This window comes from Antechinus flavipes, chromosome 1 (genome assembly GCF_016432865.1).
Source record: "Antechinus flavipes isolate AdamAnt ecotype Samford, QLD, Australia chromosome 1, AdamAnt_v2, whole genome shotgun sequence".
Lineage (NCBI taxonomy): Eukaryota > Metazoa > Chordata > Mammalia > Dasyuromorphia > Dasyuridae > Antechinus > Antechinus flavipes.
Genome location: NC_067398.1, coordinates 477,501,781 through 477,573,869, shown reverse-complemented (window position 1 = coordinate 477,573,869; position 72,089 = coordinate 477,501,781). Strand labels below are relative to the sequence as shown.

At 34.4% G+C, this 72,089-nt stretch overlaps 1 long non-coding RNA gene and 1 pseudogene across 1 annotated transcript; both read left to right on the top strand.

Moving 5' to 3' along the window:
- Positions 1–4,507: 4,507 nt before the first annotated feature.
- On the top strand, positions 4,508–4,781 carry LOC127563203 (60S ribosomal protein L37a-like; annotated as a pseudogene).
- Positions 4,782–35,582: 30,801 nt separating this feature from the next.
- Positions 35,583–59,015, top strand: LOC127563155 (uncharacterized). The gene is made up of 3 exons (XR_007953912.1): positions 35,583–35,700; positions 40,790–40,878; positions 58,937–59,015. It is a non-coding gene; the product is annotated as an uncharacterized LOC127563155 (long non-coding RNA).
- Positions 59,016–72,089: the final 13,074 nt, after the last annotated feature.

Below are 72,089 nucleotides of genomic sequence, written 5' to 3'. Positions count from 1 at the left end.
TTCAACCCCAGAATAGGGGGAGAAGTACCACAACCAAAAATGATTTATAGATCTATAATCTTCATTGCTGAATATCAAATATTTTGCCCACTCTAAAAGAAAAAAAATACCCCCAAATGCTCAGAGTCCTACAAAGGTGCAGTCCATAAATTGGAGAATTTGCAGCCAGCTGTAGGCTGAATTCCCCGAGGCACGGCAAGCAGGTGGTTTGAATTCTACTGACAGGTGTTATCTACTTCCTGTGTCAAGGACAGCAGGCTTTCTACCTCTTGCACAAACACTGGAACCAAAATATTTCTTTTTAAGGAAACCTTTCAAAGCCAAACTGATTTGTTTCTGTCACAATCTAGAGGCTAATTCCCTCTGTGATGTTAGTTACAGCCTTAATTACACAATATCGAAAGTGCTTGCTCTGCACCTCACAATGTGCTGGTGGAATAACTGGATTTGTTTTGGCTCCACTGTTCCTGCTTGCTCAATATTCTGAATTTTGGCAATGAAAGTAGAGCCAGAGTCCAAGCACATATGACTTGGAGTTTGCAATGCAGGGATATGTGAGGTCTCTGTGTGTCTCTGTGTACTTATTGCTATTAAAACAGTACTGGCAGTTGGGTTAGGAAAATGTTTGCTTTGTATAACTTGAGGAAAAAAAGAAATAGAAAGGGATGAGATGATAAATGACCAGGTAAACATTATTGGCTTGCAAAAAAGTATTCATCCAAATGTATAACTAGTGATATTCTTTGGAATATAGGCAAGCTGGTATGGAGACAATAAGGGAAAAGGAGGGGGAATCCAGTTGTGGAGGAACCAAGTTGGGGGTAACACTTGTCGGTTCTCTTAACTTATCACTTTGTCTTCCTGTCATGATAATAATTCATCTTTTTAATAGCACTTTAAAATTTGTCATACACTTTCCTCACCAGAAATGTGTGAAGTAGGTGCTATAATCAATGTTGTTCTCATTTTACAGATAGTGAGACTAAGGCTCTAAGAGATATGGGAGTGAGCATAGTATTGTCCATGGCTCAGAATAAAAAAAAAAAAAAAACTTCTTGTTTCTGGCCTTTCAAGGACAAAGTCCAGAATCACAGAGGTTGTTGTTGGACCTCTGGAAGAGGACCATGACATCAGGGAAGTGAACCATGACATGCAAGTGAATTGGATTTCAGAGAGGAAGGCTGTGCAAGGTCATCTGCCTCACTTTCCCTTCCAGAGCCATCTGGATCCAGTGGCCAGATAAAGATCAAGACGACTTGAGATGGCCATGGATAAAATGGGAGACCTTGGCCATTTTATGGTAAGGTTTTCAACACATCTCAGTTTGACTGAGGTTGCACCTATTCAGTGATTAAGGCTAGGTAGTAATTGAGGCAAAATATCTCTTCTTTCATCTAATCCCCCCCAAAAAATCTAAACAAACGAACGAATAAATATGGAAGGGGAAAGACCCTCAGGAACGACTGCTATTTACATTCAGTCTGAGTCTACCAAGACCCAAAGACCAAACAGGGCTTGGCCTAATTTGTGGCCAATTAGAATCAGATTGGTTTTGGTTTAAGCCCTAGTCCTTAAGAGAGAAATTTAGTCAGCAAATGCCAAGATATCTTGGAAGGATGCAGAGATGCAAACGAGAAAAAATGCTCCTAAGAGCATTTGTAGGTAAGAGTATGATATCCTATGTCAGGGGTCCTCAAACTTTTTAAAGAGGGGGCCAGTTCACTGTTCCTCAGACTGTTGGAGGGTCAGACTATAGTAAAAACAAAAACTTTGTTTTGTGGGTTTTTAAATAAAGAAACTTCATAGCCCTGGGTGAGGGGGATGAACGTCCTCAGCTGCCCCATCTGGCCCGCGGTCGTAGTTTGAGGACCCTTGCATGTGGATAGAGGAAGGAGAGAAGGAAGGAAGGAAAAATTAAGAACACTGGGGCCCTATAATTAGAAAATGATATGAAAACTTTTTTCTCCCTTATTCCTTCTTAATGACCTTTAGATATTGCAACTATTCAGTGCTCAAACATCCTCTCAGGTTATGTCTGTTTCTGTCATATTCTTCTGTACAAACTCTATCAAAGCCAAAGCTGCTGCCTTTTTTTGGGATGGAAAAGTCCATTATTAGGGACTAGCCACTGACATGCTCAGAAAGCTATGGGTGAGCTTATATAACTCCCAAATGTCTTTGCTCCATGGTAGCTATTATTAGTTTCAGGTGGGCAAAGATTGTCTATAGTGCCTCCCTCTCAAAAAAAAGAAGAATCAGGTCCTTTTTATCATTTGCTTGTCCAAAAGGGAATGTCTCAAAGAGGCAAGATGATCTCTTAGTTTATTTTTGTGGACCATGGAGAGGAGTTCTTCACCTCCCTCTGAAAAGATCTTGTACTTTTAAGTTCTGGTCATCTAACTGAAACTGCAAATTTATTATGTATAGGTTTATAGCTTCATGTGCAAGCATCTTGTTTTTTTTTTTAAAATCATACTATGTTAGGGAAATGTTCATTTTATTCCACAAATTAAAAATAAAATAAAATTTAAAAACATTATTGGAAGCAGTGCTAGTTGCTGGAATCCAATGAAGTTTTATCAATTACTTGTCCTCTTAATGCAGTAATGTTGGTACCTGTTCTTGCTAGGTGAAAAGACAGTCAAATCTTTAGGAAGGAAGAACTCCCTGGAAGTAGGATCATAGAGTAAAATCTTAAAATGATTTCTAAATTCTTACAACCTAGGTTTTACAATCTATGCTGCATCTATACCCCATCTGATATGCTCTGATCTCTTTGTCTCAGGATTCTCTTACCAAAAAGATCTTCAAAGATTGATAGGCTGCTCAAGTTTTACTTGATCTAAAAAGTGGTAAAGGTCTAGGAAAGAAGTAGGGCATAACATCCTCACAAATTTAGAAGGACATGCAAAGGAAGACAAGGTGACATCTACCTGCAAGATATTACTATCATAATCTCACCACAGAAATATGGCTGCTGGGGAGACTGTTTCTGTCCTAGCAAGCATGTTTCTGTGGTGAGATTATGATAGTGAATCTGTACCCGTGGGCAGAAAATGATTCAATAGATGACTGATGCCCAAGGGTTAGATAGATACATGATTAGAGCTGGAAAATGGGCTTCAATTAAAGAAGTATTATCCAAATTCAGAATGCAGGAGACTCTATTTGCAGAAGACATAAGAAATCCTGAGATGGATCGGGTCTAGAGTGCTATTTCAGACTGAAAATTGATCAGAGAAGATACTAAGTAAAATGTATAAAGTATTCAGATATCTTATAGTTTTCTCTGAAAATCAGATGGAGATTTATTGCTTACTCCCAATAGAAAGAGTAAGTGCAATTTGAGTATAATTGTGCGTAATTTGGTAAAACTGCAAATTGACTATATTATTTGAGCATAGAATTTGAGAAGTGATTGTTTTAACTTTTTAATTTTTTAAAATTTCTGTGGGTAGGAGTAAAGGATGTATAGAGTTAAACAATTCTTATGGGATTGACTTCATTATGCCTGCTCATGTGGTTAAAGTGCATTGAAAGCATAAAAGGAGAAGGGTAGAGCTTCCTTCTAGGTAAGGACTGAGCCAAGATTCTATCTGGATAAATTTACAGTGACCACATCTCTAGACTTATCTGATGAGTACTGCCATCCATGAAAGGATGCTCTGATTAGAATTCTCCATCTTTATGATAACTGAAAAGAATTTGATGTTTCACAGTTGTCTTTGGCTGTTAAGTAAATTGGAATCATAATGGAATTACCAGCACCTGGACTTTCATCATTAGAAAAGGATCTGGTAACTGCTTAGTAGTATTCTATAGTAAATACAGATGAGTAAACAAAGCTAAGAGAGTTTATATGCATACAACATGTACATGTGTATTATATTATGTACATAATATACAGATAATATATGCACAGATATTTATATATGTGTACATTATATTATATACACATTAATTAATAACCTTTGTATTCCTCCAATTATGTGCATGTATGTATGTGTATATTTGAAGATTTTTCTTCTATTTTTTGCTGTGAGAAAAATTAGGACAAACTCTTTTGAGTAATTACAAATTTCACTTAGAAGTTCCTACAATATTTCAACAAAGCAATAAAAGAAGACATAGCACATCCCATAAATAAATTAATATAAACTCATTTGAGGAGGGAGAGAGAGCTCTGATATCTGGACAAATCTGTAGTATATTTCACAGAGATTTGGTACCTAAACTGAGTCCTGAAAGAAGTTAAATATTGTAAGAATTAGAAAGAACAGAGTGCATTCCATACATGGGATTCAACCAGGGCAAGGGCATATTTATGTATGGTAAAATGCATTTTTGGAGAATTAGCTAGTCATTCACTTTGGCTGCAATATGAAATGAGGGTGGAAAGTCTAATTGTGAAGAGCCTTGATTCACTTATTGCTCTTATTTATTTAAAGACAATAGGGTTGCACACAAGTTTCTTTCCTCTCGGAGCTCTGGCCCTGCAACTGACAACATGGCTAAACATACAAAGAGGACAGAATTGTTGTTAAATATGGAACATGTTATAGTGCATTCCTCAGAAAAAGTGAAGGAAATTGAAATTAATCAGTATGTCAGAGACACAGGTTCCTTCTGTGTCGAATCCAAAATTAAGAGATAGGCTTTGAGAATCTGGAATTGTGGATCCTGTACCCACACAGTAGCTAGTAGTGCATGGACTTACAATATTGCCTCTGCAATCACAGAGATCTCCCATTAGAAGACTGAAAGAATTGAAAGACCAGTAAAATCTTATTATTAAATATCTGTAGCCCATAGTCCAACAATAAATGGGTTAATTTATGGGGGAAAATAAAGATAATAGGGCACTCAAAATTTAAGGGTTTTAACTAGGGGAGTGACATGGTCAAATCTGTGCATTAGGAATTTTAATTTGATAGCTATATATTGGAATAAGAAGAGGCTGGAAGAAATAAGACCAAAAAGGAGAGTATTATAAAAGAACAGAAGAGAAGTCAGGAAGGTTTGAGCTAGGATAGTTTGAATAGTGAGTAGATGGAAAGAATGTTATGGATATAAATTAATAAGATATAGCAACCTTTTCTTATGTTTTTCTTCCCTCCCAACTTTCTTCACTTTTTCTTCTTCCATTCCTCTGTTTCTCCTTTTTTTTCTTTCTTTTTTCCTTCAATCCTTCTTCTTTTCTTTATTTTTATCTTCCATTTCATGCCATTAGTAGTCAATGCTTAATCCCTTTAAGAGTTTTCCATACTCAGTAAATCTGTAAATACCAGTCATTTTGACATAGTTTGCTCAGAATTCTTATTTCCTGTTCTACATTCTTGACAACATGAAGGGAGAGAAGCTCTTGGAAGCTGGTGAATGTGGAAGAAGGACTTTATTTCCAAAGTATCTTTAGTTTGCCTCTTCTCCTACCCTTCCACAAATCGGAAACCAGAATTGTAACAGAAGACTGAGTAGTATTGGGTGTTTCAGATGGAAAATCAATATATCCTGCAGTATAAGGTGTTAATACTCCATTTAACAAACAAAAGGTTTTGGGTTTTTTAAATGGCATTTATAATTGAGTGTCTGGCAGAGATATTCCAGGAGAACTTGATTAGATTGTTAGCAATATCTCAAATTTTTAATTATTTAGTGCAGTGGTCCCCAAATTATGAATATTTATCCTCTGGGGACTTCAGAAGTTACTTCCATGAGTCTAGTCCATTAAATGATTCAGTAAAACAAAAAACAGAGAAGCAAGCATATTTCCTTTAAATAGAAATGTTTCATGATAGTTCCTTCCTGGTACCCTGGCCTTTCCCTCCACCCCAGCCAGCTTTCTTACCTTTTTTATGTGTTCTCTACCTGTTCCATCTCTAGATTGTAAACTTGTTGAGGGCAAAGACAATATTTACTAATTATATCTGCAGTGCTTTGCACAATGTCTGAGGCATTGTAGAGCCTTGATAAATATTTATTGGATTGGAAAATGAGATTATGGAAAGAGTCTTGAAAAAAGACTAGATTACTATACCAAGTGCAAGTTGTTTATAAAAACAATAGCAATAAAAAATAATCCCATACTAATTTTTCTCAACATGTCCTTTACAAGCCACATAGTCTTCTTAATGTTTTGACAAATTGAGCCTGGATTGTCTTGAATCCTTCCTGTTAGGAAATTAGGTACTTAGGGGAATGCATCAATTCTTTGAGGCAACAAATATGGCATTTACTTCCTTCCTGTCCTAGACTAGGGAAGGTCACATTTGACCAAGGGGCCAGGAAAGGTAAATTGAGAAAAGCATCGTGGGAATGATAATTCCTCAAATTTATATGGGTTAGCAAAGCAATTTCATATTCATTACCTCACTTGGTTCTCACAATAACCCTGAGAGGTTAATAGAATATGGATTTCAACACATAGTTTTAGTTGGAAAACACTGATTGGGCCATATACGTGTTGCAAATGAACCACAAGAAGATTGTATGGCTCGTCTAAGTTTACATAGTTAGGAAGCAGATAGGAAGACAGGTTATAGCAATCTATTGCTCAATCAATGTATTTTACTTATATATAAGTATTCATAGGAGAGAATTGTCCTTATCCCTTATACATATGTGTATTAGTTTGTGTGTATATATATGTATACACACATATAGTATATTTATAGATAACTGTAAGTTATACATAATTCTTTCTTTCTTGCTATCTTTCTATCAGTTATCTTTCTGTTATCATTATGGGTAATCAGGTCTTCTGATCCCAAACCCAGATGCTCTCCATTGCAATGAAACAATAGTAGATATGTGAGAAAGATTGCTTTGCACAGCTGGATCAGTGTTTTCCAAAGGAAATTTTGTTCCTAATAATGGTAATCTTCACATTCTCTCTATCAGAGACGTCAGTACTCTGCTTTTAAAGCAGTTTTTCAAAATCGCTTTTCATCCTTTTTGGTCAGGAATGACCTTTCTTATCCACATTAGTGCTATCTGATAAAATACCACTATAATGCAGCCTGCAACTGCTTCATCTAGGGGCCTCTTAGTTGTTTTTGTACAAGTTACTTTAAAAAACTTTCCCAGTGAAATACAACTATGGTGCAATTTTTTTTTCTTCAAAGATTTTTATAGTCTCATAGCTAATTTCAACATATGCATGAAGATTTCCCTGCCAATATATAGCTGCTTCCTTTCCCCTTTTGTGTCTTCTCATCAAAGTGATAATTCCTTAGACAAGGTGTCAATTCTCCTTACCTTTAATCCTTGTTGATGAAGCCTTTGTCCTAAGGCTGACAATTTTATAGTGATTCTGGCACCTGAGTTATGCCCTTAAGGTCTGATGTTTAAAATGGAGATAAGGTGTAGATGTAGTGGACAAAGAGAGTCTACACACAGCCACAGACTGGAGAAAAGGCCAGCTCATGCATGTAGTATTTCTAGGAGACCATATGGCTCCAGAGGGAAGAAACTGACACTTGATGGAGAGACAGAATCGGAAGGGAGTTAAAGGGTTGGAGGGAGGACCTGGAGAAAGGCCAGTGCATATGTGAAGCACTTCAGAACAAAAAAGAACTATTACCAAATAAGGATGAAAGAGCAGCAGTTTAAATAGGAAGAATAAAACAAGGGATGGCAATGTGAAGAGCAATAGACCTATTCTCTGTTTGTACTTTGAATTGCCTGGACTTTGTTGGTCTGCAGAGGAGATTTGGTATCTACTAGAGAGGAGATTTGTTAAACTTCCTAACTATCCTGAATTCTTCTCTAATTAGAATTAGGGGTCCAACTCCAGGTTTATGTTATATGGAAATCAATTTTGATGCTTCCAAGTTTGAACTTGATCCATGTGACACTATAGCTCAATTCTGAAATATGAGTTACATTTTGGGGGTTTGTCCAGAATGATTTTTGTATTTGAATTAGAGTATTTGAGCTCTATAGTTATATAGAGCTAGCAGCACATGTGTCAGAATAAATTTTCCTATTTGGCAAATTATATCTGATAGTTTGCATTATTTTTAAAAAATGAGAATATTGGATTTCAAGATAATTATAACTTTGCATTGTATGACTATGATAAAAAATCAGTATTTATGACTCTAGGGTTCTAGGGGAAGATATCATCTCCTACATCTTCTTATTCTGGAATGTGACATTTCCTCATTAGAGAATTGGTTCCTAAGTTTATCAGTCAAAAATATGAAATACTTCTAAATATTGGTTATTGTTAAGATAAAATGCTTCTTGGAGTCTCACTTTCAATGTCAGTTATAAAGAACTTAGTGTAAATTAGTCTATTAGAGTCTTTCTGTTTGTGACAGTTAGCTTATAGTAGGTTTTGGAAATGGAAATTAAGAGATACCCCTGTAGTATCATCCATCTTGTTTTACAGGTAAGTGAGATCAAGTATTCTGGGTAAGTAATAGGGAATAATGGACTTGAGCACAAGCACAAGTTTGAGCACATTAAGCATGGAAGAAGAACAAGTTAGGAGCTAGGAATGAGAAAAGAGAATTACAAAAAAACTAAGGCACAAAGGCACAAACATTGCTTCACAATTATGCCTAAAATTTCAAAGGAAATAATATTATTCTTTGAATTTCATAGAACTAAGGTAATGAAATAGCAAACTAGTAGTAACGGTAGTAGTGGTAGTAGTAGTAGTAGTAGTAGTAGTAGTAGTAGTAGTAGTAGTAGTGGTGGTGGTGGTAGTAATAGTAATAGTAATAGTATTGGTGGTGGTGGTAGTGATAGAAGTAGTTTTGGGGATGATAGTAACTCACAAATCTTATATTGCCATAAGATCTATGAATCACTTTCCAAACAACAACCCTATCTTTGATTTAGGAACAGAAATTTAGCAAACTCTAAATAGGATACAATAGCATGATGGCTATTCAGATATTGGGGCAGATGTTTTAGTGAAATGAAGTTTGTTATACAAACTAAAATGGCCAGGAAGTCTTCCTTTAAAGTCATCATTTCGTTCTTGATAGAACATGAAAGGTATAGTAACATTAATTTGGAAAGAAATATCAAACAGAATTCTGAATTTCTAGATTTTCTATCAGTTTCTGTCCTAATATAGAATGTGATTTAATTCCCTTTATTTAGTCATACTTTCATAATGGATTTCAAAAATTGGAATTTCAAAATTGTGAAAGAAATTATATGTTCATTGTGAACTGTCAAAATGGATCTTCATAGAACCATAGCAATGTAGTGATGAGTTCACTGTATTTGAAAGTTCCTATGGTCTGGTATATAATAGATCAAGTAATAACATATGTAAGCCTTCCTGGAATTATAATAATATATGCAAGGAATCATACAATCTTCCTCAATAATCAATAATTTATTTGAAAATTCCTCATATGTATCTAAATACTTCAGGCTCCCAGCTTTTATTCTTTTTCATTTTGTTCTATTATCAGTAGATGTTAAGGACCACACCTAAGTGTGAAGGTGCAGGTCTGTTCTCCAAAAGTCCAAAAGCTGTGAATCATAACAACCCTGAAGGAACTGCAAATCAACCTTTACTGACACAGATGTTGCTGTGGATTGGGAATGAAATAAATTGGAGGCAAGAGGGAAGAGGAGAGAGGTCAGAGAACACAACTGCCTCTCAGTCTCCTTGTATCATCATCATCATCATCTTCTCATATGAAGGGATTCATTTGGCTAGTCTGAGGTGGATCCCCAGCAGCCACTGGCAGGTGGCTCCGATAACATCCAGCAGTCATTAGCAGGTTACTCCCATAACAAGTAGAGTAGCTGTTAGTCATGAAAAAACTAACAACTATTAATATTTGCCTTTTTAGATTTCTCATTTCCATCTGGATGGCTTAGTTTCTTCATTGATCTTATTTCCCATCCCTCTATTTCTTTCAGAAATTTTACCCTCAAATCCTTCACATTTTCTTTTTGCTCTTCACTTGGAACAGTCCAGAATCATACTGCACATAAAACTTTACTCAGAGGTTGATACAAAATGAGTATAGTAAGAATATATAGTATAAAATACTCTTAGTTTTGCATTAGCTAATCTTAGAATGCTGATTGACCTTTATTATATGAATTGTGGCTAGTCATTTCAACTTCTCTAAGTCTCAGATTCTTCATCTATGAAATGTATATGATAATATTTATACTTTATATAATTATTATGTTTTTCAATCTTAAAAACTTGTGTCACTTTGGAAATATGGTGATCTTTGTTAATTCTTAGTGTTATCTCCAATAGCCTTTATTTTCTTTTCTCCCTCTATATTCCAAGAAGTTTTCTTCTACCTATTTCCCAATAATATTTATTATTGGATTTCATACAGTTATGTCCTCTAAAGCAAGTTTCTGTTTCAAATTTCTGATTCTGGTCTTCAAGATATTGGTTGTCTTTCACTGCCATGATCCTAACTGAAAGTTTCAATGATAATGTGCTACATATTTGGGAGTTTCTACATGGGGATGCTTTCTTTAACAATGCAAGATTCACTTTCTGTTTTAGGGGCTCTCCTGGCTTGTCCAGAATCACACAGTCAGTATGTGTTAGGATCAAGATTTAAACCCACGTTTTCCAGACTTTAAAATTTTTTCTCTATCCATTCATTCACTTAATCAGTAAACATTTTAAAAATATCTACTATGTGCCAGACACTATACTAAGTTCTGGGGATGTAGAAAGAGGTAAAAAGGAGCCCACAATCTACGCTAGGCTTTTCCACAAAGACATTTTCTGCAGTTTTCTAATTACATAGATCAATCTCTTTTGGTATATTGATTTTCCTATTATATTCTAAACTCCTGGAGGGCAAGGATTGCATCTCCTCTAAACTGTCTTGCCAGAGTTGTTGGAACAGTGAAGCCATACACATGTTGGGGGTTTAGGGATTATCTGTTTTGGTTACTAATGCAAGGGATTCAGTGGCCTGAGGATACAGACTTGAGTCTGAACCTAACTATTCTGGAAGATGTGTGTGTGTGTGTGTGTGTGTGTGTGTGTGTGTGATGCATTTTTAAAAGGAAAGTCTCATTGTCCCTTCAAGCCACAATTTTTTCAGCAGGTAAAATAATACTGAACTCTGAGGTTTTCTGAGAATCTACAGGTGATTCTAAATGGCCTTCCCTATATGAAATAAAAAAATATAGTAAAAATGCAAACAGAAAAACAAGCCTCTTTCTTAAATGATTTTTTCAACAGGCATATTTTTCCTCATTACGTTTTTGTATTTTCTTTTTGTGTTTTTTCAGTGATAGATGCTTTAATTATCAGGTCCTGTAGCTTACATGAAGAAAGGTGGGCAGTAATTTTTTTTAAATAAAAAGTTGGCTGAGTAGACTTTAGCAATTATTGACTCACATTCCTGTTTTTTCAGTTTTATAAATTTTTTTACGAGAATCATATGTGTGCATATGGAAGGCATCTTCAATGACAGAGTACAAGGTGTCATGAAGAAAACACTGCATTTGATGGCCAGAAGCTGAACTCTTTGTAAGTTATGTGATTCTGACCAAACCATATTACCTCTCAGATTCATTCAGTCTCTTCTATGATGAGTCACACTTAGACTGCTTTTGCTCAGTGCAATTATGCAGAAAGAACTTTGTTAAATGCTCTCTACATGTGAATTATTGTTATTATATTTATTTAAAATACGAGGAAACAATAAATAGGCTGTAGAAGAGCAAAACAAATTTAAGATTTAATAAAGATGGTAATTTCCAGCTTATAACAAGCTAAATTCTACATGCCTGATATTTCATTTAAACGTGTGTTTTATTCATTCATCCATCCATTCTGTCAAAATCCCTTGGCTTAGCAACTATTTGTGCAAAGCACTACCAAAGATGTGGGCAAATAAATATTGGTAACATATGGTTCCTGTTCTTATGGAGTTTACTTATGTCTGTGCAGTTTGGCTATGGAATTGAAGCATGAAATACATACATACATACATACATACATAAATTTATAGATATATAGATATATTTTCAAGATTATGAAAATTATGATGAAGTTTCTTATTAGAATAAGAGGAGAGGCACATAGTTTTATATTCAGATTTATAAAGGACATTAGAAGTCATTAAATCCAACACCATATCTTTATAGATGTAGAAACTGAGTCTCCGAGATTAAGTGATTTGTCCAGGTCCACATAATTGGTAAGTATCTAAGCAGCATTCAGACCAACTTCTTCATGATCCCAAGTACAGTACTCTATTCATTTCACCATAATGCCTGTTAAGTAACCAAATTTCCTGGGTTCACACCCTTACTATTATTTCCTAATGTATATAACTTTGACCAAGTTACTTTGTCCCTTGGAACTTGGTTTCCTCATCTAGAAAATGAAGCTTTCAGTCTTACCAGTCTCTAAGGTTCTTCAAACTTGAGATGTGCTAGTAAACATTTAACAATTGGTTCTTTAAAAAAATACTACCCACAAAATTCTTTCAAGTCTAATCTACATTAATATTTACTCCATCACTTTCTTTAGTCTAGACAATCAACAAAGCCATACATAAATCCTTAATTTGCATCATTTGCTGATTTCTGAGGTGTAAATACTTAAAATTAGAAATTAACAATTAACTTTTGCAAGCTATTATGAGCCAGCTCTAGCATATTTTTGTTGGAAATTAAATTCTTAAGTCAGATAATGGATGTATATACATTTATATCTATATATAATCTTATAGCTATATTTGTACATATATATGTATGTGTGATTTTACTCCATAGTGTTTAATCATGCTCTTATAAATCTCCATGTAAATTATATGTTTTTTTATGAATTGACTCATTTAAAATGAAAAATGGGAAGTTTTCTGTTTAGGAGAACCAATAAATGATTCATCCTAAATTTAGAACTTTTCTATGTTTAGAATTTTTATTTCTTAGTGAACTTATTTTCTGAATTTTTATATTTTGTATCTCATATTTTCTTTGGTTAAATATATTTATATGTTCATATTGTTACACTCAATTATATGATTTTGTCCATGTTGTATTGCTATTCAAGGAAGTTGTATCTTCTAAAAAACACCAATTATGCTCGAAAAATTCTAATTATTTTTGGCCCTGAAAGAAATATTGCAAATATTTGAAACTAGACAGGGATAGAAGCATTGGCCAGGGTAGTAATAAAAACATTTGACCAAAATATACAAGGTAGGTTTCCTTATTTGTTATATGAGGGGATTGGACTAGATGACCAGAGAAATGTAGGTAGTATACTAAATAGAACATTGTTATTTAGAGTCAAGAAAACCTGAGTTCAAATCCTACCTCAGAGTAGCTGCATAATCACGGGCAATTCCTCTAACTTCTCTCAGCCTCAGTTTTCTTATCTGTAAAATGGGGATAATAATAATAGCAAGCTGACAGAATTGAGGGAATCAAATAAGGTAATGTATATACAGTAATTTGTTGTTTTTGTTTGTTATTCAGCATTTTCAGTCTTGTCTGATTCTGTGACCCCATCTGGGGTTGTCTTGGCAAGAATGCTAGAGTGGTATGTAATTTATATATATTAGCTATGATTTCTTCCAGTTCTAACAATCTCTGATCACCTATGAGCTAATTCCAACCACTCCATTTACATGAAAAAATATAACTATTATGTTGGGAAGACAATTTCAATATTTCAAATAATTATATTAGAAAAGTTTTCTTTGCTATGAAATGAGTAGATCTGTGGAGGAGAGCTAATTCAAACCACTCCATTTACATGAAAAAATATAACTATTATGTTGGGAAGACAATTTCAATATTTCAAATAATTAGATCAGAAAAGTTTTCTTTGCTATGAAATGAGTAGATCTGTGGAGGAGATTGATAGGGGACTTAATATGTGGGTGTATATGGGGGCCTTGACTGTAGGTTTATAAAACAACTGTTTTGGGACCTTTGGAAACTTTGAATTTAGCTCTGATACAGCTTTCCATTTCTTTCTTGCTTTATGACTAGCCTTCTCAGCATGTTCTGAAAAAGATTCCCATTGAACACTCAATCATTTGGTGAGTGAAATGCTTTCTTGAAATTTCAGGGTAAAGGAGACCAAAATAAACTTCAAATCGACCTTTCTATACTTCTTCCCCAAAGAGAGAGACTCTTTTCCTGTCTGTGGAGATGGATTAGAAACCCTTAGCCAGACAAAGAAAACAGTCTCTCTCTCTCTCTCTCTTTTTTTTTTTTCTTAAAGAAAAGTAAGGAAGCAAGACTCTTGCCAGCTTATGATAGAGATTAATACACTGCACTCACTTAGCAGAAACAGAGGCAAAAGCCCAAGAATAAATACTGGTAATGATGAAGTTTGAAGATACATGGGTATTTTCTAAAAAAAGAATGGAGCTCATTTCCTGGTTTTTTTATTGGATCAATAGGAGATATTATGTTTTGTTCTTTTCAATGAAATGCTTAAGGAATTCACGATGATTCTTTCCCAAAGTTTACTAATTGGCACAATTAGACTAGCACTTTGTGTCTAGGTTTAGAAAGATAATGAGTACACTGCTGCTTCATCTTCTTTACTGCTCATATCATATAACATAACCCTTCCAAAACATCTGCTTATTATTAAAGAATCTCAGTATGTTGCTGAGTCCTTCTTATCATCCTCTTTGGGATGCATACATCAAATAGCCCAAATGGAAGAAGCATTTTAAGACTTGGGAAAGCATTCAAGATAAAAGGCATTTTGAACATGTCTAAAGAGAGTTCTTAAAGACCTGCAAGCTGAAGCCCTCTTTACTAAGTTATAGAATCAGCAGGGTATAGTCCAAAGAAATTTTTGTCTTTGAAGATCAGAAGCATTAGATTTAACCGTTACCAGTGAAAAGTTCCTTGGAGTTATACTGTTTGATATCAGCTGCTGTTAAGGCAGCCCTTGCTGAGCATGATAAATACATGAGGCTGGAAATGTCATATCTTCCATGTGAAAAGAGAGGAAAATCCTTTCATCAAGTAAGAGCCATCTCATGACACACTTCCGGTGGGCCTCCTACATTTAAACTCTCTAGATTTTTTTTTTCTATTCAGATATTTGGAAGAGAGTACTTACAAGGAAAAACTCTATAATAATGTAAAATCTATCCAATGATTGTAGTTCTAGACCAATTATCAGTACCATATTCCAAAATCTATATTAAAGAGAAAGGGTAGGTGGGAGAGTAGGGTAACCAGTTCAATTGAGAATGAAAATAAAATTCAACACAGAATCCTATATGAAAAAATAAAAAAAAGAAAGAAATTGTGCCTACATTATAGGGAGGAGTATGTATTTTTATTTATTATTATCTTCCATGTGAAGATCATCTGTTAACAAAAAAGTCACATAGCAACTGTCCCTCCACTTCAGTCTTGACTTATAGTCTTTTCAAATTAAATAATTTACCATCAGTGTGGTCACTGACCTTGACACCATTTTCTTCCTCATTGAAAGTGTTCAAAAACATTGCAGAAAACAACATGCTAAAAAGCATGAGAGCAATCACAAAGCACTGTTTCAGTTCACTGGGAACTGGGAAAATGAGAGCATTGTTTATTATCCAAAGTCTGGGCAAGTATGCCATCATAAAACTGATATACAATACTGATGAACTTCTGTAGGCAACCAAATTTTAGCCATGATCTTCTACAAATCCTTAAGATTGACAGCATCAATCAATCTTGGCCATACTGACAAATGCTGTGTAGAAAACTCTGTCTTGCTCCTGGCATTTCTCAGGGAGTTGTTGAGCAGCAACCATCATATCAACTATTCCTCAGTCCTTTCAGAAGCCACATTGGTCTTTGGGTAGATGATTGTCTTTCAGGTGAAGGATCAGTCTATTAATGAAGAAGCTGGCAAGAATTTTGCCAGCAATGACTAAGAGACTGGCCCCTTGTGATTGTCACAGTATTCCTTTTTCTTTATAAAGATGGACAATAGAAACATATCCTAGAGGATAATCTCCTCTTGCCACATAATCCAGCAAACTTATGTCAACTTTTGTGTGAGCAATGCCCTTATAGATTTAAGCTGAAATAGAATCAGTGCCAGGTACTTTGCCATACAAGCAGAGCCTTTTTCAGTTGGAAATTTGGCTAAAGAGGGACTGACTCCAAACTGAAATGTATTGTCAATGGCTTCTGCATTTATTGATGATAGTTTGTTAAGAACAATATAGAAGTGTTCAGCCAATCTCTCTAGGACCATGTCAGATGCACCATAGAGTCTTGGACCATCAATAACTTTTATGGCACCATAAAAGTGCTTTAAATTGCTACTATCGGTGTAAAACTGATTTTCATCTGTTTTCTTACTGAGTCAAGAATCCTCTATCTGAGTTTTGCTTGGATGAAGATATCTTTGATGGAGATAAACACTGCCTTCTTAGAGATGGACAAACCAGGTGGAATTCTTGTTTTTCATTTAGCTACTTCCAAATTTCTCCATCATTTTCATCAAACCAATCCCAATGTTTTTGAATATTCTGGCCTAGATAAGTAAGCAGAGTACTGTAAACCAAATATCTGATTTTCTATTCCACCATTGCCAATTGTGGGTTGGCTCATCTTTCTTTCCAAGTTAACAATGAAATGTTCATAGAGAAGCACTCTAATTTGTTGACCATTAAGCCTTCTGATTGTCATTTTGCTTTCAGTCCCTCACTTTTGTTGGATGCAAATGTTTAGATGTTTATAATTGGTACAGCTCTTGGCCTTTGCCATTCTTACATTTTGTCTGTTTCTTCTTATAATGACAGTTTATTAAATACCAATACTTGCTGCAAGGGTGTATTCGTGAAGTTTAATTGCATATCCATGAATGGAAGATGGAGCTAGTGATGAGAAGATAATGACATGCACAAATCTTCAGTAATAAATAACTGTTGCTGTTTCCAACTCCATTCCTCCCAAGAACTTCCTTCCATATCTGTTAGTCTGTGATTACTCTGGAGCTTGTCCTCTTTCAGCACTTTTGATGATGAGAGGCTCTGGGTCTTCATAACTTTTTTCTTTGACCTCATCAGGGTTTGTCATGATGGGAGCATAAGCATTGATGACTGTAGGTTGACATGAGCCTGTCATTCATTACTTTTGGTAGGTACATAGGCTTCATTGACTAGATTTGTTTTGATTGCCAAACCTACATGAAATTCCTTGGACTTTCTTTCACTACAGTCACTACAGAAAAACTTGTATCTAGCTCCAACTTTGGTGAGCTGAACTACATTTGCCAGTCTTGTTTCATTCAGGGCTGCTATTTGGATGCAACAATTACTGAGTTTTCCTATGACAAAAGATGTTTGTTTTTCAGGTCTGCTGGATTTCATGTTATCCATAAGAATGCTCACATTTCATGTACCAATGGTAAGTGGAATAATTTTTGCAAAAGTTCTTGTATATTTTTAATATGTCTTGACCACAGGATGGGATCCCTGCCTGCTGAGGTAAGCAATCTCAATGTGGGTAAAGTAGAAAAAATTTAGAGCACATTTTCTAACCCTTTCTTCACACCAGGTGGTGAGCATTGTGGTCCTTATAAAAGATGCTCAGATACCCAGGGGTTTGCTGAATCCCACTGCTGCTTCAGTCCAACGAGAAGATGACCCTATGGCAAAGGCTAACTGTGTGCAGGGTTGTAATTAAAGCTCCCAGCATATTTGCACTGTTGCTTTTTCACTTGCCTGTCACCATAGGAATTTGAGGTAGGTAAAAATGGTAAAATGGTCTGGATGATGTCTTATTTGCACATAAAATGGATTTAAGGTGAAGTAGTCAGTCTCACTCTGTCTTCTAAAGTCATTGAAGTCCAATGGCAAAATAAAAATCAATGTGTCTGGTGATGGCCTGAGGTTCAGTGGATGATTTTGACATGTTCAATGTCTCATTAATTTCTAAGTGCTCCACAGTGCCAGGTTCAGCCACCTTCATGGTGATTGAAACACATTTTTTTTCATCTATCTATTGTTTTCACATATTTGGGGTAGACACCTCCTTAACTCGACATGTTTGAGACTCTCCAGTTACTCTCATTCTAGTATGGCTGGTCTGCTGAAATGCTTTACAAGAGTGTGGCTACTGCACATGCTACAGCTTCTTGGAATCCCTGGTGAGAGTTGGGTGGCAGGTGGACACCAAAAATGGACACCTAGTCCTGCCTGAAAAGAATTCCACAAACCAGAGGGACTAGTCTTTCCTGAACAATCCTGAATAATCCTAATCATCCAATTAACAGAAAAAAACCCCTGGATACTGATACTGAGTCACAGTTGACAGGAAAGACAGAAGTCTGAGGCTTTAATACCTCTCTTTAGTATTTGTGGAAAACTTGACTCATGGGACCTAGTCACTTACTTCCTATGAAACAGGTTTTCCAGAAAAAGCAGTCAGCTTCCTGAATATTTTCAGTGGAGTTGAGGAAAGGTAAATTTAAAAAAAACTGACTTTCCCCAAAACTTAGGACATTACACACTTATGTTTAATCTGTATTATTAGTTTTCTCCATCATTTTAAACTAGACAATCAATGAGATAATATATCATGCTCTGATTTGCAGTATTTACTGATTTCTGAGGTATAAATGATCAATTTAACAATTCCAGAGGCTCAAAAATCCCCAGGACCAGATGGATTTACATGTGAATTCTACCAAACATTTAAAGAACAATTAACTCCAATGTTATATAAACTATTTGAAAAAATAGGGATTGAGGGAGTCCTACCAAACTCCTTTTATGACACAGATATGGTACTGATACCTAAACCAGGTAGGCTGAAAACAGAGAAAGAAAATTATAGACCAATCTCCCTAATGAATATTGATGCTAAAATCCTAAATAAAATATTAGCAAAAAGATTACAGAAAATTGTCACCAGGATAATACACTATGACCAAGTAGGATTTATACCAGGAATGCAGGGCTGGTTCAATATTAGGAAAACTATTAGCATAATTGACTATATCAATAACCAAACAAACAAAAACCACATGATCATCTCAATAGATGCAGAAAAAGCATTTGATAAAATCCAACATCCATTCCTAATAAAAACACTTGAGAGCATAGGAATAAATGGACTTTTCCTTAAAATAGTCAGGAGCATATATTTAAAACCATCAGTAAGCATCATATGCAATGGGGAAAAACTGGAACCTTTCCCAGTAAGATCTGGAGTGAAGCAAGGTTGCCCACTATCACCATTATTATTTAATATCGTATTAGAAACACTAGCCTCGGCAATAAGAGTCGAGAAAGATATAAAAGGAATTAGAGTAGGCAATGAGGAAACCAAACTATCACTCTTTGCTGAATCCCACTGCTGCTTCAGTCCAACGAGAAGATGACCCTATGGCAAAGGCTAACTGTGTGCAGGGTTGTAATTAAAGCTCCCAGCATATTTGCACTGTTGCTTTTTCACTTGCCTGTCACCATAGGAATTTGAGGTAGGTAAAAATGGTAAAATGGTCTGGATGATGTCTTATTTGCACATAAAATGGATTTAAGGTGAAGTAGTCAGTCTCACTCTGTCTTCTAAAGTCATTGAAGTCCAATGGCAAAATAAAAATCAATGTGTCTGGTGATGGCCTGAGGTTCAGTGGATGATTTTGACATGTTCAATGTCTCATTAATTTCTAAGTGCTCCACAGTGCCAGGTTCAGCCACCTTCATGGTGATTGAAACGCATTTTTTTCATCTATCTATTGTTTTCACATATTTGGGGTAGACACCTCCTTAACTCTACATGTTTGAGACTCTCCAGTTACTCTCATTCTAGTATGGCTGGTCTGCTGAAATGCTTTACAAGAGTGTGGCTACTGCACATGCTACAGCTTCTTGGAATCCCTGGTGAGAGTTGGGTGGCAGGTGGACACCAAAAATGGACACCTAGTCCTGCCTGAAAAGAATTCCACAAACCAGAGGGACTAGTCTTTCCTGAACAATCCTGAATAATCCTAATCATCCAATTAACAGAAAAAAAACCCCTGGATACTGATACTGAGTCACAGTTGACAGGAAAGACAGAAGTCTGAGGCTTTAATACCTCTCTTTAGTATTTGTGGAAAACTTGACTCATGGGACCTAGTCACTTACTTCCTATGAAACAGGTTTTCCAGAAAAAGCAGTCAGCTTCCTGAATATTTTCAGTGGAGTTGAGGAAAGGTAAATTTAAAAAAAAACTGACTTTCCCCAAAACTTAGGGCATTACACACTTATGTTTAATCTATATTATTAATTTTCTCCATCATTTTAAACTAGACAATCAATGAGATAATATATCATGCAATGATTTGCAGTATTTACTGATTTCTGAGGTATAAATGATCAATTTAACAATTCCAGAGGCTCCACCACACCGTCAGATTAGGGTACCTTCAACTCCTAACTGATTATGAATCAACTCTGAAATGTTTGAGAGAGATCTTATCTATAAGTAGAGCAGCAAATTGCTTCCTCCATGAAATTTCAGGTCACTAGGAAAACTTCAATCCTTACCCAACCAAGAACTTAAATCCAGTCTCCGTGGGTTGAAACATCTTAACGGTCACCATGGAGTTTTGAACTGATCCAACCATTCTAGAAACCAATTTGGAACTATCCCCAAAGGGCAGTAAAATTATGCATACCTTTTGTTAGTGCACTGCCACTCACTATTAGGTATGTATCCCAAAGAGATCATAAAAAAGGAGAAATAACCTACATGTACAAAAAGTATTTATGGCAGCTCTTTTTGTGGTGGCAAAAAATTGGAAATTGAAAGAAAGCTCATCACTTGAGGAATGACTGAACAAGTTGTGGATATGAATGCAGCTATTGTGCTATAAGAAATGGTCAACAGGCAGATTTCAGAAAAACCTGGAAAGATTTACATGAACTGATGCTGAATGAAATGAGCAGAATCAGAAATACATTGTACATGTTGTACAACGATCAGCTATCTTAGTGATGCAATGATCCAAGACAATTCCAAAAGACTCATGATGGAAAATGCTATCCACATCCAGAGAAAGAACTGATAGACAGATTGAAGCATGTTGTTTTCACTTTTTTTGTTTTTATGTGTGTTTTTCCCTTTTGTAGAGTTTCTTCTTTTTACAACATGACTAATGTGGAAATATGTTTTACATGATAGCACATGTATAACCTATATCAGATCACTTGCCATCTTGGAGTGGGGGAGAAGGTAGGAGGAAGAAAAATGTGAAAGTAAAAATCTTATAAAATTGAATTTTGAAAATTATCTTTACATAGAATTAGAAACAATAAAATATTTATATAAAAATGAAAAATTAAACACCACATAGATATCTAAAATTTGAAATGTCTAAAATAGAACTTATTTTTTTTCCAAATCAATTTCTCTTCCAAATGTCCTTATTTACTTTTGAAAGTGCCACAATTCTCCTAGACTCCAAGATTTGTCACTTCAACATTATTTTCAATGTCACACTCTCTCTCATTCTACATATTGTCAGTTGTCATATCTTGTCATTTTTATCTCCAGAACATCCATTTCATATAATCCTTTTTTTTCCTACTGATGTAGTTAAATATGAGATAGGGAAGAAAGACAGCATTTGGAATTATTTGGAGAAGGTTTATGTAAAAGACTGTGGCTTGAAAGAAGTGGTACCCTTAATTATACCAGCTGTATAACTTAGTCTGTGATACACAGAATCACAGTGTATAGTATTTATATATTATTTTATTATATCTTATTATATATTCACACATACATATTTGTAATCTTAGTTGTGACCAAATCAAAACTTTAGTTCAGGCCTTCACTTTTTCTTGCCAAATTTAGGCAATAGTCTCTTAATCAGAGACTCATTATCGCCTCTGTCCTCTCTCTAATCCAAAGTACACATAGTTATCAAAGTGTTTTTCCTCAAGTGAAGATCTTTATACTAATGGCTTCCTATTATCTTTAGGATGAAATATGAACTTCCTATTTTTTAAAATGCCCTATACAAGCTGTCCAAAAGCTCTTTCTAGCATCATTATACACTACTCCCTATATCATACAACCCATCCAAGCTGCTCTTCATTTTATTCTTCTTTCTTACATATTACTCCACCTGCCACCTCCAATTTTACACTAGCCATTTCCCAAGGCAGGAATATACTTTTCCATTCTTCTGCTTCATGACATCCCTCTCTTCCTTCAAATTGCAGCTCAGGTATCACTTTTTGCTTAAAGCTTTTCTAGATAACCTCAAATGTTGATATTATGTATCAAGTTATTTGGAAAATGTGAAAATTTGATTCTTTGAAAAATATTTTTTAGATCCTAATAGAATTATCAATTATTTTATTAACTTATTAATAAACTAATATAGTAATATCAATTAATTAGTTAATGATTAATTAGCTAATTAATTTATAAGAGAATGCTAGTATTCCCTCTACTGAAGTAAATCACAAACTTAGTGATACCTTTCTATCAGTCATACCCCCCTATTTTAAGCAAACCTTGTCCATGGTTGCTTGTAAGTTCCTTACACACCAATATGTGATATCCTTTTCTAGAGTTTTCTTAATATCATCAGAATACCAATGGAGCACACACTTTTCTTGCTCACCTTGTGACCGGTTCATTTTCTTTTTAGATAATACATTTCTCTGAGGGAATGATTCATATTACTTCTATATAATTCCTTGTTTGAAATATGTTGAAGCCTGAACTTTTTCATTGTCCTTTGGTTCTCTACTTCAGTTCTTTGGAAACTGTTATTCCATGATGCTCAATCACAAAATATTTCAGATATAAAAATATTCAATGATTGATCATCTAATACCTTGTGCAGCTCTTAGCTTTGTCTTTCTATAAGTTAGCCTCAGGGGTCCACCCAAAATACTCTGGACATTATGAAGCTACTAGTAGACTTCTCAGGTTATTTTACTCATTCTTCATCCTCTCTTGCATGTGACTAAACTACTTTTTCTTCCTATCAATTTTCCTGATGATATCATTGTCATTCCTGATGACTCTTAAAACTTTCTGATCAGAACTTAATAGTTATTCATGTTCTTTTATATGTCTTTCTATTATTAACTTCCATGTAATACTCATTTTGAGTTTGGATATTTACATTTGAAGTGCTCAGCATGACTACTGAGATCTTTGAGAAAGGTAATTGAGAATGCCATGCAGAGGAAGACTATGAATTGGGGATTGGAGACAGAAAATTCGTAGAGTAATCCAAAGATCAGTAGAAAACAAGGATGAGGAGAGGGAAATATCCATGGATTGCATGAAATTCAAAAGAGAAAAAGTTAAAGAGGAACCACTAGTACAAGAAAGGCCTGACAGGGACAATAGAGAGCATGGGGTATGTCAACTGCTCCTTCTGATGTGAGTGAGGTGGATGAAAGAGTCAGCCTCCTGTGAAAATTGCAATAGATATAGTTGGCTTGAATCTGATGAATAGTAGAATTAGACTTTTTTCTTATTCATTTAGGAGTTTTAGTTGATTTGGAGAAAGATTATTCATATTAAGTATGAATCTTTAGAATACTTTTCCTCCTCAAAATTGATTAAAAAGTTATAATTCTCTCTTGGAATCAACTAGATACTTTCTAGTGCTTTAGAAATCTATTACTAGTCAAATTTCTTCTACCAAAGGATATCTATATCCAGTTTTTGAAGCTCATCATAATCCTGGTCCTCATTCAGAAGTCCCTGAAATCATCCACATGGCTTGAATATAGGCTGTGGTATTCATTGGTTAGTTTATAATTGGTCCACTTCCAAATGTGTGGAGTCCATGTGACATGGAAAAGCCCCAGGGAAAGAGGGCTGCACAAGAAATGCACAAGAAAAAAATCTTCCATATCATCAACTATATAGCATATATTTGTGCCATTTCCCCTGAGGTGTTGCTTTCTTTAAAAATGTTACAGCCTGGAAGCTGTTTTCACTATATTCATCTTGAAGTCAACTTTTCAGCCTTTAGGTACAAATATATTACTGAAACAAGTTTAATAAAGAAGCCTCAGGTGTTTTTGAAAGAAAAATCAGATTTGCAATTAGTGTTTGGTGGTAACTCAGAATTGCTAATTGGCATTATCTCACCATCTGAGTTGATGATGCAAACATTTATTTGTTTTAAACACTCCTTAGGCATTTACTATATCAGTGACACATTCAAAATGAATTCACACTGTGGCAGTGGGTAAGTACCTACTGGCCTAGTACTCTGTAAAGTCTATGAACAATGTAATAGGACCCCTATTTTTCATAATGCCAAATGAAATGACAACAAAACACAGTAAACACAAGATGTTTCTTTTTTATGTTTCTTTATTTCTCCTGTCCACAATTATCACATGAAGGAAGAACAATAGAAAACACACACCTTTCAGTTAATGTCTGATCCAAGGATCAGATATGGTTTAAGACCACTAAGAAAAGTTTTCCAAGACAAGTCTATAATTGCTGCAAAAAATGATGGTAGAGTCTCTCTCTCCTTCTCTTCTCTTCTCTTCTCTTCTCTTCTCTTCTCTTCTCTTCTCTTCTCTTCTCTTCTCTTCTCTTCTCTTCTCTTCTCTTCTCTTCTCTTCTCTTCTCTTCTCTTCTCTTCTCTTCTCTTCTCTTCCTCTTCCTCTTCCTCTTCCTCTTCCTCTTCCTCTTCCTCTTCCTCTTCTCTCTCTCTCTCTCTCCACACATACACACATATTTTTAGGGGAAAGAGCTATGTTTTCTTTCACATGACTTTTATGGAAATATTTTGCATAACTTCACTTTCTTAATGGGGACTAGGAGTGGGAATGAAAGAAAGAATTGAACTCAAAGTTTTAAAAAATAAATGTAAAAAATTAAATAAAAATAAAATTAAAAACTTAATGTAAAAATAGTGAATAGAGCAAATATTTGGTAAATTTGGACAGATCATTGGATCAGTCAGACTTCTGGATTTTCTAGGTGGACATATTAAAAGCAGATTTGGTAAAAGGACTGATATATTTCTCAGTTCCATCAATCACAAAAAAGGAGGAATACAGAGAAGACTGCACTCGCAATATAAAGAGTCTTTCCTTCACCTTCTTACAATGAAGAATTTTGTATGGAATCCATTGCAGCTAATTGTAAACAGGTGCATCTTATGCGTCTTCATAGCAACCTGCTAAGACATGTCATGGCTCCAAAGCTTAGCTGGGTCTAATTTACTGTGATTTCTGATTGGTGATGGGGACCTGGAGTGCTTTCAAGAATTGCCCTGCTCTTACTTGTTGGTATCTCTACAAGAATACGAGGGTTATTACAAAAACACTTATTATATTTGCATTCACGTTCAGACTTGCTGTATGTTTCAGCTCTTGAGTCTTTAACACAGGTATGCTGTTGTTCATTTCCCCCTTCACTGAATGCAGCTGTTTGGTAGCTTGATACCCAGAGATGCTGAGGCAGGATAAACATACTTGATCTCTTGATGTGGAAAATTGTTAGAAATATTTGAATTCTGGCAGTGAATTCTGGATCTAAAAATTCAGATGATACTTGTCCTTGAATATAACAGCTCCATTCTAGCCACACCAACCAAATCTTTTGTAATTTCCAACACAGTTAATCCCAGTGGATCATGACCAATTAGCTCTCAAGTAAAGCTTGAGATTATTATTCCTATATACTTCCATTATTCCTATATACTAGAATGGAGCCTCCTGTCAATTTACTTTTTTTGGTCTATTCATTAATTTCCCAAATGTATACTGATTTTCACCCTCTTGCTACTTGTAATATGTATCCCCACTTTTCAGAAAAGTCCAAAAATGTATTTAACTGTTTTCTTCCAGTAATCAGCTATGTGACCTTGGCCTAGTTATATAATATTTCTGGGTTTCATTTTCCATCTATAAAATTAGCATGAAAAAAATTACATGACCAGGAATATAGTGAGGAAAGTTTTATATATATCTTAATATGTATAAGGATTGTTGGTATTATCTATAAAATTAGAAACAGGCTCTTGGGCTATATAATTTCTAATGTTCTGCTGAATTCTTAAATTCTGTGATCACAAACCATTGCCATTTGGTCACTAGTTTTTTCCATTTTTTTTGGTGGGGGAGAGAAAAGAAACCAGATCTCTGATTTCATCTGTCTAGAGAATACCTGTTATAGAAACTTTGCCTACTAATGAAGTTTGATAACTCAATGATCTCTAGTATTTTGATGAAATAGTGTGATATAGTACACTTGTGTTAAATAGAAACATGAGTCACTGATCTATATATAAGGATTACTATGAGCTGTTTATTGGCTTTGTTTTAAAATATATTATCATCTATATTTTATTGTGTTTTTACTTATTTTGTTAAATATTTCTACATCACATTTTAATATGGTTTAGGCCACACTTGGGAATATTGGGAACACATGAAGCCCATAGAACACATATTTAATATCTTTGGTATAGAGAAATGTGCAATGATCTCAAAAATGCAAGATCAAGGTTCTGTTTCTAAATTTGCTACTTACTATCTATCAGTGTTGGGCAAGTTACTTGGCATCTCATCATTATTGTTAAGAGACAAGGTATTTAGGAGAATCTACTAACTTCCAGCCTATGCTTTTCCCACTAGACTATACTCCCAGGAAAATAGCCCATTTCTTTTACAACACACCCTGGGCAAAACTAGCAATATTTTCAAATACTTCTTGAAAGAAGATTATTTTGCATAGGTGGGAAAAAAAGGCAGAAGCTGGGAGGAAAGACTTTTTGGGGACAGAGAAAGAGGATAGCTAGGCATTTTAGAATCGACTACAAAAAACAAGTAGAGTATTGCTAAAAGAAACATCTCCCTACATTTAAACAATAAATTCTCTAAACTGTGGTTAAATCTAGCCAAATTTAAAGGTCACCCAAACTTGTCCTTTAACTTTGAAGCAGTCCAACAGAAGAAAAATGAAAGGCATCAGTAGAGAATTTCAACTCCTAAGGCTAACCTTCTAATTGTGGAAAGTTTGCCAAAAGAACTTCACAACTCTTTCCGAAATTGTTTTATTGTTCAATTACCAATCACTAATTGAAATTGGTTGGTGTTTTATAGACTCTTAGATAATGGCTAGAGCTAGAGAAGACCTTAGAACCCATTTTATATTGACTCATATTTTATAGATGAAATGAGTAAAGAAAACTTTGGTATGCTTTATCAAAATAGAAATGAAACCTTCATGAAAGTTTTTCAATTAATGTTTTAGTCAAGGGGATTTTTTTATTAATTTGAAGTTAATAGACATTATAGTGGGTAATAATAATATGAGAATTCTCAAACCAATCAAGGTTTTTTAAATTATTGCATCTTTGTGGTATTAAAATATTTACATTCTCCATCTATATTCATATACTAGCAACCCAACAGTAACAAACTAGCATAAGTAGATTTTGGATATAACTTTGATAGGAAACTAAACCTACCTTATGTAATGTTTAATCAAAGCTGTACGATCAAACTTGGGTCATCCTTATATGCCAATAGGAAAATGAATTCCAACCAACTAGTTACCTAAACAAATTGAGCTTCTGCTTGTAGTTGGGAAATTTTGTCAAATGTCAAATGTTAATGGTGAATATGGTGGCAAACTGAGATCAAATCCTTTGACCAGTGGCTCAGCAACAGAAAAGTACTGAAATTAAAAGTTCTATCCTATTTCTTAGTAAATAATACAAGAAAATGAAAGTTAGAGTTTTGAGCCAGGTATGACATGGGCAATGTGCCCCATTTTGCATCTCTGGAAGCTGCTTCGATGTGACATTGTGAATTCATATATTTACTAAAATTTAAGTCTAGATAAGACCCATTTTGTGCTGTGGATTTCTGCTTCATATTTCTTTCCCTACTATAGGTGACTGAATAGCAAAAGATGGACTTTCGTGAAGTTGCTACCTTACTAGTCCTTGGATTTCTTAGTCAAAGCAGATTGATAGCAGGTGTTTTCTGCAACAACACTAAGATGACCACTGACAGGAGGATGAGTCTAAATTATATGAGGGCTTTCTGGAGATATGGACCTTAAAGGAATTATTCACATTAATGTAGGATTAAAGTAAAAGTAAAGGTCAAATTACTATTAAGCTATCTCACCAAATATTTCATTTAAAATTGTTTCAAGTATCAGTCTACTAGGATAATGTAATAATACATTTGACTTGCATCCTTTTAAGTTTAAGTTTTTGTCAATGTTCTCTTATGAGACTTTTGTATATTATATATTTTTTTTGTGGGGAGGAAATAAATAATTGTATTATATCTGATCAATTTTGTGTTTTTAACATATCTCTCATATATATTGAAAAATCTCTAGGCTTGAATCAGACCTAGCCTTTAAGTGATATTTCCTACAGGTTTTGGGAGAAGATATGCAAATAACTAGATGAAGCAATATAAAAACAAAAGCCTTATCTTTTGCTTGATAAGTTAGGATAGATTCCCCAGGACTGAATTCAGTCTGTGGGAGGCAAGATGCTTCTTCTCCTTCGGTGAACAATGGTCTGACATAATGGATATTGATATCAATAGGGATATTGATAGAATAGAGGTAGAGATAGTTATCTACTCAGGAATATACCGTATGCAATTATTGTCAAACTTCCAGTATACTCTTATAGGAAAAACATGTAATGTGGTTTTACAGGAATATATAAGCTTAATAAAAATATTTCATGCTTTCTCTTTTGTCTTGCTTAGTTTTTCTCATTCTTATTCTTATCACTACCCTTTAAACCCTACTTTTGTGTTGTGTCTGTTGTTTTATTCTGTTGTTTAAATCTTATCTCAACCTGACAGCTGAGTCTTTCCATGTACAAAAATGATCATGTTTCAATGATATTTTGTGTGACTAGGACTATGTCTACACATAGATTTGTCCTTAACAACTATAGAAATGATGTCATAGACTATGCATCCTTATTCTCACTCCCAAAAGTTCAAAGCAAGATAATATAACCTGGATACTATGAATAACTCTATGATTCCTCAGCAGTTGTGGCCACAGTGGGTTTAAATTGAAAGCACATTGAAAGCACTCAGAATGGATAGAACCAATGGAAAAGATGGACAAAGTGTGTGTGTGTGTGTGTGTGTGTGTGTGTGTGTGTGTGTGTGTATAACATATACACCTCTCTCTCTCTCTCTCTCTCTCTCTCTTTCTTTTTCTCTCTCTCTCTCTCTCTCTCTCTCTCTCTCTCTCTCTCTCTCTCTTTCAGAATATCATTTAAGGAAGCTGGAACCATACTGGAGAAATTTGGAGAAGAAGAGTAAACTCTAACCTAGTTGGCCTTTTAGGCAATGAGTATCAGAGAACCCTGAAAAAGTACTAAAACCTAACTTACCTAGTCCCCAGGTGGGGGCCATAGAAGCCAGTGTTATGTAAGACCACTGCATTGGAGAAAAAAATTCATCTTTTGTTTTCCTTAGAGTAGCATTGGTCAAACCGTGTTCTGTGGATGACTTATGGCTTATGACTCCACAAAAGTTACATGAAGAAAGAAAAGTTATAATGCTAAATTATAATGTACTTTAGACTTCTTTGCTTTCCTAACATCGTTGGACATGCATAAATTGTGGTTGATTGATGTTAAGGATCACTAGAAATTGGGTTTAATAAGTCATGAGGTTAAATTTGCCCTCTTGTTGGTCTAGATTGAATTACTGAATGAGATCATTGGATCAAATATAGACGAAAACTTAGAGAACTGCAAGTCTGACCCTGACCTTTCACATTTCTTTCCCTTGTAAGAAAATGAAATCTCATTGAGGTTAAGTGATTTACTCATTGAAACACAGGTTAGTAAGCATAAGAAAGGAGATTTGAATAGATTTTCTCTGACATGATATTCTTTCCATCATACTACACTATTCTATATAATATCTGGCAATTTACTGTCTATTTTTATTTTCTTAAGTAAGCTATAACAATGCCATTTTTCTAATTGGCTAAAATGAATAAGTCTGAAGAGAAAAGAAAGCAAAATTGTTAATGAGTGAGTATTAAGCAAGATCCTGACAGTGAAATTGGTGTTTCTAAGGAGAGAAAGGTGTTTCTAAGGGAATATAATTGGGATTTCACTGATAGTGCAAATCCTTGGGTGAGGACATTCCCTCTATTAATATAATTCGTTATTTTAGTTAATTATACCAACATACCAATTATACAAATAATATACTAATACAATTTTCTGAAATTTAGAGTCAGTGACTTGCCTGGAACACAGTACCATCTATTCAAGATATGTCATGGACAAAACACAAATTAGGTTAAATTAAAAATTCTAGATACATGATATAGAACAATGTTGGGCCCTATACTTGAGCTAATGATAAAAAAGCAAGCAAACAAAAACTTAACAATGCCCTTCAGAGATCTAATGTATACAGCAAAGTAAGTATAAGACATATACAAAAGAAACAAAGTTTTTTGTAGAAGGATGGAGAACTAACAAATGGGGGGAGGACAAAAAACTGCTTCTTGTAAGAGATCACACTTAAACTGAGTATGAAGGAAGTTAGAGACCCCAAGGAGTCAGGGGTGAGGAGAGAGGATATGAATGACAATCTGTGCAAAGGCATGGAAGCTGGAGATGAAATGGATAATATTTTCTGTACAGAGGATAAGTTGCTGTTTCCAGTGTGGAATACTAGATATGCTACTCTGCTTCCAAACTATAATACACTTCATGCTAATAAATAATCATCTCTCTTTCATAAATGGTTGGATTAATATTGCAATATTCAGAATAAAATGGATCTGAAAATATAAATAAAACAAAACCAATCATATATAATTTGGTATTATTTAGTCATATTTTTAGAAAATAATTTTAAAAGATTTTTGCAAATCTTCTGTCCTCATTAAAAAGCTGAAGAATTGCCACACTAGAGTAGTAATCTTTACAGACCATGAAAGTACAAGATGCTTTCCTAACCTAGAGTGATGTGATTCACTGTGTGAGAATAAAGTTGAGTCCATCATTTAGGAAAATTCCATGCAATTCTATGTATAAGGTACAATGCGAAGTGTTGATGATACAGAAACAAAATGATATGAAGGAGGAGATAAGACAAATATGTGACTAGTTCTAATATAAATTCCAGTCCCATTTAAAACCCTTCACAATCTGGTTCCAACCTGTCTTTGTAAGATGAATTACGTGTTACTTCCTAGCATTCCTAGCTATACACTATCCAAAGTTGTTATTGTTGTTGAATTATTTCAGTTATTTCTCATTGTCTATGGTCCCTTTTGGAGTTTTTTTTGGCAGAGATATTGGAATGATTTGCCACTTCCTTCTCCAGCCCATTTTACAGATGGGGAACTGAGGTAAACGAGCTTTAGTGACTTGTCTAGGGTCATACAATTAGGTAAGTGTCTGGGGCTGCATTTGAATTCAAGTAACTCCAGGCTCTACCCACTCTGCCACCTGGCTGACCTAATGTTCAAAATCGTACTTGTCATCCTCTGCACAGAACATTTCACCCATTTCATTTCCAGGCTCTATGTCTTTGCATATCCTCATATCTTCTCTCCTCACCTCTGCCTCTTGGGTCCTATAACTCCCTTCAATACTCAGTTTAATACTCCTACAAGAGGCAGTTTTTGATATCCACTATTTGTTAGTTCTATATCCTCCACAAATGACTTTGTTTCTTTTGTATGTCTTATACTTACTTTGCTGTATATACACATATATGTATTAGACCACTGAAGGGCACTGTTAATTTTTTTTTTTATCACTAGCTGAAGTACAGGGCCTAACAATACATAATAGGGGGTTAATAAATACCTGTTGATTTAGAATGAATTAATTAACCAAATAAAAAAGACATGCAAAGAAAATGTTATAAAATTTATTTGAAGGAAGAGAAATCTCTTCCAGTTAGAGCTTCATGGGAAAGATGCCATATGAGCTGAATCTTAACAAAAGGAATTTCAGAATTGGTGGAGGGAAAGGAATAAGGAGTATCTATTTTAGATATGGAATATAGTTTGGGCAAATACATGGAGTAAAGGAAAAGATAGGGAAGACTGGGGAACAGATTAATAGTTCAATCTGACTTGATTATAGAGTCCCTAAAGGGGAATGTTGAAAGAATGGAAATGTAGATTCAAGCCAAATTAGGGAAAGGTTTGAATTCCAAAACAAGGAATTTGACTTTTATTATGTAGACAATGCTTGTCACTAAAGGTTTTGTAATAGGAGAAGGATGGGATATGAGTGCCTGGTTAGTAAGATTAACTCTAAGAAAGAAATGAAGAATGGATTGAAGTAAGGAAAAACTTCCAGGATCTATCATCCTCTGATATTAAAGACAGCTAAGTGGTATATTGGATAGAAGACTAGGCCTGTAGTTAGGAAGACTTGAGTTAAAATTTGTTGGAGATTTACTGGCTGTGTGATTCTGAACAAGTCACTTTTGCCTCAATTTCTTCAGCTGTAAAATATAGATAACAATAACAACTACCTCTCAAAAGTTTTTGTGAGGATCAAATGAGGTATTGGCAACATAAATGATAGGTGATATAATAACAATAATGATCATGATAATTGTTTTTTCAAAACCCTCTATATCTGGCCCCTTCCTACCTTTCTGGTTTTATACCTCTATTTGCTTTATGATTCAAAAACACTGGATGGTTTGCTATTCCTTTCACATGACACTTTATCTTCTTTGTACAGGCTGTCCTCATACTTGGAATGCTCTGTTTCTTCACCTCCACCTCATACCTTCTCTAGCTTTCTTTAAGATCACCTAAGTTCCACCTCTTATCTGGTCTTACCTGATCCTCTGCTGCTCCTTCTGGCTCTTGAACCTTCCTGTCTAAACTAACTTTTCATCCATCTTGCCTATGTCTTGTAGGGTTGCAAGATGGCACAATGAATAGAGCTCCCTGTCTGGAGTCAGGAAAACTCCTCTTCCTGAGTTAAAATCTGACCTTACTAATTTAATAGTCACTTAATCCTATTTGCCTCAGTTTCCTCATCTGTAAAATGACTTGGAAAAGGAAATGTCAAATCACTCCAATATCTTTGCCAAGAAAACACCATATGAGATCGTGAGGTATTAGAGGTGATTGAACAAGAAAAGCATTTCTTGTCTATATCTAACTATTTGTCTCTCCCACTAGAATACTAGTTTTTTTAAGGTCACAGACTGATTTTACTTGTCTTTCTATCTCCAGCACTTAGCATAGTGTATTTCACATGGCAAGTACTTAATAAGTGCATGCTGACTGAATGATTGGAGGCAAGGAGAATGGGTAATTGGAAAAATGGTATTATTCTGTTATTTCCTATCCCAATCTCTTAAGGAATTAGTAAGTCAGTCTTAATGAGCTGCTTAAATACTAATAGATAATAATTTTTAACTTCTTTTTTTGGGGGGGGGCGGGGTGTTTTTTAACTTCCAATCAAACATGACCTAGTGTAGTAGATTGTTTTAGTTATTTAGGAGGGTACAAATGAAAATCTGTTTTGGAATTTCAGATTTTCTACTTCCAAAGTCAATAAATTACCATTATAAGAGCTGTTTAAATTATTTCTGTTATTTCAGAAAATGAAGGTCCAGATGTTGAAAATGGATTGAACTGATAGATTTTTTTTTTTAGATTGATTATATTCACTCATTGGTGATTAACACCTTTTCTCCAAGTTTGCCCTCATCATTTAGATCTTATTGCCTCATCAAACATACAGAAACCCAGCTGGCTTTCATCATTTGAATAGTACTCTTTGACAACCACCAACAATAGTTTTTTAGCCAGAAAGCAATCAGCAGTTTTCCTGACTATAGTAGGGAAAGAGGGAAAAGGAAAAAGTCCTATTATTTCACTAACTAAGAGCTATAAATCAGTAACATTCCCATGTCACAAGCAAGATCTAAATGAAGTGAATAATGGCAAACAACTCAACTTTCTAAATGATGGTCATCTCATTTGCTAAGTGTGTGTAAAGACCACTAGAAATATGGTCACTTCATGTATATTTAGAGTTTCTTTATATAAGCAACATTTCCTTATTAAATGTGAAAAGAATATAGATGCTGCCAGTGTTAGAAAAAATTTGATAAAAAATTAAAACAGAAACAAGGCAGAGAACCTTACCATAAAAATGACAGAACCAATCAGTTTTAGCTAATATGTACTTTCATTTCCAATGCTCTCTCAGAGGTTACTTGAGGTGGGTCTAGAAGGAGGACCCAGCTTCAGTTTGTTGCTCTTGGGCTCTGCATCACATTTGATCACACATAGCAGTGCAGAGTTAGCTTAGCTTGATTTTCCTACAAGGAATCCCGCAGGGTTGGAGCACCACATACTAGTGATTTGTAGTCCAAGGCCACTCCTACTTATTAGGGGACTTTGGGCAAATAATGTAACCTTTCTTGTTAAAATTCCACCCCATGTAAAACAAAGGGCATAAATATAATTTATACATTTAAAATCTACTTCTAATCTACCTTTCCCGACTTATTATATACATAACTCCCCTTCAGGCACTCTATAGTCCAGCCCAACCCAAATGATCTTCTTACTTTTTCTTCCTCACAAATGGTGTTTCATCTCCTTTCTCTACGCTTTTGCACACCTGTGCCCCACACCTGTTATGCATTCACATTCCCCTTTGAGAATCCCTATTTTCTTTCCAAACTTAGCTCAAGCTCAGCACCTCCCCATGAGGCTTTCCTGATTCTTCCAGATGCTAGTACCCTTATTTTAAGCTATTTTTATTCATTTAAAAAATTCTATGTCTTCAACCATAGTACAGGGCCTGGAACATAATAGGTACTTAAATGCTATGGCCTTTATTGTCAAATAGATGATTAAGTAGTGTTGGGCCTCCTTTGTCTTCCATCTGCCAATATTCTCTCTCATTTTTATGAGAGGCCACCTCTACTTTTTGGGCAAATCACAGAACAATCAACAATTCTAAGGCACTGTTCTTCTTCTTCTTCTTTTTTTTTTTTCATTGTAAGGAAAAGACTATAAGAACAAGTGCCCCAGATAATTTTAGGAATGGATCCCAGCTTCTCAGTGGGGTTTCTATAGAGTTTCAAATAAGAGGTAATCCCAGAATGCTGAAATAATCCCTTTCAGTTCCATGGCCAAAAGTGACTTTATTTTTGCAAATTTAGAAGGTACTCATTTCTGGATACTCACCTTGAACTCTTTGCATCCTTCCTTTTGTCTTTGTAGGACACATAGGTGAGTTTCAAGTTTCTCTGTTTCACAAATTTTTTTGAGGCAAGGAGTTTATTTTTCTCTTTCCTTCCCTTTTCCTTTCCCTTCCTTTCAGGCTTTTAAAATCAAACTCTGAATGTGATTAATGATGACAGAGATTAGGAGCATAAAGTTCAAGAGCTGAACTGTTTATTTGTTTAAGAGAGTTGTTTTCCGAATGTTTCTCTCCGAGCACATGCTCATGAAATGCCTCAGCCCTGTCACGGGGCTGGAAGGACATTGTTTGAGAGGAGGGCTTATGTTGAACATAGAAATTAAGAGGCAGAAGGTTGCTCTTGTAAGGGATTCCTGGGCCCCTTTAAGTGGGACTTTTTTCAAAGCCTCAGGCAAAATGAAATGCATCTCATTTGAGGTTTACCTCAGATTCTTCTCTTCTTCCACAGGCAGGAGTCTGTCTGATTGCTGGATCCAACATATAGTTAGAATCAGTGGGAGTTCTGCATGCAGTTTGAAGAAGGCAACAACTTCAATGTATGTATATTTTATTATAACAATAGATCTACAGCTGGAAGGAACCTTAAAGGTCATTTAGTCCAATCCCTCCACCCCATTTTACAGAAAGGGAAACTGAGGACTTTTCAATAGTCATAGCATGAGGATTTAAACTCACACCTCCTTTCCCTATACCACATTGCCTTGTGATTAGAGATATGGATTAGGAATCAACACACCTAAATTCTTTTAAATTATTTTTTAAGACCCAAATTTAGTAGGTTACACTCTGGATCTAAATCTTAGATCCCCCTGGACTGACTAGAGTTACATGACTTCCCCAAGCAGTCTAGAGCAAATCTATCAAGACTATTTTGAAGTAGTTGGTCATAGTTGTTCTTTCCCCAGTGGAGAGAAGAGTAGAAAAGTTCCTATTTTCTAAATGGCTACTCTCCTTCTGAGGTTGAGGTAGCTCTGCCTCAGTGTAAGAGCTACTGTTCCAGTTCTCTCCCACATCATTCTCCCCTTTCCTCCTTTACCCTCCCAAAAGCAAACCAGTTGTATAGAAGTGTTGTTTTTTTGGAAGCCAGTTCTTTCAACTCTGGGGTGCCTTTTTTTTTTTTCATTTGTTGTCTTGGAAGGTGTGTGAAACTTCAGGTGGTTCAGTGAATTAAAGCTTCAGTGTGTAGGCACAGGTACTGCTTCAACTATTCCTTTTACACTAGTGCAAACTGAGTTTATATAACATGTGTGGGGATTTAATGTCCCTAATTTTGAAAACTAACAGGACTCCAGTTAAGGTTTTCTACAGCTCTTGGCTATAATTTGCTTTATTCAAAGCAATTATTTTGATTGACTTGAAGAACCCAATTTAAACATTGTTTAGCAGGTCTTGGGCACCTCCAGGTGTGGTAAACATATGCCCTAAGGAGTACAAATTCCTATCTAATCCAGAAGTAGTCCTTCTGCTAGATGTGTCTTGCTCCTTTTAAAAAGCACCTCTGCACTTAATTATTTCCCTGTGATTTTACAGCGACATTTCCGTGGGAAAGAGAATAATGTTTCTCTCAATTATTGTCATTTTTTTCCTTTCAGATTCAACATGATGAACATATTAGTTTTCAGGAGGGTAATTGCCTTGACAAAATGATCCTCTTCTGCTTTTCTTCATCGGAAATGGATCATAATTGAAAATAAATTGATTTTTCATTATGCCACCCTTCTATTTTAAAGGAAGACGTTGGCCTTTTCAGTTCTTTATTGCTCAGGCACTTTTAAAAGTTTGTCCTTCTCCTTACTTCCCTGCCAAAAAAGAAAAACCTGCCAGAAGTCAAGTACAAAATGCTATTTTTATTATGATTTGTTTTGAGGATTTTCAATGTTAAATCTCTGAGGTTTGCTTTTTTTCCCCCTTTTAAAAATCTGGGATCCTTATTCTTAGTGGGTTGATTGCCAAATAGTTCTTTAAAATTATAGCATTCTCTTCCTGTTTTCAAGAGCTATCTGAAATCAACTACTCAAATATAGACTTGTTGCAAAACACAGGGCTTAAATTAGGCAGTGCAAATCTAACAAGCAAAAATCCTAGCAGGGCAGGTGTCATACTAAGCCCTTGCAAAATTGAGTACTACATTCATTGCAATATATATATATATAATAATATATATTAATAGAGTGCCAGGTCTGGAGTTAGGAAGACCTCATCTTCATGATTTTAAATCTTGTCTCAGACACTTGGGCAAGCCACTTAACCATGTTTGCCTCAGTTTCCTCATACTTAAAATGAACTGGAGAAGAAAATGGCAAACCACTTTGATGCCTTTGCCAAGAAAATCCCAAAAGGGGTTATTAAGAATCAGATAGGAGTTAAATGACATCATCAATCATATGTGTCCATCCCTCTTTCCCTTCTTCCATCCTTACCATGCCAGTTAAACTTTTATCTGCAAGACTCTCAAACTCTGTATAATCTTTTTCTAATAAACATCATCATTTCTAGATCTTGCATGGATCAGGCTATAGAAAGCCTATGCAAGTAAAGGTTTTCTTCCAGAAACAGATGAAGAGATAGATTTTTTCCTGATGATTTGGTACATGACAGGAGAAAAGAAATTGTTTTTTTTTCCCCTCCCTTGTTTCTTTTTTTTCCTTTTAATGTGATTTACTTTGTCATCAAACTTGCTTTTCTAAATCTCTACCCCCAATATATTTTCTTTAAAATTCTCTGAATTTTTTCACTTTTCTTTTTATAATTGTGAAAATGCATTTTGTTCTAATTAAGATTTGCATTGATATAATCAATACCAGCACACATTTGAGAAAGAAACACCAACTTAATTCATTATGTCAATAATACCAGAAATTTAGGGGAAAAGTAGTAGAAGCACAGATTAGGTAGGAGAATACATTGGCTTTGTGTTTTAGTAATGGGAATTAGTATGGTTTGCAATATATAGCAATCTACCTTAACCTTCTGCAGTTTGTTTGGTGTAGTCGATACATGCTGAATTTATGGTTAGGAAGACCTGAGTTCAAATCCAAGCTCAGGCAATTTCAAATGGTGTGACTCTGAGAAACTCAATATATTTCAGCCCTAGTCTTCTCATTTATAAAATGGGTTTAGTAACAGTGCATGCTCACAGGATTGTTGTGAGGATCAAATGAGATAACATATATAAGGGCCTTTGCAAAGCTTAAAGCACTAGGTAAATGCTCCTAGTTATAATTAATCTTACGAGAAAAATTCTTTCCAGAAGACCAAAACCAAAAATAGCAGAATGAGCTACATCTTTCTTTTTCAACATTAAAAATCATTTGTGCAACACAAAAATCTATTTAAAATAATGAACACAAAATATATTTTTTTTCTGTGGGACACATTTGAGTATTATTGAAAAATTTGAGATATGTAGTGATTTCTATCCTACACACATGTGAAAACCTAGCAGCCCTATCACCTAATACCAAGTACATTGAAATAAAATAAATGTTTGTTGATTAAATGATTAAGGAATTCTTATTGAATCTATGTGAGTTGATCTACTCCTTTTTGCCTTAGTATCCCCTGCTTCTTTTCAGAAACCAAACTTGGAGATATTATATGTGTGAAGTACAATGAGTGGTACAGCAATGCAAGTTATAATAATGACATGAATCATTATTTATACTAATCATTATCTTTTTTCCCAGAATATGTCATTCCATCTTCCATGGTTGTTTTCTATGTTTGTAGAAGCATTGTTTTTGTTTTCTATCATTCTACAATGATAATTCTATTGAATCTAGTTTTACTGCTTTCTTGTCATCTTACTTTGGTTCACCATCAAGATCATCTACTGAGGTGACTTGCTATGTTTAATATATTTTCTACCCATGTCCTATCTGACCTACTTGGATAATAACATGTTTCAAGCCTATGTTGGCAGAATCTAAAAATCTCATGGTTGGCAAATCTGAACTATAATCCATATATTCAATAAATGTTACTTATAATATATTCAATAAAACTGAAATCTGAGATTTAAAATTCATCAAGAAGCTAAATGAGGTGGAGAAGAATATGGATGGAGTTCTGAGGTTAAGAACCATATAGAAGAAAACTTATACCAGTTTGGCTTATACTCAATATTTTTGAGGACTCCCACCATTGGGTTTTTGTTTATGTGAATTATAGTTATTGATATTTTCTATATGAAATTAAAATGGATGGATTGAAATTATTAACTCATTTATATAATAATCAATCTATTTTATATTGGCATAAATAGTATGATTTTATGAAAATAACTATATTTTCCAAAACAAAAAGATTGGTGAGAAGAATAGCATAGTTTTACATATTTTTGCAAATCTTTTTAATGTTTGACTTGATAGATGGAACCTCATATCTTTTTGTGCATTAAATCTGTTGTGATAAGTTTTTTTGGTTGAAATATATGAAGGAAATCTAGTCTTATACATATGTACTTGGAAAAGGAAGGAATAAATTAATAAGTGAATAATGGATTAATATTATTATGAAAATAGTTTTGACCTCAAAAGCTCCCCTGAAACATCTTGGAAAGCTATAAAGGGCTAGTAGATATACTTTTAGAACCATTGCTATAAGAGGAAAAAATAATTATTTACTTCAGATACAGTAGCTACAGTAGTTATATAGTAGATAAAATATGTTGTCATTGAGGAAACAAAGGTTTGATCTTTCAAGCATATTGATTTATTAAGTAATTTCATGGTCATTTCCCAACAAACTGGGACCAGACCTTCTCAGTTTAAGCCCAGACCTCAATACAGGGGAGACTGAGTTTTATATATTAAAAATAACTAATCAAATAAGGTCAATTAATTAAAAGGAAACAGTGCAACATTAATTTGATTTCTAATTAGATGAAAGAGGATTTTCAACTTGGAAGGGGAAAAGCAAATGAGTATATTTCCTTGAATTTAGAAAAAGAGGTGACCCACTTCCCCCAAGTATCTGTAAACAAAGTGATACAGAAACAATAACTGATGAGTATAGAGACAGTTTTCAGCTAAGACTTATAGGTTGCTTGAGATGTGTAATTGAGAAAATTCCTTGCATCAATCTTTGGATCTAACCATGCTTCTAAATTAGGGCCTAATTAGAGAAATAATTGGGGTCTATTTAGAGAAATATTCTAAATAGCAGGGAAAGGTGGTTCAGTTTCTCAGCCACACAGGCTTAGGTTCAAACAATTCCCAACTGAATAAAGCTTTTTCCCAAGTCAGAAGTTGAACAAGACTCATAATTTAATAGAAAGGACACTGAGCTAATTCCAGAATTGAGTCACAAGATGGTTTCAGTGTGGTTCACTCAGTTCTCACAATTCACTTGCTCTCTTAATCTTCCCCTCCCCCAGTTATCTCAACTTTTGAAATACAGGGGTTAATAAGCAAGAAGAGAATAAAGAAAAAAAAAAAAGGATCTTCTGACAAAAGTTCTTAGTCTTTGGTATAATAGATCTCTGGTTTATCAAATGTATTACTTTCACTCTGCAGATTGAAACTCATCCATGTGTTATCAATATGTATAATTCTTGTTCTTCTCATTTCACCAATACTGCTTTGAGAAAATACCCTAAAACATCTTCTTCTGGGTCTTTTTTAGGTATTTTGTGGAGATCAGTGCAGGACTTGAGCAATCTACATATAACTTCTCAGCCTCATGACTTGACAAGAAATTCACCTCATTTTCTGGTATTGTGTCTTTAATGATATTCGATAAGTTATTTCTTATATATGAGCTTATTTACACTCTACGTATTTTCCATTACTTTTGGGTATCCTTTAATTTTGATTCTTTAGAAATCATGGCATTTTGTGATTTGTAACATATAGAGTTAAAAAGTTGAGCTTTTGTAACAGGTATCACCTGGACCTGCTAGAAGTGCAGAGGAAATGCAACCCAGCCCAATGTCTTATTTTTACGCATTTTTAGCTAACTCATGATCTGTCTGTATTAACAGTCCAAAATTGACATGCCAGTTCATTGGACTGTTTATGCAACTATATGTCATCATTTAGGTGATATGAATTTTTCTTTTACTTGATTTTAGGTCACTCTCTCTTGAGTAACTCATTAAGGAAGCTCTATAGAGTACCAGGGCTTAACACAATTAATATAGTATTGTCAATAAACAAGAAAATCTGGAGAAGCTCATTATTTGAGGGCATTTGGACATTGCACAAGACAACTTTCATGACATGTTAGCAAATTATCACTCACATTTGGTTTCCAGGATTTGATATGAAAATGAAGGTCAGTCAAAGGCTTATCAATGACTAAAAGTAATTATAAGAACTAGGACTCAAAATAAATCCATTTTGCCAGTACTGTATAAAATATAGTTTAATTTAGAGATGAAATAAATTCACTATTCTATAAAGTCATAGAATTATAGAATTTCAGAATTAAAAACCACCTTACAGATCAAATCCAAAGCCCTAAAGATGGAATGTTCTTTACAATATAGTTGATGGAAAGCATCTAGGTACTATTGAGGCCTTAACTATTTTTTTGAGGTAGTTATTCAATTTGTGGAGTATTAGACCATTTTTCTTTATGTTAAGTCAAAATCTACCTCCCTGTAAACTTTTATCAGGTAGTTATGGTTCTGCCCTACAGAACTCTAATGAAATTGAATATGTTTCAATTTATTAGAATAAATTTAATATTTCTTCCATTGTAACAATCCTTCAAGTAATTGAAAACTTGAATTATGCTACTCCTAGTATACTGTTTGTCCTAATGTGGATTTAGAGACAGCTGTTTGGAAGGATAATAGCTAGAGTGTTAGATTTGGAGTTAGCCTGAGTTCACATTCTGCTTCATATACTTATTATATGATCTTGAGCAAATCATTAGTTATCTCACTTGTAAAATGGATAATAATATCACATACTTTACAGAGTTGTCATTAGGCTCAAATGGAAGCTCTTTGTAAACATCAAAGTTCTGTAAAATATGAACTATTATTATTATGATATGCTAGTCCTTTATTTAAGATAGTCAAATACTCTTGGCAATTGTGATCATGGGAAACTTGGCCAATAGGAATATCTGGAGATTCTCTGTCTGGAGCTCTTTGAGAATGTCACTTTCAATCAATGAAAGGAACTATTTATAAAAGAAATTTAAGAGTATTATGAAATATGTTAATATCTCCTTCTATTATAATCTAATATGAAATGGCTTAAATAATCTAAAAGATTGTAAGTGTTACATTCTGTTTAATGGGAAGGAGAAAGACTCTTTGGAGAGAGATTTCCATAAGCAATGCAAAAGTTGGAATTAATTTATTTAAATTAAAACAGAAGAGAGAAATTTTCATTTTTAACGGAATATGTGTAACAGACTATTCAGAAATCCTATTCCTAGCTGATCAAAATTTACTAACAACTCATTTTTAGAATGTACTTTACTGCTTGAAAACAACCCTGTAAAGTGAGTAAGGTAAATATCATTTTTCTTATTTCATACCTGAAGAAAATGAGGTTTACAGAGATTAAAAGAGCCCATGTTCACACCACCACTACTGAAATAGCAGATCCAACATTTGAATTAAGTGTCTAATAGGGCAAAGTCAGAACTCTTTCTACTGAACTGCAATGGAAGAGAAAATTGATAGAAAACTTCCATACTATCTGTATTTCAAATCCTGAAAAGCTTACAGGGTATAATTAAGAGATCCAATTGTAGTCAGTAATTTATTAAGAATTTGGACAAAATAAGATATGAGAATATGTTATCTTCAAGATAATTATTTTTAAATCATTAGCTTAATGATATATATGCAAATATATAAAATATATACATTTGTACACATACATACAAAATTGTATGTATGTGTATAAAATATATATATTTATATAAATATCAATTATCAAATTTAGCATCAACTAATATTGTCCAAGATGAGAAAAAAAATTGGAGCTTCAAAGAATTAGAGGCCTTTTTAGACTTTTTCCTTCATAGGCTATTAACTTGATTAAGATAAAGGTTACTAGGTTGTCTTAGACCAAAAGAAAATGGAAATACATTTCAATTTTCATAAATACTCTTAATTTTATGCAATTTTCTTTTCACATTTAGTAACATATACAAAGTTTGAAATGTAAACAAAGTGATTCTTCATTAATTGTAATGGCTTATTAGAACTGAATGGGATCTTGGATATCATCTCCTAATTCTCCTGCTGGGGAAATTAGAAAATGTTCTCTTTCTAGTTTCCTAACACACATAGAAATATAAATAAGTTCATTCAAAACTTAAAATATCCTAAAAGAAATTGATTCTTGGTGAAATCAAAATAGAAAAAGTTATACTTTAAATAATAAATTAAAGGATGAACCATATTTTTATAATAAATTTCTTTAAAATAAAGAAATTTTCTGTCTTTGCACATATCATTATTCATGGTAAGATGTAACAGAAGGCTGTTTTAAAACAAATTTTAGTTGATAAACTTTTTGGAAATACTTCTTATCAAAATGTTCAAAATTATTTCTTGATATCAACTTGCATAATTCTCTCAAATTACCCAAATAGTTAAAAAAAAAATCACTACTACCAAACATTTGACAAATGGCTTGTGGGAGCCTATCTTTAATCCATCTTTAACTAATGACAAGTCCAATGACTTGAGTAATAATAGGAATTTGGCATCCTTCAGAGATTGATATTTAAAAGAGAGTTTGTTTTGTTTGTTTCCTTCAAGATTAGGAAAAGATGGTTTCACAAACTCTTGCCAATGGAGGAGATTAACTTTCAAATACCTCCCTCCTTTCTTCTTCTTCCACCCGTCAATGACTACTTTCACAACCCTTTCAGTTTATACCACACTGATGGAGAATGTATTTCTCTGTTTTCCAAACATATAATGAACAATCAGGCTTCCATGATAAGTACCTATCACTTTCATCATTGCAGCTGAGCAGCATCATAAGTTTTTAATAATGAAATTGTCATCACATTGCTGTTGGTGGTTCTTCGTTGGAGACTTCCTGATGTTCCCCAAGCTACTGAGTCTTTGGGCTTGAAAAACACTGGGAAAGCTTGGACACAGTGACTTAGCATAGCAGCCCTGAGCATTTATTGTGGTAGGAGGGAGCCTTAACATGAACCCTATTCTTTTTTAAATTTTTTTTCTCTCATGATCTTAGAATCTAAAAATGAACATTTTCTTCAAGCTTCTTTCCCTTCCCAGAAGGGATTAACTTTTTGGATTAACTTCCCTTTCTGATTAACTATTGACCAAACTGGGATTAGACAAGAGGAATTTCAATTTAAATGAAATGATGACCTAAAATATATCATGAAGGAGAATTTTAATGGAAATGTTAGCATTATCCTTGCTAATACTTCTTATCAAAATGTTCAAAATTATCTCTTGATATCAACTTAAACAATTCTCTCAAATCACCTAAATAGTTAAAAAAAAAACCAATCACTACCACCAAACATTTGACAAATGGCTTGTGGGAGCCTATTCCACAATGCACAGATGGATATATTCCTATAACATTCTGAATTTCATATTTATTTGGTGGCAGAGCCAATGACCTGAGTCATGATTAAAATTTGGCTTCTTTTGTAAACTGGCACCAAAGAAAGGGATTGTTTTATTTTGTTTGTTTCCTTCTCACCTGCAGGCCATATTAAACTGTCTCTTAGCTGTTAAATGAATTTGTGCCCAGACAAAAAATTGCTTTGAGGTTTTCATGGAAGAGTTAGGAAATCCTTGTCATTCTCCATCACTATTAAGCAATCAGTTTCCCCAGAAACCTGCTTATGTTGGACCAGATAAGCTGTCAGCACTCTGAGTGGCCTTTCATTGATGGGGAACTTCTTTTCCTCTGTTTACTTAAAGCCAGCCTAATTGTCAGGGTGTGTAAGGACTGGTTAATAGGTTCCCTCCAAATCTCTGAGGAGTCTTGTCTTCCCTTTAGGGGTATAATTGAAAAAAAATCATAAATAAAATGTCAGAAGATAGGTTTGCTAATTCCAAGGAGAAAATGGAAGTTTATGTATTGTAAAAAACTATAGCTTTGTAAAAACCTTATGGAAGAGTCTTGGTTTTTTGGCCCCCTTGGACTGGCTTTCTCATAACAGATTGAGATGTAGAACAGTTAGAATTTGGGAGTATAAGCAAGCCAATCTGGATTGTTTATATAGAAAGGTTCCCCAGAAGAGAGGCAGAAGCGGAGACATAAGTAATGAGCACATGTGTTTGGAAAGAGTATAAGGTACTTATAAATATTATAGTGGCGTCGCTATAGTTAAAGGTCTGGCAGCATTTCCATTATAAATGCTCATTGTCAGGAGTTTAAAACTCAACTGTAAAAATTCCAGGTTGCAGCTTGGCATCCAGAGATCAACTTGGGAACAAAGCTTTTACTCTGTTCACTCCGCTCCCTCACCACCATCCAATTTTAGGCAGGTCTTTTATTCAATTAGGGTGCAAAGCCCATGCTCATGTCTCTCTTCTCCCATTAATATCTATTACCATAGGAAAGTTTCATGGTGGAAAGGGGGTGAGTATGTTTTCCTTGAGAGCATTGGAGAAGGGAAGTGAAAGGGAGATAAAGAGAGGCCTTGGGGTCATTTCCCTTTGGAAATACCCTACTCTGTTAATGTTCAGTGTTGCTGAGGAAATGTAGGAAATTGTAGGGGGCGTCCCATGATGGGTAGGACTGTGGTACAGGGAATATACATATAATGGCTAGTAAAAGACTTTTAAATCCTAAAGAACTCACACTTGCTCAACAGCTTCTTTAGGATCCATTAATGGTTTATAGGGGAAATCTCACTGCTGCTGCTGTCCTAGGAGATTTCATTCTCCAAAGTAAGGAATATGTTTTATCTTTGATCCACAAACTTTACCGTTGAAGTAGAATTGATTGGAAAATCTGGCACAGGGTAACAGGAAAGTAATGAAAATATAAGTAGAGTGGACCAGAATTCAGCTGCAAACAATCTTTTGCTAACAAAACAACTTTTGAGAGAAATATCTTTTTAAAATGCTAGTAGCATGGAGAGAACTGAAATCAACAAATGTGCTCTTTGATGAACATTAACCTAAAGTTAAGACCAACTTAAACAATAACAGTCTATAGTGTGCATCAACTTCATGTCTCCTGTGGATTGTGCTGGTCACCAGGAATTGTTATATAAGAGGTAGTAGGCACATTGTTCTATGTGTAACAGCCTGATTGCTGTAATTGCACAGAGACTTAGGGACCTGGCTCTGGCACTGACGTTTCATGAAAATATCATCTAATCTAGTCCTCACAGCCTCTGTCTCTTATACCACTAAATTATCCTCTCTATTGTTACAGTCTTGTAGTAACTGCAAATGAATGTATTTTCCTCAACCATCAGACTGACATGAGCCGTGTCACCAGAGACATTCTGAATTGTTAAGGCACAAAGAAAAGATCCCCAAGACAATTTATCAGGAAGCTCAACAAAGCCGAAAATGTGTGCCAGGAAGTTTGTGGATCTTAAGATGTTTTTATTTGTTAAAATTTTCTTACCTTGATGGATGTAAGGCAAATGTGAAAAAAAGAGACTATTTGAAACATAGGAAAGCAGTATTTGTTCTATCCATGACTTTATCACAATGAGTCATCAAGTAGGGATGAAGTTTAAGAAAGTCATTTTTATTTTTCTTCCTCTCTCAGTCTAAGATCAAATTTGACCTTAAACTAGTGTCACCCACTGAATTACACTGTCATTTCTTTTTTTAGAAGAGAGAAAGATTCCAGATCAAAGGGAAAATTACCAGCAATTACTATCTCCTCTTCATTCAGATTTGCTAAAATAGATGATTCTCATAAAGCAAATTGAGAAGGCAGCTTCCTGAGTACTGGGTTTGAAGTTTAAAGATTTGGGTTTGGATTTTAATTTTGCCACTTATAAGTTATGTGGCCTTGAACAAGTTACTTCAACTTATTTATACCTCAGTTTCCTCATTTGTAAAGTAAGAGGTTTCTCCTTCACGATTTACAAAGTCCTTTTCAATTTTGTGTCTATGATCCTAAGATTTAAATGCTCAGGAGGGCCATCAAACAAACAAACAATAGTCATGTGCCCACTGTATGTACAAACATGCACAGGAAATAAAAATACAATAAATGAAGTATTCCCATGGAATATGATTGCATTCTTGCAATGATGTAGCTCCCAAGCCATCCAAAAAAGGAAAATGTTCAGTGTTAAAATTTGTGATTTGACCCTATTGGATCATAGAAACTTAGATCTAGAATTTGTGAGTCCTCAGAAGGGGTCTAATCCAATTTTATTATTTTACTGATGTGGAAATAGAGGCCCATAGAGATTCAATGACTTCTTTAAAGTCACACATAAGAGATTCAAGTCCAGGTTCTCTCTAATCCTTTGATATTTCCATTGTCCCTCTCTAAAAATAGTATAAAAATAAAAAAAAAACAGAGAAAAAGAAATATAGAAAGAGACTGGTGGGGGGAGGAAAGAAGAGGAGGAAAGATAGAGATACATATATAGACACAGAGACACACATACACACACACAGAGTGAGCACATATGGTGAATCTTGAATTAAATCTGAGAATCAGTCTGGATTTTTAGTCTCACCTCTAAGGGTTTTAGCCTTCAATTGGACCCTAAACTAGGAGAATCAGATGAAATTATACTCTGTTTTAGTGGAATATGTGCCTGCTTCAGAAGCATCAGCAGAGAGAAGAAAAAATTAAAATCCCATTGTAGTATTTTAAGTCAATAATAAAATAAAAATTTTAACAGTGGTAAATATAGAAATTTGAACATTGTCAATAAAACTGAAAACTGTTGAAATGTGCTAATTATCCAAACAGGAACAATATTTCTGGAGACTGGTTACCTGAGTTTAGTTTTATATGCTTGTATTTGTAGGCCTCCATAGTTACAGATGAAGTGTGATTGTGTCTAAAAAACTAAAATGGAATTATTTTTTTCCTCCTCTGCCTTTCCATCTTTCTCCTACCTTGCCTTCTCCACTTTTCTTGTTAAGTACCATCATATATTTAGATTGCTCTGTATTTATTTCAATAGAGTATTCCCCAGACTCTGCCCTTGAGATCTCATAATCTAAAATAAGGTTGTAAGCGTATAAGCATTTTAAAGATTGCCTTCAAGTGAAAAATAAACAAGGATATATATAAAAAAAAAGCTTTTCTGCTTTCATCACAAGCTTTTCCTAGGTTATTATAATAGCCTTTTTCATCCTTTAAACCAAGGACTTGAACTGAACAAAATCAGAATAAAAATTTATACTATTTTATTCTGTTTACCAGACAGGACTGAATTAATATTTTCTTTAATTAGGTCTGTTTTATTAGATTTTAGGGGTAGCTTCTGTCATTACTTGCCTTTATAAAGGCTTCTCCTTAGAGAAAGAAGAAGGAAAAGAGAGGAAAAGAATATTGACTCTGATAGGACTTTTTCAGTTGCCAGGAAGATGGAAATCTCAGACTAATTTTGACCTTTTAAAAAAATTGGTTGGTGACCTTATTTCTTATGTTAAATTAAGGGAAGTAGTTAGTTTTTAGCACTAGCTAGAGCAGCCAGTTCCTAACATAACTATATTTGGCACAAGTTATAAATTCCTCTGTGAGCCTATTATATCTCTCTTCCTAACTAGTCTAGCTAACATTTGTCCTTTTTCTTCTGAATAATATTAGATCTAATGAGAGTAGAAACTATCCTTCTGGCTACATTAAATCTAGCACTATCAGTGTATTGGAAGAAGAAGCATCTTCAGGTTCCTTTCCCCAACTGGACAGATCAGGGGGGATCATTTTTGGTTTTAGGGAACCATATGGTAGTTTGGGGAGGCTTGCTTCTGCCCTTGTATCACTTATCACAGAATCTTACACTTGCTACTGTAAGATAGTAGTGTTGAATTCAAATAGAAATGGGACTATTAATCTGTGCAAAAGGATCCCTCTTGAACTTAATTTACAAATATAATATTACCCATGTCTTAAAGCATTTTTATTTATTTTGTTAAGTATTTTCTATTTACATTTTAATCTTGTTCTGGCAGTACTTGGAAGTATTGTGGGCTGCATGTTTGGCACTTCTGCTATGAGATAATAAAGAGTTATTGGCTACAAAGTCAGAAAAGCTGATGAATCAGTGGATGTATGAAAGGGGTAATGTTTCCTCTTCCTCTTTTTCTTTCTGGCTGCAAAATACATAGATTTGTTTTTGAGTTGTATCCCAAGAATCAGATGGAAATAGGGGAAGCTGCCCCATTCTTCACCATAGCCTCTGTGCAATCTCAAACATATGGCAGCTAAAGCATATTTCCTACCTAAGTAAATGTCAGTCTGTCTGTATTTGGGATGCCCCATTTGTGCTTCCTTTGAGAGTAATGCCTAATCAGCACCCCACAAACTTTATGTCCTTATAATACTTAAATGTCATCTTTTCAGTAGATTGTAACAGTAGTTATATTAGTCAATTTTGTCCTATTAATATGGTTTTATGATTCCTTAAATGTTTATCATTCCTTTTGTATATAGAAATAATTTACCTATGGCATGTCTTATATTGTACACCACACTTTTTTTACTACTCCCATTTTGGGTAAATTCTAGACATGTGAACTATACTCTAAGCTATAAATATATTATCCTGGGGCCTTAATGAGTCATTGAGTATGAGAAAATTGATTCTAGACAAACTCAGTTCAAATTAAGTGCTTGGGTTGCCTTATTTTTAATTTAATTTAATTTTTTTTAGGGGGGGGCAAACAGCAACAACAAAATTTTTATTCATATCTTTTGTTTTTACCACACCAATATTTCCCAAGGGATCTTAGTTTATCTCTTACAAAGTTTATCTCTTATAAAGTTTATCTCCTATAAAAATAATTTTAAAAGAGGAAAAACATGCTAGTTCAGTAAATTTAACCAATATAATGACATTATAAGTAGTGTTTTATATCCATGGTCCTCCATTTATGTAAAGAAGCAGTGAGAGTTGTCACTTCATTTCTTCTTAAGGCCTAAGCTAGAGTATTATATCTTGCTATAGTTTATTCTGAACTTAAACACCAAATAAAATGATCACTTTCTTCTAAAAAGTTGACCAAAAAAAGAGTATTACATATGAAACTGAGAATTTCTTATGTGCAACTTGGTTTTACTTTTTAAAATCTATTTTTATTTTTTGTCTGCTTGTTTTATTATTGATTTAAAATGCAATTTACTTTATGGATCATGTTGAGAGAGAAAAATCAAAACAAATGGGAAAAACCATGGGAGAGAGAAAACAACAGAAAATGAAGTGAACATAGAACATATGTTGATTTATATTCAATCTCCATATTTTTTTCTGGATGGAAGTGACATTTTCTATTGAAAGTCTATTGGGATTGCCTTAAATCCCTGAACCACTGAGAAGGATCAAATCTCTCATAGTTGATCATCACACATTCTTGCTGTTATTATGTGCAATGTATTCCTGGTTCTGTTTGTTTCGCTCAGGATCAGTTCATATAAATCTTTCCAGGCCTTTCTATACTCAGCTTGTTCATCAATTTTTAATAGAACAACAATATTTGATTACCTTCATATACCACAACTTGTTCAGCCATTGATGAGCATCTACTCATTTTTCAATTCTTTGTTATCACATAAGGAGCTCCTACAAACATTTTTTTGCACATGTGGGGCATTTCCTATCCTTTATGACTTTCTTGGGATACAGATCCAGTAATGGCATTGCTGGATCAAAAGGTATGCACAGTTTAATAGCTCTTTGGGCATAGTTCCAGATTGCTCTCCAGAATGGCTAGAGCATTTCATAACTCCAGCAACTACGCATTAGTATCCCTGTTTTTTTCACATGACCTCCAACATTTATCATTATCTTTTCCTATCATCTTAGCCAATCTGAGAGGTATGAGGTGGTATGTCAATGTTGTTTTAATTTACATTTATCTAATTGATAAGTGACTTAGATAATTTTTTCATTTGACTATAAATGGCTTTTATTTCATCATCTAAAAATTGTCTGCTCATCTTCTTTGACTATTTATCAATTAGGAAATGACTTGTACTCTTATAAATTTGACACAATTCTCTATATATTTTAGAAATGAGATCTTTATCATAAACCCCTCAGGTTTGTATTTCTGTTTTAATCTTATTTCTGTGGACTTTCTTTGAGTAAAATTTTTTTAATTTAATGTAATCAAAATTGTCCAATTTACCTTTTATAGTGTTCTCTTGTTCTTTTTTGGTCATAAATTTTTCCCTTCTCTGAAAATCTGATAGGTAATTTGTCCTTTATTCTCCTAATTTGCTTATGCTTTTATTCTTTATGCCCAAATTATGTCCCATTTTGATTTTATTTTGGTATACATTGAAAGATGTAGGTCTAAGCTAAGTTTCTGACATACTACTTTCCAGTTTTCCCAGTAATTTTTGTCAAATAATGAGTTCCTATCCCAGAAACTAGAGTTTTGGGGTTTATCAAATATTAATTACTAAAGGCCTTGATTATTATACCGTGTATATCTAATCTATTCCACTGATCCGTGACTCTATTTCCTATCTATTATTTGATGACTCCTGTTTTATAATATAGTTAATTTTAGGTCTGGTACTGCTAAGCCACCATCCTTTGTAATTTTTTTATTAATTACCTTGATATTCTTAGTCTTTTGTTCTTCCAGATGAATTTTGTTATTACTTTTTCTAGTTCTATAAAATAATTTTTTGGCTATTTGATTGGTATGGCATTGAACAAGTAGACCAATTTAGGCAGAATTGTCATTTTTATTATAGTTAGCTTGGCCTACACATGAGCATTGTTATTGATAACCATGTTATTAATATCATCAATTATGACAATAGTTTTCCCGATATTGAACCAGCCCTGCATTCCTGATATAAATTCCACTTGGTCATAGTGTATTATCCTGGTGATAAATTGCTGTAATCTCTTTGCTAATATTTTAATTAAAATTTTTGCATCAATATTTCTTAAGGAAATTGGTCTGTAATTTTCTTTCTTTGTTTTGGCTCTTCCTAGTTTAGATATTAGTACCATATTTGTGTTGTAGAAGGAATATGGCAGACTCCTTTTTTACCTATTTTTTTCAAATAGTTTACATAATATTGGAATTGACTGTTCTTTAAATATTTGGTAGAATTCACTTGTAAAGTCATCTGGCGCTGGAGATTTCTTCTTAGGGAGTTCACTAATGGCTTGTTGAATTTCTTTCTTCTAAAATGGGATTATTTTTCAACAGAAATGATTGAAAGTCTCTTACTTTATTGAAGAGGCAATGGATGAAAGATGGTGCTCAATCTCTCTGGGTAGTTAATTCTTGGTTGTAACCCCAGGTCCCTTACCTTCCAGGATATGGTATTCTAGGCCCTCTGATCTTTTATTGTAGAAACTCCAGATCCTGGATAATCCTGACTTTTGTTCCTTGGTATTTAAATTATTTTTATTCAGCAGCCTACAGTATTTTTGCCTTGAGATTGTAGTTCTAGACTTTTGCAATGTGGAATCTCTTTCCAGAGGTGATTGATGGATTCTTTCAATGACTATTTCCCTCTCTGTTTCTAGAATATTGGGACAATTTCCTTTGATGATCTTTTGAAGAATGTTATCCAGGTTTTTGTTTTTTTTTTTTTGGTCATCGTCTTCAGGTAGACCAATAATTTTTAAATTGTTTATTCTGGATCTATTTTCCAGGTCAGCTATTTTTCCAATGAGGTATTTTACATTTTCTTCCATTTTTTATTATTTTTTTTTTAGTTTCTTTGCTAGATTCTTGATATTTCATAGAGCCATTAGCTTCCATTTACTCCATTCTAATTTTTAATGAGTAATTTTCTTCAGTTAGTTTTTGTATCTCTTTTTTTTTTCATTTGGTTAATTCTACTTTTGAAGGTTCTGTTTTCTTCAGTGGATTTTTATTTTGCATTTGGCAAATTGTATTTTTTAAGGAATTGTCTTCCTTCTCTAAGCTGTTCACTCTCTCTTGCATCTCTCATTTCTTTTCTTATCTTTTTTTCTACCTCTTCTATTTGCTTTTTAAAGTTTTTTATGAGCACTTCCAAGAAGCCTCTTTGAACTTAAGACCAATTCATTGCAGTCTTTGAAATTTCCTTTGTGGATATTTTTTTTTCTCATCTGAGTTGGTTCTCATCTGAGTATGGTCCCTGTCACCATATTCGTTTTCTGTGATCAAGGTTCTTTTCTGTATCTTGCTCATTTTCTTTCCTTTTATTTTTATATTTCCTCATTTTTACTTTTATGGTTGAACTGCTTTTGGGTAAAAGAGGCTCTGTCCCAAGCTTGTTCTGCAGGTCTGAACCTTGCCTTTTAACATAGGACCTCCTTGTGTTTGCAAGGGGTAACTTTACCTATTCTTTCCAGGAAACAGAATTTGCCTTCTGAGCTGGGACTGGGAACTGCTTTACTGTTTTGCTCTGCTACTGTGCCAACTGAGGTTTCAGTTCCTGATCTGCTGTGATTTCCCAGACTCTATCTGAGCTGGGCTAAATACTCCTTTTACCCCAGTGAGATTGGCCTTTCTTGAAGTTTTTCTAAACTATTTTGAGCTGAAGAAGGATTTCATTTCATCAAACTCTGTTCAGACTCTGTTTTAAAAGGAAACTGGCAAAGTCCAAATACCTTCCTGGCTTCACTCTGCTATCTTGGCCCTTGGAACTCTTGGGTTGCCTTAATGGAGAAGGAGGTAGGATAGTATTCTGTACTCAAGTAGTGCCATAGATAGAGTTCTGAGGCTGGAGTCAGGAAGAATTAAATTCAAATTGGCGCTCATATACTTACTAATTGTGTGATTCTGAGCAAGTCACTTAATCTCTCTTTGCCTCAGTTTCCTCAGCTATAAGATGGAGATAATAATAATACTTACCTCACAAAGTTGTTATGATGTTCAAATGAGATAATATTCTTAAAGCACTTAGGACAGTTTGTTGGCACATAGTAGATACAATATAAATGCTAGCTATCAATCATCATTATCATCACCACATCACACCTCAAACCCTGTGAATCTAGCAGTGATACATAAATGATAATTCAAAATGTACTCAAAAGATACCAAATTACAAAGAAGTTGCTGGTCTTCATTGGAAGAATAAGGAATTCTTGCCTAGGAAACTACCTTCATTGGAAGAGGTAGTTTCTTAGGCAAGAATTCCTTATAAGAATAAGATTATAGATCTGGGACAAAATAAAAAAACACCACAAAAAGCATAATTATTTTTCTTACCTGTTGCCCTAATAAATCAATTGAATGAAATAGGCAGAAAGACTGATCCCACGGATATTTTCACTTTGGTGCTAAATTAAGGACATATAAAAGAACAATCAGAAAGGACCTTTGGTCTCACTAAGTCAAAATTTCTTATTTTATATATCATAAAGCTGAAGGTCAGAGTAATTAAACAATTTGCCTAAGATTTCATAGCTGGAAAACATCTGAAGTGGCAATTGGATCCATATTCCTTACTCCAAGTCTAGGCTCTATCATGTATGTATGAATTATAAGTGATTTAGAATCAAAATATAAACATTACATCTTACTACTTTATCATTCTACTTTTTATTTCCTATCAATATCCCTCAATTAATAATTGGTATTTATTGAATACCTTCTATAGTATAGTGATATTGACATATATTTTTTTACAGTCTTCAGAAATATTTTAAAGTAACAAAATAAAAAAGACTATTTGCTGGAAAAGGTGAATTATAAAAGCAGGAATAAATTATTTGAATTCTTGCTAGTGGTTAGTTTGGTTGTTTTTCTTCAATCTTGAAGAGGACCAAAATGACATCATTATGCTAGGGTCAAAGTACAGTGTGTGCAATTGTGGCTGATTAGACCAATACAAATTTGGGAAAGCTGTACCACAGGTTGGGCGTAAATAGTCCCTATGAACATTTGGAGTAGATATGTCTCTGAATTTGTGTAACTCACATTTCTTTTGAGCTACTGCAATTCTGATGTGTTCAGAGAGTACAATGCCTTCTTTGATGTAGGTATGGCATGTGGGGCAGTACTGTGCCAGTGTCTCCATGTCCAATAATCCATTCCACAGTTCTTCAAAGAGACCTTGAGTGTTTTTGTATAGTTCCTTGTTGTTGAGTAGCCCTATGTTTACAAAAATGATAGGAAAGAGTCAAATTTTATTTACAAATAGAGAATTCACAATGGGTAAGAAGCCCTGCCAATTCAGAAAAGTTTTTCTTTTTTAAATTCAGGTTATTCAACCCCAAAGAATTAACTATACAACATATGTTGGGAAAAAAGAACTTTTTGAAAACAGAGGATCAACTTTACTTCAATTTCTCTAAAAAAATTATAAACTGTTATAGAACAGAAATATCTTTTTGACTAATTTATATCATATGTATACTATCCACCATCCATACTTATTCTTTCTTCAATAGAAGTAATGCCCATGAGTTCAATATTAAAGGGAAGAAATATTAACTAAAATCATGTATTTTAAAATATTTTGTAAATAATAAAGCATCTTATTTGTTAAATCAAGTAAATTATAGGATATTTTTGACTTTGTTGTAGCATTTAACAAGATACTTAAAATGTGTGAATCCAAAATCTGATGAATTCCAACAAGTTAATCCTAAATCACATTGGCTTCTAAACACTAATTATTAATTTAAGATTCAGGTTGTTTCTCAAGTAATATTTACAGAATGATAGAAAAGCCTCTAAATAGCAATACCAGTGGGACATTTATATTAATTGTATTGCTGAGTCAAAGTATATGCACAGTTTTATAGAACTTTGGGCATAGTTCCAAAATTTTCTTCAGAATGGTTGAACTATTTTGCAACTCCAACAGTGTCTCAATTTTTCTACATTCCTCTCAGCATTTCTCATTTTCCTTTTCTGTCTTGTTAGCCAATCTGATAGGTATGAGGTAGATCTTAGATGACTTGTCCAATGACTCACAATAAGTGTCAGAAATGGAGAACATACATCTTCTTTATTCCAAACCCATTACTATATCCCCTATGGTTAGGCTGCCTCCATTTAAAAAAATTAGGCTCCATTATTTTTATACACAATACTCATTTCACCTATACTTGAAAGAGGTACCACCTACCTAAAGCTCTTTCACTCAGCTTGTTGGGGTTCAATGAATTTATGACAGGTTGACCTAGAGGAAATATAAAAGTCTTCCCTCTTCCTTCTTTAAGGGTGATTTGCAGATGCCTTTTCTTAGTTCTAATCCTAATCCTTTTCCACCTTTCTTCAGTCTTCAACATTGTTGACCACCCTCATCTCTTTTTTATAATCTTTCTTCCCTAAGTAAAGTAGATAGTTTTCATGGTTATGGATAGGATCAGAATTCTTGATTAAATAAGGGCTAAATATTTTCATGAGAGATAAAATGGAAAATTTTGATTATATTAAATTGAAAGAGTTCTGTGCAAACAAATTCATTGCAGTTAGAACTAGAAGGGAAGCAGTGAACTGGGAAAATCCATTTACAGCAATTTTCTCATAAAGGCTTCAAATTCCAGACACATTGGATTTTGATATAAATGTATAAGAACAAAAATCATTCCCTCATGATATATAAATGTCTAAAGATATGAATGGGCAAAATACCAAACTGACCTGTAAAAATGACAAATGTAAATTAGCATAGAAATATTTTATCCATCACTAAAGTCCCACTGTGATGGCTTATTATGGTGGCAGTGAAACCAGCCATGGGAAGAGTTGCCAACTTGGCAAGCTGAAAAGTTTGTGTGTGGGAAAAGAATGGACTACATATCTGTCATTTGACTATCCAACTGGTTAAATTTTGAGAAATTCATTGTCAATTTTCTTTTAGGTTGGCACATATTTGTACATAATAATTCTCAAAGCCTATAGACTAAGATAATTAGCATTGATAGAAGGAATACCCATGCCCAAACCAAATCAAATAACAGATATTTGAGCTATATGAAAATAAACAAGCATATAGTTAATAGCAGAAGTAGAAGAAAAATATATTAAACACTTACAGCATTTTAGACAATGTTTTAAAGGATGAGAATACAAAGGAAGAGAAGTCCCTGCCATCCAAGATTATATCCTAATGTGACAACAACATGCAATTACCTAAGTACATATAATATATATGTATATAGATATATGTATATATATATATGTGTGTGTGTGTATAAAATGGAAAGTAATCTATGAAAGCAACAGAAGGTAGAGGGGTAAGAAAAAGCCTCCTGTAAAAGGTAAGATTTGAGCTGAGTCTGGGAAGAAGCCAGGGAAGCTAAGAGGTACTTATGAGGAATGAAAACCTTCCACACATGGAGTTATTGTTTGTCCTTCATTTTTGAAGGGACAAGTAACATCACAGGATGATATCTTGACTCAAGTGTAAATTGATTGAGACACAGTTGCACAAACTCATAAGCCTCACTCTCTCTTCGAAAGTCATGATGTCCAGTGGCAATTCAAAAGTCAGGCTGACTGGCGATGGTTCTGAATGCAGTAGATGACCTTAGCATCTTTGATGTCTGATCCGTCTCTAAGTGGTCCGTAGCACTTGCTTCAAACACCTTCATGGTCATTGGACCAAACTGTTCTCACCTGTCCATTCCATTGTGGGAAGTCTTCACATGCTTGCAGTAGAACCCTCAACTCATTGATAGTGTTGTGGCCTGTCGGTTCACTCAACCTGGTTTAGCCTGTTTGCTGAGATGGTTTGCTGGAGTATGAGAATCAGACTTGGAGTATAACCAGGCCAAAAGTACAGATAATGAGGCGTGGAAAGTCATGTGTGGGGAGCAGTGAGTAGGCTTTTGTAGATAGAGTATAGAGTAGGTAGAGGGAGGTTAAAGTGTAAAGTCATGTGTGGGGAGCAGTGAGTAGGCTTTTGTAGATAGGGTATAGAACAGGTAGAGGGAGGTTAAAGTGTAAAAGGAGAGGAAAGGTAAGAAGGAGTCAAGTTATGAGGAGCTTCAAATACCCAGAGCTCCTAGAGATAAGAAAGTGCCAATGGGGTTTGTTAAATAAGGCTGTGACATGAACAGATGTGTGCTTTAGGAAAATCATTTTGTCGAGCGGAATATTGGAGTGAGGAGACACTTGGGACAGAAAGACAAATTAGAAATTTTTTGAAATAGTTCAGAAAAAAAGCAACAAGACCCTAATCTAGGTGGTGGTTATGTGAATAGAGAAAAAGGATATTTTTGAAATATGGAAAAGTAAAAATGTTAAGATTTGGCTATTGATTGAATAAAAGGTGAGGTGCATAATAAATAGACATTTAGTCACCAGAGGAGCATAGGACCTTTGACAATAATAGAGAAGTTTGGAAAGGGAAACTTGGGTTGGGGGAAAGGGGAAGATGAACTCTATTTTGAATGTATAATTCTTTTTGGAGGGGATGTGGGAAAACTGGATCACTAATGGATTATTGGTGAAGTTGTGACTTGATCTAGCCATTCTGGAGAGCAATTTCAAACTATGCCCAAAAGGGCTGTAAACCGTATATATCCTTTGATCTAGAAATATTACTACTGAGTTCTTATTCCAAAGAGATAATAAAAGAGGGGAAAGGAGCCACATGTCCAAAAATGTTTGTAGCAGCTCTTTATGTGGTGGTAAGAAATTGGAAATTGAGTAGATGCTCATCAATTGGGAACTGGCTGATAAGTGATGGTATATAAATGTAATAAAATATTCTTGTCTTATAGGAAATGATGAGAGGCTGATTTCAGAAAAGCCTGGAGTTTCATGAATTGATGCTGAGTGAAGTGAGTAGAACCAGGAGAATATTATACATAGTAACAACAAGATTGTGGGATGATCAACTATGATAGACTTGGCTCTTCTCAGTAATATAGTAATTCAAAGCAATTCCAATAGACTTAGGATGGAAAATGCCATCCGCATCCAGAGAGAGAACTTTGGAGATGGAATGCAGATCTTTAAAATTGTTGTGGTTACTTCTTCTTTCTTATGTTTTTCCTTTTCTGATTTTTCTTTCACAACAAGACTAATATGGAAACGTGGTTAAAATGATTGTATATGTACAACCTATTTTGGATTACTTGCTATCTTGGGGAGGGAAGAGGGAAAAGAAGGATGGTGAAAAAAAGTTGAAACTCAAAATCTTACAAAAATGAATGTTGAAAACTATCTCTACATGCAAGGAAAAAATACTATTGAAATAAAAAAAGAATATGTAATTTTAAAGATCTTTATGGGCCATTGTATCCAAAAGGTATTTGGTGAGAGTTTAGGAGAGATACTAGACAAGAATTAGAAATATAAATGATATACTATACTATTTTAAAATATAATCCAAAGGCAAGGAACATGCATTTAATACATTATATAACATAGGAAAAATATTTAACAAATATTAAATAAGTAATGCTATCAGTGGAAAATATTAAAAAGTGTTCTAAATTTTACTGGAGGTAATTCAATGAGTCAACAGTGTCACCAGGTGACATTGGCAGTCAAATCCTCCAGCCCCTGCCCCATTATGTTAAGATTATGTTAAGAGAGGCATGATATACAGGAGAGAAGACATAATTTTCTTCTAGACAGAATTAAATAGACTACATTGGCACACTGTGGTTTTGGTGCTACTTTTTAGACGAGATATAAAAAATTTGGATGCAAACTGAAAAAAGGAATTTGTATTGAAAATGGAACAAAGATTATGACATTAAAGGATCATTCACAAGACTTAAAATACCTACTGTAAATAAGAGAACACTTGGTGACTGTTGATAATGAGAGTGGGAGTGGGGAAACAGGATATGATAGTCATTTCTAAGCATTTGAAGGGCTATCATATGGAAGAAGGATTATTACTTGTTCTCCTTGGTCTCAAAGGACAGAACTGGAAACAATGAGTGGAAGTTTCAGAAAAGCAGATTTAATGTGAGGAAATCTTCCTAATAAGTAGAGTATATAGCTCATGTATTTACACTAATATTTGTAGATTGTTTCACCAGAGTGTGGCTATTAACTGTGGTTCTAAGGTAGTCTGTAGGTTTGTATTTCTAAAACTATAGTTCATCAATCTCTATCCATGAACTTTCCTTTAATAGTTAGCCAATAGAAAACATAACTTAAACGGTATTTACTGATATTCTATTTTAAAAGGAATAGTAAACAAAACATTCCCCTCATAGAGTTAGGGCATGGTCATAGAAAAATGTGCAGTATTTTGGGGAAGAGTGGACACAACTAAAATTATACTGACAAAATAAAGCACACATATAGAGAACACATGTGGTCAAAACAACTCATGCTTCTATTACTTCAGGGATTAGATATCTTTTCTTTTTTGTGTTTTTTATTTTTATTTTTCTCTTTCTATGCACAGGTTCTCTTTTGGTCAGGTACTTCAACTGGGCTTCCTTCATAATTCTCTCCATAATTCAACTCTTATCTGCAAGAGCTTATTTCTTGCCTAAATATGTAGTTGGCTCTCTTCTCTGTTTGTAGACATCTTCTTCCTTGTTCCTTGAAACTTTCTGCCCCTAACTTTCTATTTCTCTGTTTTTTTTTAATTTAATGTATCTTACTGGATATGAATGAATTACTCCACTGCCACACTTTATAGCTAATTTGGAGTGAGGAGAGAAAATTTTCTACTCCCCTTTATGCTATTTTGCTGCAGTGCAAGAGACCTACCTCAAACTCTCAAACTCATTCTAGAGGTGGTAGTTTTAGCTTTGTAAGGGCTGTTGGAGACATGACCAATTTTCACCCAGTCAATGGCCAGCTATCAATCAGAGAACTTATTTTTGCTTCTTAAAGGAATGTCATGGTGTATTTGTTTAATTTATTAAGAATGAGTTATTTCTGTTATATACCCCCTATTTTCTGTTATTATATTAACTGGTTAGTAGACAGAAACAAAACTGAACTTCTTACCTTCCTTCATAATTAAAGCACTTTTTAAAAGTACAATTGGATGCCTTGGCTGGTTCTAGAAAACTTCAAGCAGATACCAAATGGTCATTTAGAGATATTATAGAGAACTCTGGGTCAAATAGAGGTTAGAAGACATTGTATTAGTTATTTCTTTAAACACTTAGATTGTATGATTTCTGAGTTTATCATTAGATAATTTATTATCATGAGAATTCTTTTATTCATTAATTCATTATCATGAGAATCATTATATAAGAACAATGCTAGCTGTTTTATAAACTGAAAATGAAAGATTTGCTTGTTTGTACCCATAATAAATATTTCATATTGGTGAATCTGGCATACTGAATAGAAGCCATTTTTTATGTATACCAAGTTTTCCCCTTCTCCTCTATCTCTTTCCAGCGATAAGTCAAAATTTTACTGTCTTTTATTTTCTTTAAATACTGTTTCCTTGAAGTTCTTTTATTTGTGCCACCATATTAAAGTATGTCCTGCTTTTAGCACTTGTCTTCCAGGATCCACATGAATTCTCTATTTGGTATTGGTTATACGCTTTTTAGGACAGGCTTAGGTTTGGGCTACAAATTTTAAATGATATAAAGGAAAATAACTGATGGAACCTCACTACTGTATTAACAATCATTAAATATTAAAATAACAAGAAACTTTCTACCTTATTGGATTCTCTACAGAGATTTTTGTGCAAACAAATTAATAAAAATCCATACTAGCAGAGGGAGTACCCACTATGAGATAATTGATCCACTGAAATATAAATAAAGCCTCTGCTTAGTTCAGAGAACTAACAAAATAAAGATTCAAAAGATGGAGAACAGAACTTTTGAGGAAAAGTTTAAGGATTTGGAGGGATTTATTCAGAGAAAAAGAAGATTAAGGAATGAATTTACAAGATAAAGTCAATGACTAGATTAAGTTCTTCATCAAGGACCAAAGAAGAGGAGGATATAGAATTATATTACATCAGGAGAGTTTGTTTTTTAGAGAATAAGAACATGATTAGAAAAAGTTATTAAAAAACAAAAGAGGTTATCATTGGAACTTATGGAATCTCTAACTTGCAGAAAGAAAGATTAAAACATTAATTGCACATAGATGCATGTAGAATTCTCTTTCTAATTTCATAAATTGAATTTCTTATTTTGAGTTTCTTATTTGAATTTTAAAAGAATAAATGATTTTTAAGTGAAGCATGTTATTTCATCCTTTCTTCTTTCTATACTTCATGCAAATCAGTATGTGTGGCTGTGCATAGGCAAGAAAGTGGTTTGATTGGGAATCTAGAACTGTGACTTCATTAGAATGGAGAGCTCCTGGTGAAGAAATTCCTTCTACAATTGTAGAACAATTTATCTGTTTTTTACTTTGTCTTTTTAAAAGAATTGTCAGGGAGCACTGAAAGATTAAGTGATTTGCCCAAAGTCACACAGTTATTGTGTTTCAGGGACTACATTTGAATTCTTATCTTGTCCATCCCTTGAGTCAGTCTCTTCCTCCCTTCCTCCCTCCCTCCTTCTCTCCTTCTTTCTTTTCCTCCCTCCCTCCCTCTGCTTCTCTCTTCCTCCCTTCTTTCTCTTCTTCCTTTCTCCTTCCCCCCTTCCTTCCTAGATTTTTCTAATGGAAGAAACCTAGAGAAAGCTCCCTTTAAAGGGGATGATTTATCTAACCATTCAAAATCTATCAGGTAAAATTTGCATAAATATTAGAAATATCAGTACTGAAAAACAACTCTGCTTTTTGCTACCCACAGCTATTGCCAACTGGATGCATTTCCCAGTTGGTGGACATAAGGTATTTTTACTGTAAACCTACAATAAAGCAACCAATCTGGGAAGGAACATCTTTAAGGTGCTTAGTGATTAGCATTTATGTTTCAGATGGCAATTTGCCAACTACCTGTTGGCTGGAATAGGAAGCCAATCTCCTGACAGGCTAACTTCCTTCCATTTGTATTGTTTTCTACAGAAATAGACTATCATAATAAGTCCCTAGTACTCTTCCTTTACTGTCTGGACTGTAAATGCTAATCTAGACCTGGACAAGCATGATGCATTGTTTGTTGACTTTTCATCATGAAGTGGCCAGTGGCCAGTAGGTTGCCTTTGGCAATTGACAATGAAATCGGAAATGAGCCTGTACTAAATATTACCATACAACGCCCTACTCTGACAATAGAGTGTAAGGGTACATGGAGACATGTCAAGATTAAGGTGGAGACACTACCGGTTATCAGCCGCCTCTGTGTGTCTGAAGTTTAAGTTTTTACAAGAAAAGGTATGAATGTGCAATCATCAATAGCAGTTGGGAGAGAAATAGCATAGAAAAATAAGACCCAATGATAAAAAAAAATCATTTCAATTCAGTTTTAACTTCTGAGAGTCAATTAAACTTAAGTTATGGAGTTTACCCAAGTTGTTGAGAAGTTATCAAGTAGAATGTATTTAAAGTTGGAGTTTTAATAATTAGGGAAATAACCAAAATGTGGGAAGAATATAATAAGAGAGCCTGGAAACCTCCTCCCAAATAATCAGTGCTTGAGTCATCTTGAATTAATTTATAATATACTAATGTAAAAGGATTTTTGCACATGGAAGGAAGAGGTTTGGGACAATGAGATTTTAAAAGCCCTCCCCCACCCTTCCATTTGACCATAGGTAGCATGTATCAAAGGCAGGACTTGAATATAAGACTTTCTGACACCAAGTTAGACCCTCCAGCCACTATGTCCTGCTTGTTTTTGCTATTAAGTTACTGTCTAACTAGTAAGCCCTCACTGGGATATTTGTGATGGTTACCTGGCTAACAGAATTAAACTGGAAATTTAAACCTCTTGCAAAGTTCTCATTTTTGGAGTATCTATGTTGATCATTTTCTCTGGTATCATATTTCCAAATGCTATCTAATATATCATACCTTAGAGTGAGATTTTTTTCTTAAAGAGGAAACTTACTTATGATGTAATTTATACTTTTTGGAGTGAGTAGCCCCTCTACCTTGATTAGCTATATCAGAGTCATAAATTCTTAGGGCTTGTGTGGCCAGTTTGTTCTTTGGCTTCCAGATGTAGGAATCTATTCCAGTAATCCCAAGACTTACAAAAGACGTGGAATGATGCACATTACTAATAAACATCTGTCCTATGAAGAACAAATTTAAGCATTTAAGTTCCTGCTTATTAATATATCTCATGGGTAAGCCTTGCTTGAGCTTTTTCAGACCAATATTGCTTAAGGCTACTCCATTTTAATAATTTCATATAGTTAAATGGATTTCCTTACTTATGAGCCTTCTACATATGTGCTCCATAGGATTGCATATAACAAATAAAGAGGAAATGAAAAGGAAGTTGAATTTGTATTAGTTCTGGCCAACTGCCTCTGATTTCAAGCTGCTTTTCAGGGAGTGAATAATATTCTTTTGATTGATCTGCTCACATAATTTAACCCGCATTTCTGAAAGCTGCCACAAATTTATGAAAGGATCCACCAATATTGTTGAAAAGTGGCAGAAATGCTGGATTCACTTATCCCACATGACTTCAAAAATTTTGCAAAGTACTTCAAATGTCCCTGTTTTCCACATCAAAGAGCAATCTTCCCCATGACCTCTTCAGATTAACAAATGGAGCCTGATAGAATGGTGCATTTCTTGCTATAGACCTGTTGTGAGTTAATTTCTTTTATTTTTTTCTCCCAACAATTTTTTTTTTTGGATTTCTGTCTTTATGAGGTTTATTATCTGCGCCACATGCCATTTGTTCACATGATAGCCAATGGGTCCTCCCTCCCTTCTTTTTCAATACTTTGGAAGTTGTAGTCAAGTTAGACCTAAATTTGTGTGAAAATTTTAATGTGGATAAAACTGAGGATTTGTCACTGGAAGTAAATTTTAAAAGCTTGGAGTAAGAGCAGTGGACAGCTTGATGATGATGGTTCCATTGCAGAAATAACTTTACTTAACTGCTTTTTAATCCTGTGGTTTACTGACTCTTTCAGAAGAAACATGTGTCTCAAATCGAAAAGTTGAATAAAAAAGAATTAGATGGTGAAGGGTGATCACAATGCACTTTTAAAATCCAGAGCAGAGACAAGATAGTATTTTATCAAAACCTTTTGTGTGAAGTTTTCAACTGTGATTATCATTTAATTAACAAAACTTCAGATATAATTGTAGTAGAATAAATCACTTGGAAATATATTTTTTTGTTTTTACCCAGAGAATAGGAACATGTATCTTTGTAACATATTTTATGTTTATTGTTCTTTGTACATGCTATTTCCCCATTACATGTTAAGTTCTTGGGCCATGAGAGTGGGAAGTAAAGTTTCATTGTGGTCATCGGATTCCTAATCTCTATCTAGCATATTAGATGCATTTAATTAAGATGACTTTAATTTAATTTTTTGGGACACAGGAACTTGTTTACAAATAAGTTACTTTCCTAAAAAAAGATAATAATCATTTTCTCATGAATGGGGTAGGAGAGTCTATAAAGTAGGCATTTTAAAAAGTAATTTTTCAGTTGTATCCAACTCTCTATGACCCCACTGGAGTTTTCTTGAAATGGTTTGTCATTTCCTTCTCCATATCATTTTGCAGTTGAGGAAACAGAGATAAATAGGATTAAGTGACTTGTCCAGAATTACATAGCTAGTAGGGATCTGAGGCCAGATTTGAATTCAGGTCTTCTTGTCTTCTGGCCCTACTCTTCATCCGCTATTACCACCTAGTTGCTTCATAGTAGCGATACTGGACTTTGAAAAGGGTAGAAGGAAAGCTGTAACTGGGGTAGGGAACTGGGGGCTTTCCCTTAGGTTCCACAATCGACAGTAGTATGAAAACACCTGAGCTTATCATCTTGTTTATGTGCATTATGAGTTAAAATAGTAGACTACTAGATGAGAGTTTCCACCTCATGACTGACCAAGTTTCAGATGACATGCCTAAGTAGAAAAAAACTGCATTGTTGGGCCTTTAGATCCCTATGTCTTTCTCTTAACTAAATCTATCCTTAAAAAGTGATTTAAGAGAACATTTTGCAAATCTTGCCTTGGACACAAAACAAAGTAAACTATAGTGTGGATTTAGGTGCAAAAAACTGATGAAGACCAGAGATTTGGAAATATCTCTTTTTATAGAGATTCTATGCATTTGCATTATTTGCCCAAATGTAAGACAATTCAAAAGAGAAACAGCAACAATAAAACACTATGAGGAGTTGAAATGAGCCAATGAGTTTCAAAATAAGAAAAACTTAGTTATGATTTTTTTCTTGTGATAATAGTAAAGAAAGAAAATCTCTGGACCTGGATAGTTTGTGATGATGCAGCCATACTGTTAAATAATCAATTCTTTAAAAAAAATAATTTAACACTTTGATGCAATTAAACGAGGTCAAAAGTGATCCTTGTCCTCACTGTTCAGTTGTATACCCTCATAAATATCATTTGGCATCATGAAGTCATTTTGAGCCAGGCATATTAGACCATTAGGTTGACTGTTAAGATTCTTGATAATTTTATCAAATAATTAAGCACTTGTATTTTTTTATGTGACCTGATCTTTTACTTCAGCTGGTAAGATTGACATTTCTTTCATTTGAAATGGTTGGTGTGAGTACAGATCCCAATGGTCTCCAAAATTTTAAGTTCTCATAAAAATCTGAAACTCTGCAATAATGATAAATCCTCCTTTTCTGAAGAAAATAATCTACATATCTGATACTTTCATTGAACTTTAGCAGACATTTGTGTCGGGACTATTTGTTAAAACATATAATATGTAATACAGTTGTGGGAGAAATGGGTTAAGGTAAGTGTAAAATGTTACATTCAAAATATTACATATGTAAGAAATTTAATCTGAAAGCCAGAAAACTCAGCTGAAAAAGAATTATCCTAGCTGTCTTAACACTGCACCCTCAAAGCAGTGGGAGATAATCCACTCTGTCTAATAGAGCAATAGGAAACTACATTTAGTGGGGGGGAAGGGGAGTATTAGCAAGTAATGTAAAGTTAAATGTTAATAATTTTCTATTTATCCTGCATAAAGCTTGTTTGCATATATTTGTTTGCATGTTGTTCCCCCCCTTTAGACTGTAAGCTCCTTGAGGGCAGGATTTGACTTTTGAGTCTTTTAGCACAATGTCTGGCACATAGTAGAAACTTGATAAATACTTCTTAATTGATTATGATCAGAATAAATAGCTGATCTCATATTTGTCCTATTTACATATATGAAAGATTTTCAAAACTTTTCATAGAATTCATATATTTGAAAGTCCTCCTTACAAAGTTATCTGTGTGGTTTCTCTGAATTTCTAGAGTATCAAAATGAAACACTGTCAAAGAGATGAGAAATTGTTTCTATTATATTAATTCATTCATTTCTTCAAAAATATCCACTTAAAACTTACTTCATGTAAAACATAATGCTACAAATTTAATAATTAAAAATGTCTATCATCTATTATAAACAAGAGGAAAGTACAAAGTTAGTACAAAACATGGTCTCTGTTTTCTTTTCACTTATAACCTGGTAGAAGAATATAACACTTAAACAAATGCTTGTCATAGAAAATAATAATGAATAAAGACAAAGTACAAGGATATATGGAATGATACAAAGATAGTAGAGGGTCAAGTTCTTATTATTATTGAGGAATATATTATCTTGATCAAGAGACAAGCTATATATACATACATTTGTATGGTATCTACCTATCTACAAGCAGACAAACACAGACATAGATACAAACACATGTTCAGAGACAGACAAACAGAGATAGACACAGCAGAAAGAGAAAGAGACAGAGGAGAGGGAGAAAAGGAGGGAGGGAGTAAGGGAAGGAGAGAGAGAGAAAGAGTGGGAGAGAGGGAAGGGAAGTAGGCAAAAAAAGAGAGATGGAGGGAAGGAAGCAGAGAGAGAGAGAGAGAGAGAAAAAGAGGGGGAGAGAAGGGAGAGAGGGAGAGAAGGAAAAAAGAGAGAAGGAGGGAGAGAGGAAGGGAGAGAAAGAGAAAGAGAGAGAGAGAGAGTGAGAGAATTTTAACATATGCTATTTTAGCCCTCTGAAATTCCCTCTAGAAGAACAAGCAGGGATAATCACATGATATCATATAATAATGAAAAGGAGATAGTTTACTTCAAATAGAAATTCAAGATAATTAATAAAGATTTTTGTTTCGGAACCACTATTAATCATCATCATGATCACCACCAATGTCCCCAATTCATTTTCAAAAGAAAACAAAAAAATCCCTCCCTTTTCTGGGGATAGAAATGCTAGGTCTAGCATATTTCCATATTGTGCCAGCACTTTTAGCCCAGTGCTCAGTTTAGGCAGGGTTATCCATTTTCATCTTAAATGATCATCCAAAGCATTGCTTTTATTTGTCTTGGACAAAATTGTAAATTGGTAAATTTTCTGGATTCTATAACTGCTACTTTTAGCCTAAAAGGGCCAAAATCTTACAGGGCTGCCAGAATATTATTGCATCAAAATCCAAAGTCCAACTATGACAGGAGGGGGCAGGGAAAGTAAATGTCTACGTAATACAGAGTGAAGAGACACCTCAAGGAATATTCCTTAGTCTTTTCCTTTACCTCATTTCACCTCTCTCCCCCCCATATTTCATGTCTTCTTCTTTCTCTTCTCCTCTCTCCTTCATCTTTCATCTCTAGTGTTCCAAATGATTTCCTAAGTGTCATCACCGTCTACTGAATGCTAATAGTCAATGGACTTTTAAAAAAGGAAATATTTGTTTGGTTTGAAAGAGAAGGGCAGAAGACCTTTTTGGAGGGAGGAACAGCATGAGCAAAGGTAACAGAAAATAGAACTAGGTGGATGAAGCTGTGTATAGAGCGCTGGACCTGGACTTAGGAACACCTAAGTTCAAACCCTGTCTCAAATACTTTCTATCTGTGTGAATTAGGCAAATCACTAAATCTCTGTTTGTTTCACTTTACTCAACTGTAAAATGGGGGTAAAATAGTATCTGCCTCCCAGGATTATTGTAAGGATACAATGAAATATTTGTAACATACTTATCAAAATGCTTGACGTATATAATAGGTGCTAGGTAATATTGTTCCTATTAACTTCCTTTAAGAACCCATTCCATTTATTTATAATTGTAACTGCCTTTGATATGTATACAGTATGCATATATATTTATATATACATACTATGCCAAATGTACATTGAGTGTGTCATGTGTTGCTATATATTATATTAAATTATATGATATACACAAATTTAGTTCTTTTTCACTAATAATTTAAAACAGTTGTAATTTTATCACTGTAGGGACTCTCTCCACAACCACATTGCAAATCTTTCATATCATAGCTAGTTAGTATGGTACAATGGACAGAACTATTCTTGGAGCCAGGAGGGTCTATATTCAAGTATTCCCTCTGAGATCTACTGAATAAATCATTTAATTGAAAAGTCTCTTAGACAACATTCTGTAACTATAACTTGCAAAGAAAGCTGATTTTCATTGGTAAAGAGAATTTCCAGACCCAGAATTTCCTTATACCAATAAAAATCACAAACTTTGTCCCTGTCCCTGTTCTTTATATTCTATTTATATAATCTTTGAAAATTCATGGTTGTAATTAAACCAGGGTAAAGCACCAGAATAGGACTTTCTTAGGAGACAACTATTCTAAATCCCTCAATTTTAATGCAAGTATAATTTTTTGGGATCTGTTGTGATTTGTATTGAAGAAAAACCAATTACTGCTCCCTCCAAATGCTTCATAGTTCTTTATTAAATCATCTTCTTCTCCTTGAGTTTAATTTTCCCATGTTGATTAATTCTTCTTCCTCTCTGATTTTGCAAAATTTATAATTGTCAGGATGAAACAAAAAGTTGCCTTTTCGTTTGCCTAATGGCAGGAGTGGGGAATGTCCAGCCCGAGTACTATATAAGACCATTTGACTAAGGCAACCACAGGTGATGATGAGCTGAAAGCTAGGTACAACAACCTCTCTCTGCTTGAGTTTTCCAAATTGATAATTTTGTATGGCCTGTAAATGATGTTAGAAAACCAAAATATTCTGATCTTGCAGAGAAAAGTTTCCCTATCTCTGGTTATATGATTAGTACAACTTTTTTAGAACTAAAAGAGAGCTCATAGGTAATGATCAAGCCTTTGCACATTTCCAATAGAAGAATAAACAGATTTAATGATAATACTGGAGGATGACAAGAATTTTAGCTGTTAAGAATTGCAACAAATTTTAGGCAGAGGTTGGAGGAAGGTTTTTAATGGAATGACACATGCAATTTAAGAATATAATGTGACATTCATGCAGTAAGCCAGGCACAGCATCTTAGGATTTCAGAGTAGGAAGGGTCCTAAACATCCAAACTATATAGAAAAGGAGACTCCATAATAACACATCCTACAAGTTCTCATTCTATTTCTGATTAAAATCTGACTGGCGGTGAGAAGAAAACCCAACATTTGGGGTGGGCTATTTTATATTTCAGTTGGTACTATTGTTAGAAATCTTTTCCTGAAATCAAGTACAAATTCACTTCTGCAATTTATACCCATTGATCTAGGATCTACCTTCTATGGCTAAGTCTCTTATAAATACACTAATTCAAATAATTCAACATGATAAGCCACTTTTTTCTTTTCAGAACTAAAATTCTCCATTTCCTTTGAAATCATGCTAATATGATGTTGTTTCCTCACCATCTTAGCTATCCTTTTCTGGAAACTATCCAGTGTCAATATGCTTCATAAACTGTGGCAACCAGAACTGAACACAATAGTTTATATGGAATCTGCCCTGTCTAATTTGTGTTCGCTATGGCAGGGTGTTGCTATCTGTATGAATGGATGGCCTGGACTATTCCATGTAGTCCTGGAGGATTCCTGCTTCCTATCTGGGAATGTTGAGATGGGTGAGGTTTAGAGCTGCAGCAGCAGGATGGGAAGCTGCTTTGAGGTCTCTGTTTCTAGTGAATTTGTGGGCAGAGTTCCTAATTTCTGCTCTGGAATCTCAGGGGTCTCTGAGGGTTTCAGGAAGAAGGCTTCAAGTGGTTTATTGCAGGAGGTGGGAGACAAATTTTATCAGAGTGCTCTGTGCTGGAAGAGGTTGCTGTTCAGGTCCCATTTATCAGGTGGGCAGGGCACTGAGTTGCTGATGAAGGGGTGGTGGGATCCAGTGGGGGAGAGGAAAGGTCACTTGCTAGGAAGGGATACAGGTTATGGTCAACAGATGTTGGGACTCTGATCTGTTGAAAAGTCCTGGCAGGAGTGTACTGGGGCTGGCTGGAATGAGCTTAAGAAGGCTGGTTAAAGTTAAATGTTTGTTGTGAGCATTTACAGATTGGAAATCAGTAAGTTACAAACCAGGCCTTGATAAATTGTTTTGTTCATGGTCTAGATTTAAGAAAACAAATGTTAACATTGCAAACTTAACTTAAAAGAGCATCAGACCTACAGCTTTTGTTTTTTCATTTGTAGAGTGTGATGTTTATATTTATCAGCACATCACAAGATGCCTGTGTCCTCAGCAGCCAGTGAGGAGGGCTGGGAGCAGATACTGAGAAACAGTTCTTCCTTAGCTGGATGGGCTTGGCTTCCAAGGACCATTTAAGAATCCCTTGATGGAGCCCAGTTCAGAGAGTGCTACAAGAGCAGCTCAAGGTCAGAGCTGCTGCAGCCCATTCCTAACATCCATGAGGACCTTATATCTGTAATGTTCAAGTGATGTGCTTATAATCAGCATTCAATAAACACACAATTAGCTTGTGATATGCACCCATAATATTGGTATAATGACAAATGCTATAAACCTGATCTATGAGTTGTATATATCATCAGGCAATTCTAAGGATTTAGACATCTCAAGTTTGCCCCTGAGAAGTTCAGGTAAGATGTTCATGGTAGCTGCATGGATGGTTA